This window comes from Bemisia tabaci, chromosome 4 (genome assembly GCF_918797505.1).
Source record: "Bemisia tabaci chromosome 4, PGI_BMITA_v3".
In the NCBI taxonomy this organism is placed as follows: Eukaryota; Metazoa; Arthropoda; class Insecta; order Hemiptera; family Aleyrodidae; genus Bemisia; species Bemisia tabaci.
Genome location: NC_092796.1, coordinates 61,569,743 through 61,641,831, shown reverse-complemented (window position 1 = coordinate 61,641,831; position 72,089 = coordinate 61,569,743). Strand labels below are relative to the sequence as shown.

At 38.6% G+C, this 72,089-nt stretch overlaps 2 protein-coding genes and 1 non-coding gene across 5 annotated transcripts; 2 read left to right on the top strand and 1 right to left on the bottom strand.

Annotated features, from left to right (window-relative positions):
• Positions 1-21,863: 21,863 nt before the first annotated feature.
• Mob2 (MOB kinase activator 2) lies at positions 21,864-51,575 on the bottom strand. Of its 3 annotated transcripts, none has more exons than XM_019043468.2 (5): positions 50,942-51,575; positions 35,521-35,678; positions 34,066-34,162; positions 32,106-32,230; positions 21,864-29,246 (listed from the first exon to the last, which is right to left on the bottom strand). In XM_019043468.2, exons 1-5 carry the CDS (start codon positions 50,944-50,946, stop codon positions 28,780-28,782), a joined length of 852 nt encoding a protein of 283 aa, XP_018899013.1. In that variant the 5' UTR covers positions 50,947-51,575; the 3' UTR covers positions 21,864-28,779. The 3 variants fall into 3 exon arrangements, with proteins under 3 accessions (XP_018899013.1, XP_018899010.1, XP_018899011.1); XM_019043465.2 differs by lacking the exon at positions 50,942-51,575 and adding an exon at positions 45,346-45,533; XM_019043466.2 differs by lacking the exon at positions 50,942-51,575 and adding an exon at positions 37,126-37,464.
• A 298-nt stretch (positions 51,576-51,873) lies between these two features.
• On the top strand, positions 51,874-60,672 carry LOC109031746 (uncharacterized). The gene is made up of 5 exons (XM_019043469.2): positions 51,874-52,405; positions 53,986-54,134; positions 54,843-54,924; positions 56,001-56,185; positions 57,330-60,672. Exons 2-5 carry the CDS (start codon positions 53,997-53,999, stop codon positions 57,417-57,419), a joined length of 495 nt encoding a protein of 164 aa, XP_018899014.1. The 5' UTR covers positions 51,874-52,405; positions 53,986-53,996; the 3' UTR covers positions 57,420-60,672.
• A 7,058-nt stretch (positions 60,673-67,730) lies between these two features.
• Positions 67,731-67,812, top strand: TRNAS-AGA (transfer RNA serine (anticodon AGA)). Its single transcript has one exon. It is a non-coding gene; the product is annotated as a tRNA-Ser (tRNA).
• Positions 67,813-72,089: the final 4,277 nt, after the last annotated feature.

Below are 72,089 nucleotides of genomic sequence, written 5' to 3'. Positions count from 1 at the left end.
TTCTCCATTCTCGGAAAAGGTCGCTTATTTGGAGGACGGCCAAGGTGGGCGAATTAAATTCCTTTAGTCGCAATGAAAAACACATACATTTTGACAGGAAATTCTAAAATTGTCACCCGTATAAATCTTCAAAGCTTCCTAAAGTATTTTTCGAAACGCGAAATGCGCCGTCTCATCTAACTAATGAAATCCTAAAGTTTTATGATGGCTCATTGATAGCATTTACAAATGGACCGCGTTAAGCAGAAAAGAACTGAACCACATCAGCTATATGTATTACCAAATTTAATAGGACAATTTTATTTTTTACATGGTTGTGCGGATTTTTGTGCAAATTTCAGTAAATTATTTGCATCGTTGATAGCAAATTCCTATGGGTTTTCATAGGAATCCGTACAAACGTTCTCTTGTAAAAAATTTAATTACTCCAGATAAATGGCAATAGCTGTAGCTTGGTTCCTTTCTGCTAAACGCAGTCCACATCAAGGTAGCTCAGAGATCGACGATACCAATCCAACGATTGATTTGAGGGCATTCTATCTTTTTCCAATATATTTTCTTAAAAAACCAGGGGGCATGTCTTCTGCCTAATCGCCTCGCGGTCCAAAGCCCCTTGGAGCCCTTCCCGCCTTAAGCGTTATGCGTTCGTTGCACGGTACTCTTATGATTTTATATCATAGAGTTTGATATGTGCGTTTCTTGACCTCCAATGAGAAACGTGCGGTAATTTCATCCGCCGCCGCGACATAACACCCATGAGATCGATGCCAATCGGTTGTCCATGGTGAAAGGAGAAAGCAACAAATACACACGAACAAAGGAACACCAAGACTCCACCGAGAATCGGTTGTTCCAATTCCTGAAAAATCAGAACTGTTGCGCAACGGGGGAAGGAAGGGATGCAAATCTCCACACAAAGGTCGCAGCTCGTGAAAAAGGCGAGGGAAAAAAACCGATCACCATCCTCGTTTTTTAGGACAATGTCCAAGGCAGGTCCGGCCGTAAATAACGCGAAAACTCGACAAAGGATTTTTTGAGCATATTTTGCAAAACAAAACCGACGCGGTTCCGACTAATGGACGCGGTTGACAAATCACGCACCTGCGAATTGGTTCACGATGTACCTCAACACGAAACTCGTGGGTTTCCTGCACTATTTGGCAACGTCGCTGTTGACCGCGGCAAGATTATGCAATTCTGTTGAAACGATTGGGTGCGGCACCAACCTTTTAATGCCTGGACGCAGGGTTTTTGTTTCAAAATTCGTCATGCGTGCCAAAAATCTGCATTCGGTATCCGTCTGTGAATCGATGCATTAAAAACCGATCTGTGATCGTTGTCTTCTTGTCCCCTTTTTCGACATGAAAGAGGCAAAGCGACGGGGAAGGATGGACTCTGCTTGACACTCAACTCTCTTGCGTAAAAAAGAAAGTAGATCTACAGTTTTTTATTCTAAAAAAGAGGAACCTTGACCCACCCTGTTTTGCATCCTCGATGGGTGGACCATGCAGAAAATGTCACTAAAGAACTATCTGTTTGCTTTGTTGTGAACTTGATTTACTCTCTCCTTACGCTTATTAGATGGAAAAGTGGGCAATAGCTTATTCTGTCACACGTCGTGCTGCTTACTATATTTGAGGGGCTTGGAGGACAAGGCGCATAAGTGCAGTTTTTGAAAAAATTGAGATATTAATGATTTCCAGGAAAACTAGTCTTCATGCATATTTTGTGAGGAATTTGCTCATAAAATCCAATTTTTAAGCAACAAAAATTCCGTTTGAACTATCTTTGCAATAAGGATCCATGTAATTTCGAAATTTCAACCACGTATTTCTTGAAATTGCAAAAACTGCACTTATGTGCCTTGTCCTCCGAGCCCCTCATTTCTAGTATTTCATTCATTTTCTGTCAACGAAAACGTGCATTGAGGAGCTCCCTGTACAATGATGTTGTTTGAGATAACAAGATTAGCGATGCACAGGACATAAATTCTGAAATATTAGCTTTTAGCTGTGTCGTGAAGAACGTGCTGATCTGATGCGCCTTCAAATAATCGGTTATGCAATTTGCACTCCGGAGTGTTAATATAGTTGCTCATTGTGAATCACTCCATTCCATTGTTTGACGATTTCTCACTGGTGTCAAATAAGATGGTTTTCATTGATAGCTGATCGATCGAAATGCGTGAATAGACTCTGATTTTCCCATTCGCCAAACAGCTAAGTATGCAAACATGATGCAGGGAGAAAAATCCGCATCCCGGCATTTCTAAGCAAAACCGCGACCACTTTAAGGCGTCTCGGGAGATACTTTATCACGTCAAGCGTCCAAAATTCGATAATGCGTTCAGGCATCCTTGGTCCTTGGTCGTTTTTTCAAACACCTCTTTAACGGTAAGTTAGACAAATTTTGAAAAATTTTATCGGAGTTTTCTCGAAGATGCACAATGTCCGTTGTAAGTATGCAGAGACGATGCCAGAACGGGAGGAGCGAAAGGGGGTCGGGGAAATCCCCTTCGAAAATGTTCGAATTTTAAAGCATAGAAAATGTATTTTGAGTGAATTTCGTCATGAATAATTATCAAAAAATGTTCGCGCTCTTCCTTCTTCTCTCCTCCGTTCCTTCCTTCTGTTTTTCCGGCTTCTTTCTTTCGGAGCTTCTGGAGGATCTCTACCATGACAGATTCCTGTGGCGGGTAGGCGTCGCAGAGTGCCCTATCGTGCTGTAAAAGCGACTTTTACATGCATAGTTTGATGTAGACGGGGGTGCACATGCTCCCTACACCCCCCTCCTGTGTTGGAATGCTCAATAAAATATTTATTAATTTGTTTATGTGTAAATACCACTCTAATAATTTCCCCTGCTCCGCAAAGAAAGCAATGCTCCACGCTCTATTGATGATGCTGAGATCATCGCGACGAAGGGACAGATAAAGTGTCGGAAGGGTAAAGGGTACCTGATGCATCGCGTCTGGGGCCTCGGAATGCCGCACAAGTGCAGTGGATGAGCCGAGAATAATGCAACCTGAAAAGGGTTCCGGCGAGGTTTAACCCCTTAAATACAAAAGAGTTGCATTGTGTGGAACGAAAGGGTCGTCAGCACTGATGCCAAACGGTGCGAGAATCGCGCGACTCCCCGCTTCGTCTGGCCGGGAAAGTTACAGGGTAGGGAAAGTTTCGGCAATGATGGAACCAAAAATTTAGTCACGAGTGCATCTCATCTTCTCAGCATCGGATTACCGGCAATGCGATCCGATCGTGGCTTTAACCGACTATTCTCCCGCCGAACAATATGAGCTGCATTTAGCAAAGACCGACCGACTTACGTCGAATCTAAGCCGAGAAAAAGAGATTACAGGTGTGGAACTTTGAGCACTTTGTAGCGAAGTCGTGTACAGGTGAATCCAAGAAAGGGAGGGAGTCCGTGATGGGGGCGATTGCTCTTCCTGTCCGCCGAAGACGCGAAAAAAGGGGCGGTGAAAAGGTAAAAAGGTGAGAATATAGCCAGTTTTTGGGCTGAAATCTCCAATTAACTCTTTTCATTCAAGGTGCCTAAAGCAGGGACTGAAAGCTAATACCAATTTTATATTTAACACAATTGGTTCTTGCCTTCTACTTACAGCCCCTCAATTTTGCAAGGGCGAAAATTTGCGAGGATCGCCTCAACCACATCTTCTATAAAACCAAGGAAGATGCGAGAAATATATCCCTCAAGATACGGCTCTTCTTAAAATTTCGTCGCTCTTCTGACGTAAAAGCGTATCTCTATTTCCAGATTAGCACCGGAAAACATAAAGTTATACGGAGCATAGAGCTCACGTAAAAACTGAGATACGCCCTTCCGTCAGAGAGGAAACGATTTGCAACGTGGAAAGACCGATCGTCATTAGAATATTTAGGCTAATCTGTGCGTGACCGTTTGCAGTAAAAGCTCTGGTAAGGTCGGATCCTTAATTCTAGTGGGTTTTCAGAACATTCAGTCAAATTGGGTCAAGAATTCAATTTTCGTAGTTTTGATGGAAAACTCTTTCTACTATACCCCAAAGAATAAGTTGAATGCGATTCGGTTCATTTTCGTGCGAATTAAGTGTGTTCACTTCAATTTTCATCCGATGATTTTGAGCCTCAGACATGGACCACTAAAATTTTAAGTAGCATTTCCTCCAAACTATCGCTTTACAACTGCAAATTTCAGACCGTCATAACTTCGGTTTGGTGTGACATCTTTGGGCGTTTCCTGGACCAAAATGTTCTCTAAACACACATTAAACTAGTGGAACTAAATACTCATTTTCTCTGTACTAAGAACTCTGTGGTGAGTATGGCTCGTATGCAGCATCGATGAAAACAGGATTCTGATCTGAGACATGTGCATGTGCAACTGATGGATCCTGCGGAATGGTGTTTCGGTTGCCCCGCCCTCTGAATGCGGTGGACTATCGTTGATCAACCCTATTTTGTTCGACACCAGATTAAGAGCATACTAAGATCGTGAGCCCTGAACCGGAGGAGATTATGCTAAAAGGATCTATGTGCATAGGGTTTGTGGACCACATAGCTCCTTTTGGCATAAATCCGTCCATTTCATACCTTTGTGTGTGCGCTCCGCCGCTCTCGCGGACCTTACAGCCTTTGGCCTTCAGCCACTCGGATTACCCCGGATGACCACTCCAAACTACACCGTTGCCAGGTTACACTCAGAAATTTTGGCGTAGTTCTGACTACCCCCCCCCCCCTTCTCCCAGAAAACCCGAATATTATGGATGAGAAGTCAAATAAGGGACTTTCTTAGAGTACATGTTTACGGAAGAGTATTGCCATCTCAATCCTTTTACCACAGACAAGTGTGCCACTCCCTGATTGGTCGGCTGTCGTGGAGCCCCAAAGTTGGACCAATGTAAACAAACCCCAGCTCCTCCGCTCCTAGTTTGGCCCTATATAAAGAAACAAGATGGCGAAAAAGTTCTACAAAGTTCGAGACGTGATTTTGGGTTTGATAGAGATTTTTTTACATCCAACTTCTGAATTGAGTTCGGATCAAACTTTGAGCAATATTTTTGCTGAAAATTAACCTTTGATTGTGATTATCATTCATTTCTTAGCCGATAATACGTGTTCCTCGGGAATGGGTTTGTTTACATTGGTCCAACTTTGGAGCTCCATGATAATCTAAAACTGATGAACCAATTAGAGAGCGGCACAGAGATGGCAATACTCTCTCGTGCACAGGTACTTTAGACTTTTTAACTGAGGCTATGTTTTTTCTTCTTTCTCTACTTTTTGAGCACAGTGCTGTAGATTATTGAAATGGAGTGCTGGGTCACTGATCTGAGGCTAGACTTAATTTGTAAAGTCACTCATCCACTTAGTAAGTCGCCTGATAACATTTTGGCGTATAATCTTAGACGTATAAGTCAGCCGAGCCTAGCAGTGGATTTACAATGATGATTGGAAAACAGAGTTTTGTGATATAGATGGGTAAGGTCGAAAAACGCTTATTTGCGTTCCATGTCGTAAATTTGTGCTTGTGCTTCGTTTTTTTGAAAAAAAAAACCAAAAATAAATTCACTTGAAATTTACTGTAAGTTTTTTTCACTCATTCCAATACATTCACAGAAAATGTCAAGTAGACATCTTGGTTGGTTTCTGTACTAAAAATAAAACACTATTGATAATTGACAATAGATAAACGCAGTTTTTCAACTTCAGCTGTCGATACTTGATCAATCGATTTTACAGAAAGAAACTTCTTCGTTATATTTCCTTTTTTATGCGTGTTGAGTTCAGCTTTCAAAAAAAAAGCTGAAGTCTTTAGAAATACAATCAATATTGACGGAAACAAACTCTAATTAGTCGATAAAAGTATGGCGTTAAAAAAAAAATAAATAGCGCTGATTAAAATGTGTTAATTTAAGAAATTTCGGAGTTGATTTTTAATTTAAAATTTCGTGTTTTCCCCGGTGGATTTTTCGCTTAGGAAGAGGAAAGCAGAGGAGAGAGGAGCGTCTGATAGGGAGTTGTAAAGGAAATCACAATTCTTTTGTCTTCCCTCGGAAGCACGGGACGGGAAAGGCCTCAACCCCTTTACAATCTAATTAAAACGAGCGGCAACTTGGAGCGGAGGCACCCCATACCCCACCCTCGGAGAGGATCTGCACGAGGGTGGGTTTCTCTTTTTTTTGCGCGCGCGCCACCGGTGAGGGATCTGATAGCAATTATAAAGAGCGTTGGTCATGTCTCAACCCTAACTTCCACGAGGGGTTAAAAAACATGAATATAAAACGCCCGTATAAAAAACTTGACTCAGGGGTAGACAGAGCGGTATTGATTTTTTCCTTACCCCCAAGACAGTATAAAAAGTAACGCGTGCCTGGGAGAGGGTTGAAGATTTTTCTTCTTCTTTTTCTTCTTCATCAAAGGGGTGAAGACGCTGAACGCAGCGTACTCGTATATATTTTATATAATGCGTCTTTATCAAATTACACCCTGACGTTCCTCTGAAGAAAGCTCTCTCTCCCTCACTTTCGCCCCCTTTTTGCCGAGAACGAAAGTGAGTGCTGCAAGAGCATTTCAACTCCAAAGGGGTAAAAAAAATCAATTTATGCAGATCAGCTTTTCGGTGCTGCGCGCCAAGGGGAGGGGGGAAGGAGAGAAAGAGAGAGTAAAAAAAAAAGTAATTTCAGAGAGCACGCTTTCGGAGCATGCTTTCAGTAATTGTAATTTCCATCAGTATTTCATCCTTTATTAAAGTCTCTCCGCTCCTCTCGCCTCTCGCATTTTAATTGATTGATCTCGCTGTAGGAGGAAACGCGAGAGAGAAAATACAAGAAACATTCTTCGACGCCTTCAGGACCGAGAAATGCAACCCTTGCGCCTTAGAAACTCTGAAGAATGGGCCTCCACGAGGCTGTGGAGTGTCTTCATTCGATACGCCTCCATTTCCGCGATCTTTCAGCAAACCACAATAAAAAGAAAATCTTAAAAATATATAAAAAAGTAAAAAGTACTACACACATTGCAGTTTACGTACTACCCTCTGCGCCGATCAAATCGCTGAAACCGTGTACAAGAATGTCTGGCACTTGCAAGCCATTCGGTCAGTCCATCGCATTTAAATAAATGCGATATAACAAAAATGATAAAAAAAGGGGGGAAAAATATTTTGGGAAATCTGCCAGAGAACGGCCTCCTTCCAAGCATTCTCTGATTTCACCGATTAAGCTCCAGAGTGCAACGTAGTCATTCCGTTGGGCCGTCTGTATTTGTCTCCTACACCGAGGACTCATCTTACACTCTGACGTGTTAAGGAGAAACGCCGCGTGAACATTCGAATGTTGTCAATTTATTTTCAGAAAAACTGATATTTGATGAAAGCTATGAATAATATTCATTGAAATTTTCACACTTTCGATTAAATTTTTAAAAAAAGTCCCTGAAAAATTGGAATAAAAATATGTATTAAATCTCCCCAAAATTCGTGATTCGTCAAAGGAAATTTGGCAGTATCTGAAGACTCATACGGCGTTCTTCTTAGCACGCTTTAGCACGGCAACACTGGAAAAGTGGTCACGGTGCTGGTAACTTCAACTGTGGCTTCAGCAAATTCGTGATTTTTTTGTTACCCAACTGAAATGCTCTCAAAGGGCTAATTTTTTTAAATTTTCGGGAGTTCTTTGCTCCAGATTTTACGAAATTAGTCTCTGCAACTCACGAGAAGTCCAATGTTGTCGAGCTTTGTCATGACTATAATGTCAAATTTTCAAGCCTAGTATATTAATTGATTTAACAAGTTGGTAAAGTTAGCGCTGGGTTCGCGCAATTTTGCGGGGGAAGCAAGGCCAAAAAATTAAAATATTCCAATTAGAGGCAAACATTGAGCTCTAATGAGTCAGCACCCCCTCGGTCTTGCATTGATACTCAATAGAGCTCAATTTTTGGACTCAGATTGAAATTTTCTAATTTTTTGGCCCTGCTTTCCCCTAGCGCTATTTTACCTCCTTGCTTCATACAGTTCCAACCACACTTTTTAGTGCTTTTTTAAATTCATCGATTCATGCATTCTATTTTGCAGATATTTTTCCCAAAATGGCATAAATACCCAGGATGGTATCATGAGAGTTCAGAAGATTATTGTGTTGCTTTTACCTGACCTAATTTGAAGGTCAATGTAAGTTTGATTCGTGAGCGGAGGTTTCCTTTCCTTTTCAAACGCGGGGATGGACATTAAAAAAGGATGAGGGACCAGTGGGAGGGAGAGGGCGAAAGAGGAGCCGGATTGTAAACAAGGAAAGGATGGATAATTTACATATTGACTGGTGTGTCAATCGCCGGGCACAATGTATCCTTCCTATTCAGGTCTTGATGCTTTATTCTTCTCCCGACCGGGCGGCAGCGAATGACATTTGGACTATTTAAGCTAAAATAAGCTATGGGCATAGGGTTCCTTGGGCGACATAGCTCCTTCTAGCACAAACACGTCCATTTAATAGCGCTCGCGGGTCCGGTGACAAAACGCCTGGTCATCAACTGAGCTTGATTTAGTTTCACGTCGTTTTACCCGAGATGTTTTTTTTCAAGGTCACGGTCAGCGGACCTCTTTCGCAACAGTGTCGTAATTTGGTCCTATTATGCATCCTGCCACCCCCGAAGGGACTCATGCCCAGTCCTTTCTTATTTTTACCCTTAAGTCCGATTCGCCTTTGAATCTGCCGCGATCCTTCAACGTAACCATGCCTTCCTCCTTTCTTTGTTGCCGAATGTTTGTCGAAATCAAGCAAAAATCTGTTTTTTTTTTTTTTTTTGGGGTGAGACTCATGCCTACAGATTTACGTTTCCGCTTTGGCAACGGTTGTTGATTCTCTCCTTTCTCTTCCGCCAAAGGTCGTTTGATTTTCTAGGTCTTTTCGCGAAATCTCGTTTCGAGTCCGGTGTAGAGCCTTTCGACCGCATGTGGCATTTTAAAATTATGTAGAATAAGTATGAAAAAAGACTACTTGGTGTTGTCTGTTTTTGCAGTGGACTACTGAGCATTATGATATTTGTTTTCACATCAAAATTTCACATGGAACACGATTTGCACTGCGAAAGTTACTGGAAGTAACTCCTAACCAATATATGAACAATTTTTCAAGCATAATTCAAACTTCCCGTCCATAGAAAAAATAATAATCTACTTGAATAAAATCTCACACTGAACGTTACCCGGAAAGTCTCTGCGGTATGAAAATACGCCAATCTTAATATCGGCGCCTCGGCTCAGCTGTTGCACGTTGTTTTCACTTTGAACAATACAGGGAAGAGGGGAAGGAACACCGCGCGATTGAGAAGCCTACCAAAGCTGTTGAAGTGTGCGATTTGATTCAGTAGACTTCTGTTTTTATATGGAAAATGCAATAAAGGAACTACATTTTGCAACTTGGAACTGTAATATCTAGCTCAGTTCAGAAACAACGTGTGTATTAATAGTTTCCTTACGCACATAAGTGTTTTCACGGATGAGCCAGGGATGATAGTTCCTAATTACAAAATGTAATCCAAAGGAACTGTACCAAAGTTTGACATGAGAATTTGCTCTCTAATCAGAAGCTTGATTGAACAGGCTCAAGGAGACATATTATGAAACATTCGATGCCAAAAAATGCGGAATTTTACTTGTTATATGAGTTCTGCATAAGAAACAAAGATATCCATGCGAACATAAACACAGATTGAGATCGATTGCAAATCGAAGTAATTTTAATCCCATCTAGCAGCCAGTAACTTAACGAAGAGCAAAAAACCTATCTACTTTAAAAAGTTTAAAATGTTAATAATATTTTTTTCAACAAATAGTAAATATATTCATTGTAAAATAATTCAGCGAAAAGGTTTCCCTTGATGCAATTATATAATAAACCGGAAAATTCCTGGTTACCCACTGTACACAATTGATAACACACTCACAGAGTTATTCCTCCTCATGAACAAGTTTTCAAATTTCATACCACTGAGTGTTTGAAGGTGATGCTCAATCTCAGGAAATGACTTTGATGTATACACATTTTCTTATTTCATGACATTCTGAGAAGTGAAACCTATCATCGCCACGGCGCGGCGCCGCGCCGCGCGGCGCGGCGAGTGCCGAAAAGTGAAGGATTTGGTTTCACTACGAGTGCGCCTTCAAGACAAGAAGAGATAACTATTTCGACACCACGACATCATATCGCATACCCGGCTATTTGAAGGCGCACTGAGCGCTCGGTGACATTTAACGTTCCTCTCAGCAGTATGTTCTGTATTGACATTATTCATTTAATGTAAAATACAAAAGTGAAACATTTGGAAATCTCTTAAGATTTCAACTTCATACTCACCGAAAATTGTTCTCCTTAAATGAAAACTTTTATGTATGTAACTTCTTTCATTAAAGATTACAAGTTTTTGTTACATTTTTTTAGATCGAAATTTTTGTAAAACCGTTTTTAGTAACGCATGGGCTATGTCTATCTCCACCGTACGGCAAAAAAATGACGCACTGTCGAAATAGAGCACATCGAGTATATAGATCGATCTTCGATAATTCGATCCATTTCAATATTATCCTTAAAGAGAATCAATTGGTGCGTGCATGCCCTCTGTCTAACTCCAAAGTTTGTTGAGCTCTCTTCGTCCTTTTCGATGTGCTGGTGTTCACGATGATCGTGGTGCATCGTGCCCGTGAGAGGATATTATATTAGCAACGGCAACGTATATTTCAGGGGCTTAATTTTAAAAGCTTCTCCTTCCTTTTTTTGGTGTTAAGGTCGAGGATTTTGGGGAATCATCTGAAAGCTCATCTTGATTTCTGAGCGTACGAATATTTTCCTCTAAAATTGTTTTGTAATTCTTTTATTTTTATTATTGTTATGCGATTTGACGGCCATTGTCAGAAATTTGTACCACAAAACATACGCCCATGAACAAGTGAGGGGATTTTGCAACGTTGCAATGTTCCAAGATCTCCAACGTTTCATTTTTATTTTTTTTACGACATAATCAACTAAAATATCTCCTCGGAAATTTTGTAACATGTTTGAATTAGTGAAAAATATCCACAGAAAATGTCAAGAAAAATGTGTTGGTTAGTTTTCTTTTAAAAAAATGAAACTTAAGCGGAAATTAAAAACCTCGCAATCAGAGATCCCCACTTTTCGACTCTAGCCGCCCATATGCTGGAATTGCACAGCTTAATAACTTCAGGAAGATTAATTTTGAGTTATTTTTGTTCGTATTGTGCTGTATAATTGTTCAGTATAGTAATATCACATTATCAACGAATCTACTGATATCGGAAGTAAACAAAGTTGCGAGCATCATTTAACCCTTTCTGAAAATTAGCCATTGAGAGATCATTAACACGTCCTTTCAAACTGATAATAGTCCTAATCTCACGTATAAACGGTCGTTTTTGCCAGAGCAGCGAGAGATTGCCCTGTGATCCACAAAGGGGAGCAATTATAATTGGCGAACTTAATCGCAGAATATTATCGCCCTCGTGCAAATTGATCGATTGACATCAACACCTATTGAATTAGTTATTGTGACACCTATTATTATGCACTCCCATGTTTTTAAGACAGTAATGCTGATTTTTTGCAAGCGATTTACTCGGAATACACATTCAAGTATTTTACTCTGAAAAGGAATAAAAAACTAATGGTGAGGTTCAAAATCAAGAGTGGTAGTAGCCACCCCCAGTCTAGGAAAAGACGTCCTATACTTTAAGGCCCGATGTAAAAAGGGAGGCAGACACTCATAGTCACATATAATTCCGTTAATCTGATTACAGATAAACATTGTCAGAATCGAGTTCCGGTCCACACAGCATTATAGAGTCAGTTGTTGATTTAAAAAATTGCAGTGTTCCATCGGTCTTTTAAGAATGCTCATTTTTCCCCGTTAACATGCACCTTCTGGTTTTCCGATGTTCGAAAAACGAACCGAGCTCATTTTAAATTTTTAATCGCACAACCCTATGATTATGTTATCTAGTTTTTACAGGTCATAGACTTTTGAGGTATGCACGCCATGTTTAAACAAGATTGAATTCAATCTGGTCAGTTTTTCCTTTTCTTCTTATTCAGTGTGATATAAATTCTGGATTAAACAGGCGTTAATCCATCTGCGCTTTACGAATGAAAGTAAAATGACATTGACGACGTGTTCAAACAAAGGCGCAGAGCAAATATGGGTCCAATTAAGTAAATAAAGGCTACCTATCACACAAGTGCGATAGTGCCACTCTTGAACTAGATCAGCAAGAATCAAATTCATTTTTCTTACTCAAATTTAGTCTCATGACCTAACATACTCAGCTTTTAAAGGGTCTACCCTAGGTGCATTTTGTTCCCGAGGTCGCATGCTGAGGACAGGAAAAAAAGAACAATTTTGTTTGCAATTTAAGTCCAGGGCCAGTCTCTTAGCCCCCCTAAAGTTAATCCTAGGGATTTGTACCGTTCGTCATAGACTCACAGGAAGAAGATCAAAATGATCTCGAGGTTTTTGACACTGATGAATTTCAAGCTTGAACCCGGACCTAGTCAACACTTGCAGCATGTCCTCGCGAGGCAATGTTCTTTGTTATCAATCCAGCATTCATCATTATCACTCGGACTTCACTGGTATTCACATTAGCATTAATTGAAGTCGTCTGATTAAAATGCACTATTCTCCAATTACGTCATTTTAATTCTTTAACTTGCTTCTTGCTTTTAATTACCGGTTGATTCATTCATTTCCGAAAACCTCTGCACTCATGCGATTATTGTTTTTAATTTAAATCAAACTGATAATTCGATGACATGGAAGCTCTATCTTTTGAAAGGAGGTGACTCATTCTGAAGTGTAAGTTGCATGAGCTCTACATTACATTTACCTGCTATATTTTGAGTATGGAATTTATGTATGTAGTACACGAATGTATATATCGATGATTGAAGTCCAGTATTGCATTTCTCTTAGTGCGGCGTTGCAAATATGAGCTCGTTTTATATATCTATTTATTTTTCTAAATAAGAAAACCAACCTTTAGTTTTTCTGAAATTTCTATATGAATTTTTTTGCACGTTAATTCTAAAATATTCACAGAAAATACCAAGGACATTTTGGTTAGTTTCCTTTTACAAAATAAAGACAATCTAAGATTTTTGGATTGTAATTATACACTTTCTGACTTTAGTTGTCGATATGGTTTATACGTTACGCCCGCTCATGATATTGAAGTATTTCTGTAAAAGATATGACACGAGCATTTTCGCTGCATACGTTAGGACAGCTCGGTTGTATGCGACATGCTGCACAATCACCATGAGCGCGTAACCTTAAATCGATGGCATAAGCGCGAAACCATACGTATCCTCTTTGTGGTGTTTCAAAATTTCTGCTCCGATTTTATTTTTTAAAGAGAAACAATAAGCCAACCTTGAAGCTTGAAATACAGAATATTCTACTAACCTAGTAGAAAAATCAAGAAATAACGTTGACTAGTTCTCTGAAGAAAAAGTAAAGTTTGACAGGAAGTCTGCAAATTCGCGAATGGAGATGCGTGGTTTCGCACTTTGGTCATCGAAATAAAAACGCTAACGTCCATCGTGATGTCGTCACCTTCCAGCCAAAGCATCACGAGCGCCATGCGACGTTTCAAAATTTCCGCCGCCATTTTTATACTTATTTATTTATATTTATTTTTTTATAGGGAATTTGTTGGTTGAATCTCTTTGAAAATTTCACTGGATTTTATCGGCAGCGAAAAGAAAATTCAGTGAAATTTTCGGACAGCTTCGTTGAACAATTTCTCTGTAAAAAAACTAGATGGCAGCGGAAATTTTGAAACGTCGCATGGCGCTTCGCGCTTGTGATACTTTGGTCGGAGGGTGACGATGTAAGAGTTGGTCTGAGTCTTCGCGCTGAGCCAAGGTAAGACTCGATGGAGCGCCTGCAATTCAGTAGGTATGCTTCACGTAAAACATCCTCTTTTTCATTCAATGCTTCTCAGGTGGAAAGTGCAATTTTTCCCACGAAAAAAGCGGCAATTACGATGATCGTTGACCTTGAGAGAAAGGTTTGACTGATGAAAGATTCAATGTTGTTGACATTGACTCGCCTAAAAATCCGAATCGCGAATTCCATGAAAATACAATGAAAAGAACGGTGTCCACCAAAATGACATCGCAATGTATACGCAATAGATTTTTAAGATCAGTCCTCAGAGGAATGTTTTGCTTTGTTAAATGAACTCGTAAAATTAGCCACCAACTGTTCTGAAATGTTTTGTAGTGAGTGAATGCTCTTAATGCTCAAATCTCTCTTAATTTTCTATTATTTGCATAGAACATAACCAGCCTGAATAATTTGGCTTCAAATGATAGGCCTGAGAAATATTTAAATCGCGGTATAAAAGAATGTCTGAGATTTGTCCTCATCATCGTAAAATGTACTCGGTCGGTTATGATCAGGACTCGTTCATTTTAAAAATATGCATACCTTTTCATATTTTGCCCGCATGTTGCATGGTTTCAAACTGGAAAGTGGAAGTTTTTACCACTTAATGTAGCACAGAAGTAATCTAGGCAAAACCTAGCAGCAATTTCAAACACCGTTAATACCGCCTCAATTTGATATTTTTGGTATTTTTTTTTGTCTCTAGGTATTCGTAAACAACCATACTATGGGTACTTTGCAATCACTAATTAAATGTCAAGTTTTTGTGAACTAAGGCCCCTCTTTCCGACGGTTGAGATCGCGCTTGAAAGTTCAAAAAAATTCTACAACCTCAATTAATTGAAATTTTACGCGGAATTTCAAATTCTTACTTTTCATGAAATTTCCCATCTCAGCCCGACGACGGTCACAATAATTAGAGAAAAAGACAAGCTCACAACGACTGGCCGAAAAGAAAAACCTTACCTGATTAGGAGAGCCACTATTTAGGGTGAACCAAAAACTGGCCGACAGGGATGAAGATTACCAAAAAATCACAGACAGAGTCACTCACGCACAGATGAGCCGACTAGGACCGGGATAATTGAGGTGTCGCGCGATGCTTTCGAAGACCGCGGACTAGGTAGCATGAATCAATCCGAAAAAGTTAGCTCAAACGACTGATAAGTTGGGGCAGTCACAGGGGCGTTGTCAAATTCTACGAAAATTTGAGTACTTGAATTCATTGAGAAGTCGTTTGACTAGATTCGATCTATAAACAATACTGCTCGTCGAATTAACAATCAAAGCTCAGGTATAAATGCCGACAGCCCGATAAAGTTGGGCATTGCACTCGGATTCAGTGCACTTTTAAAGAGCTCGATTCCTTATCGCAGGAGGCGAGCCTGAGGCTGGTAAAGCTGTGTTTCCATTTCAATAAAAACACAGAGAAGATGATGCTGATGATGGTGATGATGGTGATGATGACGACGCGTGTCCCATGGGAAAACTGAATCATTTTCCCGAAAGTTTGCTTTATTATCGGATAAGAAATTGCGATGGATTCGCAATAAAATCGCGATTTTGTCGATGGCGATTTATCGCAATACTATCGAACAAAAAATCGTGATAAATGGAGATGAAATCTCGATTTTATCGAACGCTACTTTATAAAGATAAAATTGCGACGAGATCGAGAATGAACGATCGGATGTTGATGATCCTAACGATTTTATTGCTGAAAAATCGTAGAAAATCGCAAGTTGATTTCAAAACATTGCGATTTTTCCGTTGAAAAATGCTATTTGGGTAATGTGCGTTATAGGTAGCCTTCGGCTTGGGGGTGCTCATAGGATTCGACCCACAGAGCTTCCCGGATTAATTGAATAACATCCACCTGCGACTCAATCGAGATTCGACCTGGGATATGTTGAGAGACACTGTCATCCTACCACACTGCCGTGCTAAGGAGAAACGTCGTATGAACATTCGAGAGTTGCCAAATTTCCCCGCATTAATCATGTATTTTTTAGGAGAGCTACTCATATTTTTCCTTGAAATTTTCAGGTATATTAGATCAAATTGCGAACAAAATCGTCTGGGAAATGTGAAGCAAAACATTCAAAAAATGTCCAGTTAATTCGGTTTTTATTGAGGGGAATCTGGCAACGCCTGAAGGCTCATACTGCATTTATCCTTAACACGGCAGCACACGAGAGGGTCAGGTGAGACGGGAGGAGCAGTCGAGATTCCATCGGCAATTTGATAATTGATACGCATCGTGTCGCGCATCGGTGCATGCAAGAGAACGAAGGTGCAACTCAAAACTTCGAAATCGGTGCAGTCTCGAAAGCACAGGCTCCTTCAAAACAGTAACTCCCGTGTCACAGTAGAGAACAGCGACGACTAAAATTTTCGAATTAGAATTTTCTTCAAAACCCCACCAATCTAATATAAATGAGGTGAATTCTGTCGGAACAGCAGGATTCGCCCTTTTCGTAAAATGTTCAGCTCATCAGAGAGCATTACGCGCACAAAATTTGACGTCATTTCCGATTAAACTGTCGGTAGTCCGTGTCTATGGCCTTAGCGCCAAACCACATATGGACTGCATTTTGCAATTTGGACCTGTAAATCCCGGCCCGGTTTAAAAACAACGTATGTGCCATTAGTTTCCCTATGCACATAAGTGTTTTTTCAGATGAGCCAGAATTTATAGGTCCAAATTGCAAAATGCAGTCCATATCTTCTTTGCGGTGTTTTTAAATCTCTGCACCTATTTTATTTTATCAAAGAGAGACAAACCAACCATATAGCTTGAAAATACAGACAGGTTTTTCAAAAAAAAAAAAAAAAAACTATGATAGGTAGGCTGCAGCAGTGCAGCGTCTCAAATGGAGACATGCGGTTTGGCACTTTGGCTATAGATTTAATCCTGCGAGAGAGCTGTACTGCTGCTGCTGACTTAAGCAAAATGGTACTCTTTTCTGCTGACATCAAACCTACGTTACGTATTGTTTGTTGTTTGTTGAATACGTAAACAAGCAAGCATGCGAAAGACTACACATACGGCTGTCTTGAACATGACAAAAATAAGTCCCTTTTCCTGTAGTTTACAGTAAAGTCCATCGATACTTAACCTTTCGAACAATGCAAATAGCAGCCTCTCACATAATTTTTGAAAATTTTACGAACAAAAGAGGACTAATTCAATAAAGTTTGTACTACTCAAACTGTATCTGCTAGGTCCACGTTTTCAAAACACTATTTTTGGACTAAAACTCTCCTCCATAAAACGACAGACTTTGCAAACCAGTAGCTTTGAAATTTTGGTTCCGTGCCAAAAATCATCTTCCTGAAATCCTTACGTCCGAGAAGAATCGATTTCGTTGGTTAATTGCAATCGCATCATTAAATTATTGCAACTTTATTGAGGGTACTCAGTTTACCTACAGGGAGAAACTGCAATGCCATTCCGTCGTGGTTTACAGTTTCACTTGCGTGTTGCATATCCTCCCAATTTAAGGCGCTAAAATTGTCATCGCTGAAGTGGTGATGCATCGCCTGTCCTCTCCGCTCTGGACACGGACATTATCTGCAAAATTATCGCTTCCTGCAACGAAAATCATCTTCCTAAAATCATCTCCCAGAAATTTTCGAAATTTTAAAGCGTCTAATATTCAGTTTGAGTCAATTTCGTCATGATTAATCACCAACTGTAAGCGTTCTTCCTTCTTCTTCCCTCTGCTCCTTCCCTCTTTCTTTCTCACAAGAAAATGGTTCTGCGGATTTTTGTGCAAATTTCAGTGAATTTTCTGCATAGGACGAGGCAAATTCCTTGAAATTTTCAAAGGAATCCGCACAAACGATCTCTTGTAAAAAACGAAATTGCCCGGTTAAAGTTGGCAATGGCTGATGTGACTTGGTTCCATTCTGCTAAACGCGGTCCAGTTATCATCAGCTGATTTATACTTTACCCGAGCGGAGACCTTCTATGCTTCATTTTAGGGGGTCGTGAAGCCTGCGATGAAAACAGCGCCACCCACTTGATGGTATTCACCCTTCCTCGGTGAATTTGAGCCAACAGACGCTGGGCGAAGGAGTTGCGGTCCTGCCCATAGTCCATGCCCCATTACCCCCTCTGTCCCTGGCTCTGCATGACTCATCCGTGGACTCCACATTGCTACCAGTCGTCAAGCCCCCTATTCAAAGACCCCTCGATTCGTAATTAAACTCGTGACCATTGCCCACTACCCCAACCCGTCTCCCGACCCGCAGCACCGCGCCATCACACTTACCCCCCCCCCCCCATCGTGTCCGCGTCCCTCTTAATAACTCTATTAGATCCTCCTGCGTAAACTCAAACATCGTGTTTCTACAATCGGTTCATATCGGGATAGGATTCCTCATTCGTGACAAATTTGTTGGCAATTTTACTCCTCACTACAGCTACACCCGATGTTATGCAAACGCAAAGACGTATTACATTCTCCAGTAAATTAAGTAACTAACTAACTCTATAGTTACTTGGTCTCAGCGCGCAACGTAGACAAACCCGGACTACTTAGAAAGATTTTGGTCTGGCTATAAGATGACTTAAGGACGATTGCCACCTATGATTCATTTGCAGCTCTTTCCCTCTTATATCCCAACCGGAATTTTATTTTTAAAAATGTTAAGGTTTCTTTTACATATTTTTGCCTTCTAATAGGTATGTATTAGGGGCTCAAAAGAGCGCTATTTTCGAAAAGTTTTCTGGGGAGAAATCGAGGAGCGGATGTCACCTTCCTTTTTGAGTTGGACTAAGATCTCTCAATGTCCTTACCTTCTCTTCATGCCAGCAGTCTAACCATGCGTTCATGGGTGATGGCTCCAGATTAACACATTTGCCACCAGCGATTCCCAATCCCGAAAAAATTCAGCAAGGATGTGAATTTTCTCTCTCTTTCTTTCTTTCAAACAGCGAGTCTCTGGGAAGACACTGACATATTATCAGTTGTAATGATTATGAGTTGGCGGGAAATCAATGATATAATCACTAACTACAGGTGGTGAAAAATACAACGCATACTTTAGATGTATTTTACGCCTTGAGAGAGGCGTTTAAGTAGGTATGTCCAGGTACGTAGGTAGGTATCCTGGTCGCTGACTCCAGGGCCGGATTTTACAAAAATTTTAGGATTAAATTTGGAAAAGCTGAAAATGATAAAATTCCTAACAATTACACTTTTCATTGCCATTTGGTACTCGAGAGAATAAAAATTCGATCACATAAGACCCGTTACCTCAGATTTCTAAATTGACTTTTGAGGCTGTGGTTACATATTGAACCAATCGATATCAATATAATCTCACCTGTGTGGTCTGTCGAATACGATCTATAAAAACCATCAAGTGAACGTGCCGGTGGGGGAGGGGTGTATGAGACACGTTTACTCGTGTTGGGCACATTTTTTGTGAAAGCCCTGTCAACACTAACAAAAGTTCAGTTCTGTAAACCCATCCCTGTTTGGACAAGGCCTTCCATTTATAAAATACGAACGAACAAATTATGAAAGAACAAACATAAATGTGGTTAATAATTTTAACTTCCGCCGCTGCGCCGACCGCACGTGTTGGCGTAATGCGTGAAGTATTCATGCAGTCTTGTAGGCGCTATGCGTTTCACGCCGACCGCTGCTGACCACACTGTTTGGCGCCATGCGTGAAGTATTCATGCAGTCTTGTAGGCGCTATGCGTTCATGCCGACCGCCGCGCCGCTCCGTTCCAGGTCAAATTGCGTGTTTGGTTTCTCTCTTAAGTCGACTAATTAAAGGTGTTGTCTCTTGTATCACCGAAAGACGACAAAATTAGAAATTACTCTTTTTACTTTCAGGAAATGAGAGATTTTGTCGCCTTTTCTCGTTTGTAATTTATTTTCTGAACCCGACTTTTTTCTCTCTTTTTTTGATACCTACATTCAAAAAGATTGCAAAATTTGCCGCCCCCTACATTTTGCCGCCATGGGCCGCGGCCCATTTGGCCACCCCCTTAAGCCGGCCCTGGCTGACTCAGCTGTCTTTGTATATTTCATTTCAATGGAATAACTAAGTGTGTATTAATGAAGCAAAGCTGTGACACATCGATGCCACGATGGCTGAAGCGCGAGGCCGAAGTATCCCAGTTTGCGACGTTGCAAAACTTATTACTATACTCTACTTTTATCAGTACTAATATTAACGTAATTTCTTGAAAACGTCCTTGCATTTTCTTCTATATTCAGCCAAGTATTTCTGTATCAATTTTAAGCCAAAGCTGAGTTTCTTCCCCTCAAAAAAGTAGAATAAGGATGAAAATTTTGAAACACCGCAATGAGATACGTGGTTTTGCACTTTGACCGTCGACAACTTTGACAGCTATGACAGGCTTCTCAATGGCTGTCAATGTTTTGGATATCGACGGTGAAACTGCAGAAATGCGTAGTCTCGGTTGCGGTGTTTCAAAATTTCCGCTAGGTACTATTTTATTTTTTAGGAGACCAAACCAACATCATGGCTGGAGATTTTCACAGAATATTCTTCATGAGAAAAGAAAAATCACTGAAATTTTCAATTAATGACGTTCAGTAGTTTTCCATGTAGAAAATAAAGTGTGACAGGAAGTCTGCAACACCGCAAACCAAGATACGCGTTTCTTCGCCATGGATATATTCTCCACCGTTTTTTAATTAATGCATTTCAAATATTCATATCTACCAAATACAATTCTGGTAAGTGGACGGTTTATATGCTTGAGCAAAGCGACCATACTACATATTGATGGTGAAACTGCTAAAGTGCGTGTACACGCCTATCTCGATTTTTGACGGTTTTGAGTTAGCTGCAAAAACGTGTTGCTGACGATGTTTTCTATTTGCCTTCAAGAGATTATAATCGAAAAAAATTGGGAAGTCACCGAAAATCGTAGAACTTTTTTTTGTATATCTCGGGCTTAGTTGCAGAAATGCGTTTCTCACTATGGCGCCTTCGTTTGATTCGGCGTGCCCTCCGCACACGAGCGCTTCTCAGCGCTTCCCGCCATCAGCATTACACCAGCACCAGCTAATCAGCCGTTCTGTATTTTTACTTAATATTTTCTTACTCTCGCAATCATTCTCGAAAAGGAATTTTAATGCAATAATTCCACATTGGTCTCCTATTAACTTGTGGCTGTTAAAATTCAGGTCGTCAAGCATGTTTTTAAAACCAGTGGAGTGAGGTGACAGGGCTACAGACGAAGGATAATTATTCACTGCTACTTGTTATTAATGTTGCATACGCTCATAATTGAAGGCGGTTCATCACTCAAGGGCCCTCCAGTATCATTTCTTCATCCAGGTCCTTACTACTGGGCGTTCATGTCCATTATTTACCTACACTACTTTCATGGGCCAATTCAATTGTGGAGTCAAGGTTCATCAAAACGATCAGTTGTATCAGAGTCAATCATATCATACAATGCTTGATCTAGCTGTGTGGGATCAACTAAAGATTCTAAACAAATTGTATATAACGTACATGTCTTTTTATATTTTATATAACGTACTATTAAATAATGAAGAACTGGTGTGAAGCACTCACTGATTCATGTATGCAATGCGCTAGAAACTACCGCACGGTGAATACGACATTCGTCATATTTGGACGTATTTCTATCAAACGGACCTAAGCGCCATAGGTTGAGGAAGGTAGAGGGGGGCTTGGATTGGCGGCGGAATCGGGCGTCCGCTTATTCCGTCCTATACTCGCAATGCTTTTCCATGGCGCTTAGGTCCGTTTGACAGAACGCGCTATCCGGAATTCTAAAGTCCTCAAAAGGAACTCAAATTGGTGCTTAGTCCCGTTTGATAGAAATACGTCCATTTTAAGGTGAGAAGCCATGCTTAGGAGTAAAAAAGGAGGAGAGCAGAATTAAAGGAAATAAAATTAAATATAATTGAAAACTTACACACAAAATTAACAAAGTAAATAACTTACAATAACATTAACAAAGGAACTAGCCGACTATTTTACATTCAATTTAATCAACACTTAAAATGGGTAAAGTTTCAATAATTTACCTCTTTAGGACAAATCACTTGCAGGTTTAAAAAGTAGAGTACGATCAACATATAAAAATGCAATTAAAAGTGGAAGATTAGGAAAAAGGTGGTTCATCAAAAGATCTGGTTGGAAAATTTTCAAGTCACAACTTGATAAGGTGACCAAAAGAAAGAATGTTTATTAGAAAAGAAATGAAAAACTTTTCAATAAGGGAACTTAAAACAAAAAATAATCAATAAGACAAGGATCACTCGTGATCTTTAATATTAAAATGTTCGCGAGACAGTCGCTTTAGACCTCACAGGCTGTCATAATCAATCCTGCCACCAGGAGTGCAGAGAGAACAAAATTCAGAGGCTCGCACCTGAGAGCTGTACTTGGAAAATTACTCGTGTGTCAGGTTAAGAGAGCTCCAGACGGTTACTATTTTGTTTGTTTGGTTTTTTATTTCATATTAATTTATTTGAGTCCTTGGGGAAAGAGAAAAACCCTGCTGATTTATTTTTCAATCAAGTTAATGAATTCCTTCTGTTTGCTGTGAAATAAGAACACTCATAAAAGATGTTCCCAGGAATCTACAAAATGTACATAGAAAATTTATCTGCACCTCTGCGTGGCATGAGAAGTCATTGCTCTGCAGGAAGTTAATTGAAGAGTTCACTCATTAGTTGAGCAACGTAAGAGAAACTTCTAGATAAAATCCAAAATTTAATATTGAATATCAATACTTGATACAAAATTAAAACTAGCGCATAATTACATTAAAGGACTATGCACAAATCTGACACTCAAAATTTCAAGTTTTAAAATTTAAAAAGACTTTCTACTGATTTGGAAATTAGGGTATACGTTACGGAGTAGGACACTCGGTAACTAAAGGATTAATTATTGTTACCCTTCTATTATTGTCAGTAATTTTTGATAAAATTCATAAGCAAAATTTTAAACAGGCATTCTCCTGGTTCTTTTGGAAGGCTAAACAATTTCGGAAAAGGAGAACTACGCTTACTAATTGAATTATGCCTTTATGGATCAATTATATTAATAATTTAAGTCCAGAATTTGGGGGCAAAATAATACTGCTTTACTCTTTGATGAAATGAAAGAAAGTTTTCACAAAAAAATAAAAAATAAATAAAATGTGTAGGATTTGTTTACGCTGAAGCCAACCAAAAGTTGCAGATTTTGAGCATAATAGAGAGTAAATCAAAGAAACTGAGGAGGAGTTCATTTTAATAGCTGTAAAAATGAAATAGCTTTGAGCGATGAAGCCCTATGATCAGAATTGAAAATGATTTAACTATGAGGGGGAAAAACCTAGCTAGAATTAGATTAGAAACAAAAAATTGACTACTTCTTTCTTGGAACAAAAGGGGGAAAAATCATTGAACATACATACCTACTTAAAGAAAACATTCAGGCTAAAGTTCATTACTCTTTACTAACCAACCAATAAATATTGTTCCACTTTAAATGCTTTTATTAACTCAAGTCACACTGATCAACTTGTTTCAAGTATTCCATTTAAATTTCAGAGAAATCAATTGTTTTGTAAGCAAACTGTGAGTGATTTTGAGATCTAGCATAAAAAAGTAGTTAAACAAAAATGCTTCCTATTTTGTCATAATTATCAATATTCATTGAGGTGGTCCGCATTTTCATTAGCTTGGAAATCTTTCATTCCAAAAATGTAATATTCAGATAAACTTAGAATCCTCTGTAGGGAGGAAAGCGTCATTAAGCTTTCAATTCTTTTGAAAGTTGACTCTTGTTCCAGTTTTTGTGATTGATTTTCCACAAAAATGGACAAATCAAGGATGATTCAGAATTTTATTGATTCAGTTTCCTACATTGAAGAATATATCTAGAATAACACACTGCAGTTTCTACCATCTGTAAAACTATACATATTTTAAATGAAAGGTAGCTTCTTTTGAATGTAATTTGAACATTCGAGCTATATCATTGATAATGACTGCTTTGCAAGCGAGATTAGATTTGCTATGGAAAATATTAAGTAGATACCTTCTTTAAGATGAAAGGAGATCAAATTAAAAGAGTACATTACATTTTGACTAAAAATAGATGATGACAAATGCTAAAAGAAGAACTACGTAAGTGAAAGGGGGAAAATTATAAACTCATCGAACGATACCATGGTGTAACTTGATAATTTAAACCATCTACTGAATCCTATGGTGTAAACATAGTGCTGAAAACGTAACACAACAAACGGAATTAATCAAGGCCTTTCTCATCATTTACGAATTGAATTCCAGTATAATATATCTCAGATGCCTGGTGGCAGAGGCAGCCCAAGAAATTGCACTGGCTCAGAGCATGGTCGCTCACACAATACTGAGAACAGTGAGAAAAGAATTTCATGAAATCAAATTTTGATACATTGTCATCTTCTTGAGAGTACTGAATGTTCAATTTTTGTGTTAATAAATTCAAACATTTTTAATCGAAGAAAAATGTTGTTAATATTTACAGATTAATTCTTAAAGACTACCAAATTCTAGACAGGATCATGCTGAAAGTGTCATTAGAGAAGTGCCCCAGTATATACAGACTTAATTTATTTTCTCGAGAAATATAATAACACACTCATGTTAACAGTAGAAGGAAACTTATCAGAGAGGAGGCATCTTTATTCGGTAGGTATCTCTCCAAGATTTTGTCACAAGACTTACCGATAAAATGATCTTATACCCACTCACTATCACATTTGATCAATAGATAAAGAGGCTTGTAATGTTTTCAGAAGAGCTAGATGGTTTTAATGCAACATTAATTGTGGGGCCACACATTGGGGTTAAACTCAATTATTGAGCATTTCAGTACTTAATTGTATAAGACCTGAGAATTTTACAGGAAGATGAACCATTCATCCATCATAATTTTGACTGAATTTTAGATGGTAAGCAGACTTTTTTGGTGCTTTTTACACATTGCTTGTTTTTAAAAACAGAGGCACATCATAAAATCAGTTGATCAGGAAAACTAATGAATAAAACAAGACGGAATACAGTAAAAATAAAAAGAAAAAGTTCTGCAAATGGCTTTGAGGACTTTAAGGAGAGCAAGCCCTGTGTGGATGCTGAGGAATATTTTATAATGATAATTTGCAAAAATTAGAATACTCTGCAAGATATTAAATGCTTGTGTGATAACCCCTATTATGACTAAATGAAACAGCATAAAAAATACATGCAAAGCTCCAACGGAACCCTGAAATTTACGATTGATGAATCCCATATTTCATATAATCATGGCAGAAATACGTTGATACAACTGTCTCGATTCAAATCCAATTCCATACTCCAAAGCGCCGTTAGAGAAATTAAAATAAAAGAATCTACCTCTTTCTTCACCAGTTGAACCGAGTTCAGCAGGAAGCTACTGAGTACATTACAATTTGTCTGAAATGGGGCAAATTTTTCCGAGTGTAATTCATCGCAATTAGTTCAAGCACTTTCAATGAACATGCAGCAAAACACTTGTTCAGCAATGCCAGGCTGTGTGCAAAATTGTTTTACTTGCCACAGGGAAAGTCGGTATTATTTCCTTGTATTTATCCATATTTCCACAAGGAGAATATGACAGAAAAAAGATATGAATACTTAAGTAATTCTGTTTGGGCAACCGGTACCCTCTTAAAGTTAAATCCTGTTTGAAAGCTTGGAATTGGAGTTTCGAGCTGACCAGTGGCTGCATCAAAGTTTCAGTGATATCTCATAAAATTTTAGATGATGCAATCACTAATTGAAACTATTGACACATCTCTTTCACTAGAGTAGTGCTGAACATATGCAAAGCTACAGTTTTAACTAAAACTTAACATTGTGACTAATAAGTATAATGAGTCAATTGAAATAATCCATTTAACAGAGAAGATTGTAGCTTTCTGAGAAGAATAAAAAAAATTATAATTGTCACTTGAAAATTAACAAAAACTATAATATTCAGGAGCATTTGATTTACTTTGCTTTCCTCTTTTTCCAACTGGCAAAGGGTAGCTCTAGAGTCACGATTAATTTTTGGAAGTGCTGATGCAAAACTCGGTGGGCGCTCACCTCTAAATGGTAGAAAATCGTAAAACTTCCATCTTCTTCCTTGTAAGCTTCAGAAAGTTTGTTTTAAAGAATCCCTCAGATCACAGCATTTGGATAACGTCTAACGATTTTCTTTCAAAAAAAATATTAATGATTATAAGTGCTCTTCTGATATTACAAACTTTATATATTCATCATTTGGAGAGGGTAGTTGCCTGTTAAAACATTCTAATCGGCTGAGAAAGTAGCAAGATAAAAGAGGCGAGAGAAATCATTGACATTTGAAAAAAAAACGTGACTGAGAAAGTGTTTATGATATAGAAATGTTGCAAAGACGGATCATTTTTTTACTACAAACAAATTTTATTGGCTCAGTTTTTGTAATGAAGAACCTTTTTAGTCTTGAGAGTTACTTTTTTTTGAGATTGAAAATGTATGTATGTTGAGAATACTTAGTATGTTCTTGCATTGTCGGATTATAAAAATTGAAACAAGAACTATACAAAGGAATTTTTTTGCAAAGTTTGAGAAATTTTTCAAGTCTCATTGCAAAATAATTAGAGTTTTATTCTTCATTATGCTTTGGTGATGATTGGATGCCACCGAACAGGGAGGTTCCATCTACATGGAATATCTAAAGAGAAGACATTTAGGATACTTTAGTATTGGTAACGAATGACAGATAGAGATGATTGGATTAAGAGCCAAGATTGGAGATTCCAGATTGGAGCCAAGATTAAAACAAGAGGCACTTTAAAGAATCATTCAAGACTCCATCGAATCCTAAAGCCACAAAAACGTTCGTAAATATTCTGGAACTCTGGAATTTCTTAATTTTCTGAAATTTCCTTGATAAATCTGGAGCAAATGTCGCCATGAAATCCAAGGGTTTCCCCCGATTTTCCAGGGGAAACTGGATAAGTCTACGGAGGTCAGGGCAAAACATTCATTCCCAAGTAGCAGAGGTTGCAACAACTTGCAACTTATAGATTGATGTGCAGATTGCCTACTCCCCCCCTCCCCCCCCAAGGAGCTATCATTGTCGGAACTAGTTGCAATTAAGTTGAAACATATTTCAACTTCAAAGTATTGCTGGTTGCCTATCTTTAGATTTTAAACAACTTTGGTGCAGCAATTTTGCAATCTCAGCAGGTTGTAACTTTGTCTTCCGATCAGATCGCCAAAAATCGGCACTTATCGACCAAAAGTTGCAACTTTGTTGCAACTAATACCAACATTGTTTTAAATTTTTGCAACTTTTACATTGAAAAATGCTACTTGGGTTGTCTTTCATCTTTGTCTGATTTTTTAATGCAACGTCAACTCACTAAATTTAAAAACAGAATAGTCCCAGGTTGAAAGGAGAAGAAATTCCAGAGTTTCACCACGGATTTTGAAACAAGTTTTCTGATTTTTCTAAAGATTTTCATTCCCTAATGTATTCTGGTATTTTCCAGTTCTTCGACATCCTGGAAGCAATACTTTATACCTCTCTAAAGATTATTACTGCTAAATTTAGTTTTTCCTCACACTGTTTAGTGAAGCAATCTTTTTGTCAGAGGTTTCAGAAAAAATACTCTATTGACTATAGGTTGCCTCTGTTGGAATATTAATTTCAGCCGTCGAGCAACGACGCAGTTGATTGAGAATGTGCAAGATTGCAGTTCTGTAGACTAGCCACTTTGACGCGTCTTACTCAGTTAGTCGATTCCGTATCCTAGAATGTGACGCCTCGGTCCACCGGTACTTTGTTTAATCAAATAAAAAGAATGTTCAACATTTACATCCACTGCATCATTGCTTAAATTCTAACAGCCTCTTGGCTTTTTAAAGCTTGTTCTTTCATTTAAAACAGGGTTTTGGAACAAAATTTTCTGTACTCTCAGCCCTCATGCAAGAAACTTTAAATGAAATCCATCTCTGATAGAAAAGGTCTTTAAAAAAAACCGATGGTAGACGGATCCCTACTGCTGAAAAGACATTAATTTGTTGAGAGCCTATTTTTTTTGTTGCAGTTTCTGGATTGCAAGAGTATATTGCATATTTTTAGCAAGAGAGAGAAAGATTCAATTAAGTGTATTCCAGTTTAAATTCGTCTTCTTAATCTATGTTTTAAAAGTTACCAAATATATGTGTTTCTGTTAAGGCCAAAACTTGAATTTTTCTTTGTTTCAGAACTGTGATAAGTGCTGTTTTTCTGCCAAACGCTCAGTCCTCATCAATCATTAAAAAATTATTTTCACCGAAGAAATTATTATCAAAATTCATTTTTAGTAAACCTGCGCGACTAAAATACTATGCACAGTTAGTGAGCTTTGTGAGAATGTTTGTTGAATGAATGCTTCTTTGCAAATTTAAAGTAACTTACAGAAAATATTGGCAATAAAAAAATAATGAAATCACACCCTTTCCTGATTTTAATTATTTTATCGGTAAAATAAAAAAATACAGAAAAACAGGAAAGGATAGGTTTTAACTTTTCGAACTGACCTCTTCAAAACTTGAGAGCTTAGTGGAAATCCAAAAATATACTTTTTTGTTTTTTCTTCAATAATGTCACTGATCATCAACAATATAATAGACTAGGATAAAGATAAGTGCAGGAAATCATCAAGAAAAAATAAAAAATGATGATTCAAACTGATCATTTCATAATTCTTGTTTAAGGGGAGGAAAAAAGGAAAAAAACAAACTAATGATAAGGAATAGTAAGAGTCATTGAAAAACTAATGCCCAACTCCGATCTGTGTTGATAGGACATCTTGATTATTAGAGGAGGAAAATGCACTCAGTGATAAACTCGAATCAGGGAACATAATATTTGACGTTGCTGTTGCAGAGACCTCTAACATTGTTTGCGATTGCCTATGAGGCTCATCTATTGAGGCCTGCGTTACATTGGATGTTGACACTGTGCTTCCTATTTCCATCGATTCCGTCTGATCGCTCTCACAATTATCTAGAATTTTTAAAGCTACAACAAGATCTTGCAAGGTCTCTGTTTCTCGCACCTCAATTAATTGGTAACGAGCATTAAATAATATAAAGTGCGCAAAGATACAATTTAGATCAGGATGCATGTTTAAAAGAACTACTTCGCGAAAATGACTATGATAGATATGGGCTAACACATGAAATAAAAGGCGGAGAATCTTTCGGACGATTGATTCAAACGAGCTAGGAAAATCATTGGCTGAAACAAATAAAAAATAAGAAAATTGTTGAATGATTTTGTCTCAGAATATGGTTTGTGCTTAAATATTTTCTAAAAACCATAATATCTTTGGAACTGATTACTGCAGTGAGGTTCACTTTATCTTGAACATTGTTGGTTTCAATGTACTTACAGAATTCGCATTCCTGAAATTTCAGGAAATTTCTTTAATGGCTATTCGTGTATGTATTCTTCATTATGTAGAGGAGGATTTTCGATAATCGTTGTCTTACGCAGAAAAAAGTCCCCAACTTACATATAAATGGAGATTCAAGTAATTTGTGGTTTGGTAATATTACCTACTGCAAAAATTCATCTTGGGAATTTTTTAGCTCAAGAGATTTTAACTTCGGTGTCCTCCAGAGCTTGAAAATGCATGGTTAATTAGAAGTACGAGGGTCATCCAAAAAGTAAGTTTCCCTACCTTGTATCTTCCGAACGAAAAGAGATAAATCAAATCGGTAAAAAGGCACATATTAGGCATATTCTAAGCTTTAAAAAAAGCTCAAGTTTTTGAAAATCTGTCAAGGGATTCGCGAGTAAACTTAATTTTACTGAGAAAACCTCCTGTCGCCGCGTGCCCACCTCCGGGGTCAGGATGCGCGGAGAGTCGATTATAGAAGACTCAGGTTATCGCCTCTATACATCACATCAACAAGAAATGTTAAACATTTCATTGAGTAACTACCTTACTAGTAGTTAGTAGTAGTTACCTTACTTTTTGACGTAGCCTCCACATCTTCTTTGACATTTTTGGTGTCATTACAGCAGCTTCTTGACGCCCTCCGCGTAGAAGATCTCGTCTTAGCTCCGAAACTAGTCATTGACAGCGATCTGCACTCCCAAATCAGTTGCTTTGCGTAGGGAAAGTTTCCCTCTATCCTCCAAAATTTCGTACTTTAGCTTCATGTGACTTTCATTTGTTCCCGAGCGGAAAAACTTCCACGATGGAAGCTATTTTCAACCGATTCAGAGGTACAGATCGCTGTCAATGACTGGTTTCAGAGTCAAGGCGAAAGCTTCTACGCGGAAGGCATCAAAAAGCTGTTATGATGATACCAGAAATATCAAAAAAAGTTGTGGAGACTATGTCAAAAAGTAAGGTAAGGCCTACTCAATGCAAAAATTAAAATTCCTTGTTGATGTGATGTATAGAGGCGATAACCCGAGTCTTCTATAATCGATTCTCCGCGCATCCTGACCCCGGAGGTGGGCACGCGGCGACAGGAGGTAGTCTCAGTAAAATTAAGTTTACTCGCGAGCCCCTTGACCGATTTTCAAAAACTTGAGCTTGTTTTAAAGCTTAGAGTATGCCTAATATGTGCCTTTTTACCGATTTGATTTATTTCTTTCCGCTCGGAAGATACAAGGTAGGGAAACTTACTTTTTGGATGACCCTCGTAAATACGCAACATGGTATCATCACAGCTATTTGGCCCTTATCTTCGGTCAAAAAGGAGATGAGTCTACCGCACAGATTAAACTTGGTAGATTTACGAATGCAGCAGCTGAGTAGCCATGTATTTAGTACACATATTAAAAAAGCCTTCAAAATTTTTGGATCAGTAACGTGTACATGGAAGAATCCATCTATTATACAATAAGCATGTTCCTCACCAGTTTGAACAATGGACTGCATTTTATAATTAGAAACTACCATTTTTGAATCATTTTAGAAAAAGTGTGTCATTGGTTTCCTTGTGCAGATAAGCGCTTCTATGAATGAGCCAGAAATAATGGTTCTTCATTGCAAAATGCGGTCCAAATAACAAGGGCATTGGACTGGGCCACCACCATATAGATGGTTCATGTAAAAAAATGTGCAATTCTGATTGTGATATTGTAAGTCTTTCCTCCGGTTTTAGTTTTCAAAATGAACTAACCAACAGTTTCTATGAAATTTTCTGTAAATTTTCTTCAGTCATTCTAAAAAAAATCACACAAACTTGGGAAGAAAACTATTGATCAGTCTTTCTGGAAAGAAATAAGATCGTATTAAATATTTCAAAACATGTTGTGATTGAGGTACGCATTTTTTGCATGTAGCCATTGATATAGAACATTTAAATCAGATTTGACATATATTAAAATTCTGGACAGACTACAGTCATCAGAATTGCAATTGAATTATTTTCCCTCCAAATTTAGACAAATGCACTGAAATGAGGGTTATCACTGCAACTTATCCACGTTGGTTTTCATGAGAATCATTTCCAGCGGACAGGTTTTTAAAAGCCTATCCACTAATTTGAGATGTGATACTTTCATACTTGGTTGACCAGGCATTTTAAGATAATGCTCCTTCAATTAGATCAATTCAATGAGATAATATATTTTACCTGGAAAGATGTTTCAAGACTGTCTAAAAAGTATGGTTATTGCCAGTTTGGTATTTTTTGCTTTACGGAGCAGCAGCGATTGTTCTAAGGTGGCTTAATCTCTAAGTATTTATGTATGACTTGCAGGTTCAAAACTCTTAGGATTTTCATACAGTACACAATAATTGAATTTTAGAGATCGAAAACCTTGCCATCTTATTTCCTTAAAAAAACCCGTCTTTATGACTGACCGATTAACGCCTATAGTTTGTAGACTTCAATTCAACAGAAAAGATGCACTTAGAGTCTAGAATCACATTACTGTGGGAAAAAGGCTTACTTCATTACTGTGTACTTCAAAGATCCAATTCAATAATAGTCACATGTGCAATTTTTTTTTTTGGGGGGGGGGGGGGGCACACAGGTGTACATAGGCATCTATTTCACCCCCCCCCCCCCCCCCCCCCCCGGTGCTTTCCTTATACTTTGCCAAAACTCCTTTATAATGAAGAAAACTTACCGTATTTTGTAGGAAAAATACTTTCATCACTGATAGTTTTTTGGGTAAATGTCATAACATAATCTATGTACTGAGGTGCTGCTACTTTTGTCTTCTTCCCTTTTTCGTCAAACCAAAGGTATGTCCTGAAAATACAGATATTTTTTTTCATTAAAAAAGGACAGAAGAAGTTGAATCAAACAAAATCTGCGTTAATATTCATGATAAAATAGAAAGAAAACAAACAGCAAATTACTGCTCTGATAAAGACCATATTACATCATGATGTACATTTTTTTTTTCTTTTCTAAATCTGTGATTGAGTCCATACTAGAAAGTCTACGCACTTTTGGAGTGCAACATAAGATCTGCCATCTTGATACTTGTGTTTACTGAAGGCAAATTATCTTCTGTCCCACTTCAGGGTTGCCATAATTTCTTCATCTTTAAATCCCCCCACTCCAAATTTTTGGAATTCTCTGACTTTCCCTGACATTCGAATAAAACTCCCCCTTTGATGATTTTTTCCCCCTTTAAATTACACTCACTTCTGATAGGAAGCTATGTACACATTAAAGTCTCAGGCTTTTTCCGATTGCGGCAAATTCTCTGACTTTCTCAGTTTTACAGACCGCCGACAACCCTGCACTCTAAAAATGCGTAAGCATGTTTGGCAGCCACTCTAAGTGATCTGTTTTCAATAAGAGACTAAAAAAAAATATTTTGGGAAAATTGGAGATTTGTAGGATCTATCACCAATTAAAAGTGCTGGGCTGATTAAGTTAAAAAGTTCAAACTTTGACTGGCTGCCATTTTTGGAAAAAATAATGGTTACCGACTTCTCAGTACAAAATATCTTCTTACTTAAATGTTTTTTTCAGTGATGTACCACAAGCTGGGTTGCTTTCATTAATAGGTTTTTAAGTCAAATAGTGGTCTGAATTCATACTTTAGTATACAATACATTTCAATTGTGTGGTAAAATACTTTGGGAGCAACTGAATCTGAGGCCAATTAGTTTCTTATTTCAAGTGTTACAATTGTTGATTTCTCGATCTTTCAGCAGCTGGAGTCTTTTGTTTGGTTAGTTGAATGTTCACTCATTTCTCAACGACCACCTTACAACTACTCTATAACAGAAGCTCTTCCTTCATGAGACACCAGTCTTCAGGATATTCAGTTTTTGATTTTTATAAATATATGCAACCCATGAATAGCTTCAGGCAGGCAATGAATTGTTTAATGACAACATAAATTATGGGTGCACCCATAACTTCTGGGATAACATATAACTTACCTACCATAACATTAGGCATGTTGATGAAAGTGTTGAAGTACAAAAAACAAAATAAAATAGATAGCTCTGGCTCTTCAGAGATGTCTCAAAAGAAAGGTTTTAGCTCAAATAAACTGTTTGGATGTGACATTACTACAGGTACCTATTCTTTATAATATAGTCCTTATTACATGATCGAAATAAGCTTTTAAAATTGACATGGTTAAGTAGGACTGGCTATAATAAGCATTTGCTCTAGACAGTCTATGGCATAGATCTGCTTGTCCATTTCGTAAACCATTCAGAGTTAATTATTCCATCATACCCCAGGAATCCCCTCAAATAAAGATGGCGTAGAGCGTGTGATAGGCTGGAGAAGACTGCCTCCAGTGGAGTGACTAATTTTCAAACGTTGAGTCATTGCAAGATCATCGTTTGACCTTGTGCCAGGTGTGTGTAGCCAGGGCGAAAGAGGTTTACGTTGAATCGAATTGCATTCAAACAATAAAAAACCATTTCCAAGGCTAATGATGGAAATAAATCACTACTTTCTACACAGTCTCTCCTTATGAGAATCTGCTCTACCAGAGACGCAGATCTGAATTAGTTAACGTGATTCGGAATGGTAAAAAATTTTGGCAGGGCGATGTTTCAGAAAAGGGGTATAAAGGGGTAATATAAGGTTGATATTGAAGATCATCATACCTGACACCAGGTCCAGTCATTTCAGGACAATCTAGCGCTGTACAAAATTCTGATATAGTTCCATAAATTAAGTTTATGTGGTCGAAAAATGCAATAGCTGGAAAAACAAACATTTAGTTAAACTTGGTCAAATACAGAAGGGATCACAAAATGTTTACACTTTTGGAGAGCTTGTTTCTTTAAATCATGTAAGCTTGCAATCAAATTTTCAATTTATCATCAATTATTTCATGTCTTGCAACAGTACTGAACTCCGAAGTTTTTCATCATTTAGAGATTTTGGTGCTGAGGAATCATCCTTAAGTTGATCAGAACTTACTAATGTAAGAGACTTAATTTTACAATAACTTAATTTTACATTAACTTTTTAAGTTAACTTAATTTTACAATCTTGTTTTGTTTAAAGATTCTTCGTCCATCAGGAGTCAGGAGTCTTGCAATACGAATTAATTAACCTTTTCACCAGGTGGTACGCAAGTTGCTTGCCACTGCAGTCTTTAGATAGTTGAAAGCAGAATGACTTAGGAAAGTATAGCCTAAATGCACGCACAGTTGCTTTCCTGATTGGCTGTATCTAATGCTGCACTACACAGCATACTTTTACGACAAAAATTGAGCTCAGCTTTTTCCCAGTGTCTTGAGAAAGTCAGCTTTATGCTGAATTCAATGCATGATAGTCGGAACGCTACCTCGATCAATCTATACATTTTATGTAATATTTTGCTGTCAATATGATTTGTTTTTTCTGTTTGAGATAGAACATAAAATTCATGGGGATTGAAGATATTTCCTGACATGAAACAATAGAGAATAAAAATGAAAAAATGGACAAAACATAGATAAAATATTAAAACACTAGAACAGCAGCAGCCTGATTGTTGAAACTTTAACTAGCTATGTTGGAAAGATAAGACAAGACATAGCCCTATCTGCACAGTGTAAATTATCGATTTTTTATTCTTGTCGTGCCAACGTAAATTTCACCAATCGGGCTGCAGGATGTTTCAAGCCATCACAGGCTCATTTTTTTTTATCTGCAAAAACAATGAAAATTAGTAAAGAATTGGGTGGCGACCTGATCTCAGTTGTCATCCTGAGTGTTTGCGAGCGAAGAACTAATTGGTTGCCACTCAATTTTCTCACTAATGTTCCTTGTTTTTGTACATAAAAATGAGCATGTGACAGCTTGAAAGGTCCTTTTCATGGTGTTTAATGTTTTAGCCTTGTGTTACCAATTTCTCCATTTTTTTCTCTCGGGTTCATATTTTTGGACTGTGTAATTTGTGCATTATCCTACCTATGAAGATGCACTCTGGTTGGGGCAATAATTTTTCATGAAACCATGGAGCTGACTTGTTTCCTTGAGGAAATATTAAGAATTAGTTATTCGCATTTCTGATTGAAAATTTGCAATTTCTTTTATCTATGATTTCACCTAAACACATCAATACTTACTGTGAGATGCTAGCCATTCATTATGACAAATACCAGGAGGTGCTTCGACTAAGACCTTAAGATCAATATCAGGAACTCTTCTATCTAACACAGCTTGTTCTAAGTACAGTTTCGGATCCTCTGACCCAAGCGACTCTCTGTCTTTCCGTCGGGCTTTCCTAAAAACAGACAAATAAAAACTTGATTAGTGCGTTAAAATTAGAGGGATCTCAAGAGAACGTGCCTGATCGGTACTTTTAATTCATAAGAGGAATTATGAGGAATGAGAAATATTTAAAGCTCAGTGCAGGAGAGCAAAAATTTCTTGACACGCCATCGGTCGCGTGCAAAAATGGGATGACCGGCAAAATCGCGATTTTTTCCCCCTGCAAGCCGCGGTGAAAATCACACGTTTCTCGCAAAATCGCGGCAACTTACACGTAAAGAGTAGTTTAACGTCATCCCTTTCTTTCAGAGAAAAAAGGGGTTTTTTAATGAAACGGGAGAGAAATTTGAAACATGGGAAGGCTGAGAACATTCTGCATATCTGGCTCAGTGATCCCTTAAAGAAAAATATTCAAAACGATACCCTTTTCAATGTACAAAATGCAATAGTGTATTTTCTTCGGAAAATACATTAAAAGCTCTGATGAATGACGAATCAAAGTATATCCTAAATGCATGCTCAGTTGCTTTCCTGATTGGCTGTAGCTATGTGTATCTATACTTTGTATTCGTCATGTAGTGCAGCATTACATAATGCTGCACTACACAGCATAACTCTACGACAAAAATTGTGCTCAGCTGATCTCCAGTGTCTTGAGGGAATCAGCTTTGTACAGAATTCAATGCATAATAGTTGGAACACTACCTCATTCGATGCATGATAGTTGGAACACTACCTCAATCTATCTATAAATTTTATGTGTTATTTTGACGTCAATATGATTTCTCAAGCTGGAGAAAGGATCCGATTAAAAGGTGTGATTTTGAGCGAACCTATTCAACTACCCAATAAAGTGCTAGGTATACCTAAGACTACATTTTGAAATTCAGAACTACAATATCTGGCTCAGTTTAAAAACAACGTAAATACCATTAGTTTCCGTATAGACTTATTTGTTTTTACAAATGAGCCGGAAATGGGTCAGTTGCGCTGGTCACAGAATCACGTTTTGATGATTAATGCTTGTTGATCAGCTAAAAATAATAAGAAAGTCTAAACAGCAACTTTCTAAGTACGTCCTATATTATTGACCGAGATGGATCGTGTTTTGAAAAACGCATCCACCGCGGTTGTAACACCCTCGCTTGGTTTCTTCCACCTTGCTTTGATTAAGAAGTGAGACACACATTTGCAACGTGAAACTTGGATGTGAGCAAGGTGGAGGAAACCAAGGGTGTCACTATCGCAGTGGATGACGTCATAAACCGCATTTTTCAAAGCACGATACCTCGGTTAATATTGGACGTACTTGGAAAGTTGCTGTTTAGACTATCTTATTATTTTTAGCTGATCTACAAGGATTAAGCATCAAAACACGATTCTAAGAGCAGCGCAACTGACCAATTGATAGTCCAATTGATCAATGAATATTAATGAGTAAAGGAACCATGGCTACAGACCTACAGAAGCACGAAACGGGCCCGTCCATATCGAAAACGTTGAAATTCGGCGAGAGACTAGCGTATTTGTACTTGCGACTTCTGAACATTTTCGACACTTGAATTTCAGTCAGGACGGAAGGGGCGACATGCAAAATTGCGAATCCTCCACCCAGAAACGGCAACACTCAAACGGGTGATATTCAGATCGCCGTTCGATCCGCCGATGAGTACCCGCAACTGTGAGATAACTTCCGATGAGTATGAGCTTTTAATCTTTGAGATACCAACGACCGAGTTGCCGGATAATACAGCTCATTCACCAACTTCCAGGAAAAATCAACGATTTATTCAATCCATTGATCTACCATTTAAACCTATGGCAAAGGATCCATAAACAGGGTGTCCGCAACCAACACCTTAATAATCGATTCAGTGGTTTGGCGTGCTTTGCAATATAAGGATTGATCTGCCATTTCAACTTATGGAAAAGGATCGAAAATCAGGGTGCATGTTTGCAACGAACGCCTCAATCATCGATTCTTTACCATAGTTAAAAATTGAGGAGCATCACACTGAATCGATTATTTACCATAGCCTCAAATGAGGAATTATCGATATTCGATGATTCACGCCTCGTCACAGATCGCGTTACAGAAAAATGCCGTAAGCGCTTTGGATGATGGTAATTTTTTCCTCATAAGATATTAATTTTTTGGAAAACCTGTAATTTTTTTTTTTTTTATTTCAGTTCATTAGCGAATTTTGTTAAGCATTTAAAATGAAGTATTTGACAATTTCTAGGGTAAATATTCATAATTTTCCTCAAACATGAACATTTCATTGGAGGTAAATTGGCAACATTCGAATGTTGATGCATCGTTTCTCCTTCACATGGCAGTATAAGGAATAGACCGATAGAATAGCGTAAACTGCGTATCGGTGAGAAGATGAATTTTTCGAAACGATAGAAGTTAGAGAGGCGCTTAACTTTTAAGCACATATTTTTCTAGCGTACTGTTCCAAATTTACGTTATTTGCTGCAGTTATTCGTTAATACTTGGATCGATTCGGGTGTCGCCCAGGGAGGGGGAGGGGGTTGCCTAAGACTGCAAACTTCAGCGTGAAGTAATGCATCAGTAATCGCAGATCCCCAAATTCCGACGTGATAGCGAAAAAAGCCGTGAGTGAAAAATGAAGTTTTGAGAAAACGGGAATAGGCTCCCTAACACATGTTACGTAAATGTCAGGCAAGACAGCCGTAAGTGCTATCACCTGCATACTTAAATGGTTGTGTTTTGGACACACAACAAACACATTTTCAGGTTAGAAATGGCAGAAAAGGACGGAATTTTACTTGAAAGCACTGTTTTTATTGGCTCTCTAGAGAAATAATAACTGCTTTGTCTGAAAACTACGTCATCTTTTGCGCACTTGCAGCTTCCTCAATTCGACGGTGTAAGTCGGCAATCACATAACTCGGTTTGCGACGTCACAGACTTCCTATCATACTTTATTTTTTCAACGGCAAACTATCAACAGCAATTCTTTAAAAGTGCCGTGATTTCACTTCTCTGTGCGAGAAAAATTCTGCAAAAACTTGAAGGAATGATGTCAATTTGTTATACTTTAAAAAAGTAACATAGAGGCGGAGATCTTCAGACACCGCAAACAAGATATGTGATTGCGGACTTACGCCGTCGATATGTCTCGTTTTCATACAAATGAGACGAATTTTGCTGTTTTAGTTATTTCAGCGATTTCATCTAAAAGAGATTAGACAAATTTTGAAGGAAACTCGATTTCGAAAATTTGTGAATTACGGTTCTCTCCGCTATGACGGCAGAATTTTCCTTGGCTTCCTCTCCTCTTTCGGAAAGAGACGCATTCAAGAAAGATCCGTTGATTTCAGATATAATAGTAACATGCTCTTGATGGAGCAGTGCTTGTAATCTGCGGTGGATTGACCCGACTAGAAAGCAATCCTTGAAAAAATAGTTCACTGAACCGGCATAGGTACGACCAAAGAAAAGCAACTCCTTTGCAAGAACGTCAGCAATACTGCCGTGCTAAGGAAGAACACCGTATGAACATTCGAGAGTTGCCAAATTTCCTTCGATGAAACGTTCATTGTTAAAGAAAATAATGCATATTTTTCCTTGAAATTTTCAGGACTTTCAGGTGGAATCGCGAACTAAATTATCGGAGAAATTAGAAGAAAAATATTCACAAGTTTACCAGGAAATTCGTGTTTTATAAAATAAAATTTGGCAACGCCTGAAGGCTCATGCGGCGTTTTCCCTTAGCACAGCAGAATACTCTATTGCCAATAGAAGACCATCGTTTCAATGTTGGATTTGAACGAGGTCAGTGCTTTGTGCCGCAGGGAGGGGGAAGGAAGGAGCAAGTCACGAAGTTCTAGTTGCGGAGAATGAAGCTTCCTGTAAGAGTTGGCAGGGAGTTTCCTCACACCATACGGGAGATCATTCAAATATTGAAATATGATGGAATGGTGTGCGATCCGCGTTTAGATATGTGACCCAACTCACAATTTGTATCATTCGTTTGTCTGCGGGAGGCTTCACCTCGAGGCACCATCTGTATTTGTAGCAATGGTGTGTGCACTACTGCCGTGCTAAAGAAGAACGCCATATGAACATTCGAGAGTTGCCACATTTATTTCGATAAAACGTTTATTTTTTAGGAAAGTTATTAATATTTTTCCTTGAAATTTTCAGGAACTTTAGGGGAAATTGTGAACAAAATTATCTGAAAAATTGGAAAGAAAATGTTCAAAAGTTTACCAGGAAATTCGTATTTTATCAAAGGTAATTTGGCAACGCCTGGTGGCTCATACGGCGTTCTTCCTTGGCACGGCAGACTACATGACGAGTTGATGTGAGCATATACACACATCGATAGCAATGGCGAGGCGTACTTTGCGATATATCGATTCATATGTCATTCAAACCTATGGAAAAAATAGATTATTGGGGCTTTCGCAATGAACACCGCACAATAATAGATTCTTCACCGTAGCTTTAAACAGGATAATATCGATAGTCGATTATCACGCCTCGCCACTGATCCATATGTGGAGCCGGGAGAAAGGAAAGTACAGCCGAAAGTGACGGAGTAAAACAACATCATTCGACAGAAATTCACAAATCAACCAATGAATGGATCGACTGTTGGTTGATTTGCTGTTGTACTCTCGAATGATGCGACATAATCGTCGTCTCCTGCGGGGCGATTATTGAAACTGATAGATAAAGCGATAGACAAAGACGACAAAAGGGATTTGGAGGGATCCTATTGGTGGAAACGGGTTGTTGCAATGGACAAAGGAGGTAGGTAATCGACTAAGTAACGGCAACCCACGAGAAACCCGACAGTTAGTCTATCATTTTCCCCCTTAGTCGATGAGAACCACCCATTTCAACCAATAGAATTGCTTTATACCCCCTATGTCATCTTTGTCTATCGCTTTGTCTATCAGTTTCAATAATCGCCCCGCTGGACGAAGGAACGTAACTCCATTCCAAGGTTCCAAAATCGACTCAAATCATAATATTTTTTACATGGATTAAACCTACGCAATTTTCATTGAAAATTTTCCTGAATTTTTGCACGAGATCGGATGAAAAATCAGTGTAATTTTCAGCTAAAAACTCCCAAAATTCTCATTGTAAAAACGCAATTCGCGCGAGGACTTTTGGCAACATTGACGTTTAGTTACGTTCTTTCGTGAGGAAAACGACAATTGGTTCATCCTTTTCTCCCCCCGGTTCTACTTAGAAAACCGCGCCTCGATTTGCAACGTCACTCATTTCCTACGAGGAGCGCAATCTACAGCGCTTGCACGGTCGGAAATAGATTAGGCTGGTCGTAAATCGTTCAAATTCACGTGTTTGAAAAGGCTGCTACGCATTTTCCAGTAAGTTTGATCGGCCCGCAATCAAAGCGATTGAAGATATGAAAGAGAAAAGAAAACCTCAAATGGATGAATCTAAACTCAGCCTTTGATGCCTTGCCGGGCCACGAGGAGCAGATACAACTATTTCGACTTCCAAGGAGCTCAAGTCGCATAAGCATCGAAATGAAGGCGAACTAACTTTTTGCTTGCGTTTTCACTTCGATTAGTAAAGGCGATATGTATAACAGATACAACTATTTAAACTGCTAAGTAGCTCAAATCGTGTAGGCATAAAAAACGGGGCGCTCTCAGTTTTTTGCCTCTATTTTAAATTAAAAAAGTAGGAGCGCTACAAGTAGGGGATGGAACCATTTCGACTTCCAAGTAGCTCAAATTGCATAAGCACCGAAACGAAGGCGCACTCGGTATTTCGCCGGTATTTTCACTTGTTTTCATAGTGAGTCGAGTCTGATTGCTTTCTCTTTTTTTTATACTTCAAGATTTCAATGCCACGTGTTAACTTGATCGTTGGATAAAAATTTCACTGAGGGTTTCCTAGATTATAACACAACTTTAAAAAGATAATACGAATTGTCTAAATTATTACACCGAGAGAACGATATCGCGGGAAGCACATGGAGTGATGACATGGCGACCGGACGCGTAATCCAGGGAACTGAACAAGAAAAGAAAGAAAGAAAAAACAGCTCTGAAATCTTCATCATAATTCACTTCATCAGATAATTATAGCTAGGCAAACACGAGGAACGGAATGAGTCGAAGAGCGAAGGGGTGAAGAGAACAAAGGTGACAATTTCAAACAACTAAATTGGATAAAAATTAGCCGAGAATTCAGGGGAGGTGAAAAGCGGAGCACAAAGTTATCGGGCGCGAGGGTGGATGCCTCCGGGCGGAGGGAGCGAAAACATGTGAGAGGGAAAACTCGAGGAATCAACTCCAAGGAGCCCAAGGAGCTAATTGGGGAGAGGCGAGAAGAGGTGAGAAGCAGCCACGGGAGAGAGAGAGCGGGTGACAGGCGGAAGCGTTAGAAAAATAGTAAACTAAACAATTGATTTTACTTGTGAGGCAACATTTTAAGAGGAGATTACGGCGGACACAACTACACACGCACAGAGGAGTGCTCCCGTCGGTCGGGAGGAAAACTGCCAAGTGTCGGCTCACAACATTTTTCAGGATTCTCTCAGTGATGGATCCATGTTTACCGTGGGCAGGTGGATATCGATGTTCACCGAGACCCGAGACGGGGCGACCTCTAAAAAAGTGCAAGGCAAACGCGCTTGTTCCATGGATCCATGATCAACAGGCTCGCCGATGGCTCCTCTCATCGAACTTGACCTAGACGATATGACGATGACGACACTCCTGTCGTGAGTAGCCGCTCTCACACACACACAGCCGACCCGCTGAAAGCTTGCAACCTCTCTTTGGCCGTCACGTGACTATGGCACAAGTGCACTGACACCAGAGACAAGAGACCCTCCACTAGTAACTTGGCCATGGTGGAAGCTTTTACTTTCGGGACTTCAGCATTCTACTGTTGACTTACCTACATGGTTGATGTTCAACAACGTGTTGGCAGTTTCGTTTTGCAAACAAGCCGAAAATGGCCGACGTTTGGGAAAGTTGTTTGGCTTATGACGTCATCCGAAGCTCATCATCGACCATGTAGGTAAGTCAACAGCCGAAAATAGGGTGATGACTGTTGCTCGCTCATAATTGTCCATAAGGAATTGTTGAAACCCCGAAAGTAAAAGCTTCCACCTGTCGCTAGGAGGCCAGTGGAGGGTCTCTTGTCTCTGACTGACACGCTGACAGTGACAATGGCACCTCCGGGAGGTACATTGAAAAAAAGTTACGGGCTATATAGACGATACCGCCCAGACATACCGTCCGTTCCGGGTTCAGAGCCCGAAAGTTCCGGGTGCTGGAGCCGTAGCTTCCATTGCTCCGGGTACTACGCCCGGAACTTTCGGCCTCTGAGCCCGGAACGCGGACGGTCTGTCTATACAGCCCGTTAGTACGGCTTCCACGGCCGGAGTTTTTTTTTTCAGTGTAGGTATTAAGCGCAAAAATGCACAAACCAGAGGCGTAAATGGGGCTGTTGCAATTTTTTTTATTACTTCATTTTCGTGAAGTACATAACAAATGAAGAAACCCGTATACTGCCTTTTTTCATTTGATAAACTTTTAGGGAGGGGGGGGGAGGAGAACGACTTCCAAGGTTGCCGAGAGCTCAACTCCATTTCAAACGGAAAAATATCGCGTTAACATATTTCGTGAGCTCGTGGCGTCATAAGGATCGCTGACCGCCGTAATCCTTTCACCCCGTCGACACCCTGAAAGTTCCAACCGCAGTACAGAAGTATTTCAGAGGTGCGACCTAGACTTCGGCAGCTGGACCTCAAGTTTTCGGATGCAGATCCAAAAACTTCAGAAATCCAGTATGACCTGAACTTTGAGCCCCCGCGCGCCGAGTTTTCTTCTCCGTGCAGAGATCTTGAGGCACCATAACTGAGAAGTGCACCCTGAACTTGAATTTCTCCTAGCACGCTTTCCAGCGTTGCCACATAATTTACAGAAAGAAATTCCCTGATAATTGAAGATACGCCAGGTGGTTGATAAGCCATAGCTAGAAACAGTTTTCAGGCAAGAGCTGTTGTTCGAAACGTCAAACCTCGTACTAGACGGCAAATAAAGGGGGCATAACAATTTTTCCCTCATATTTCCAGGTTTTCCCTGACTCATTGAAATTCCCTGATATCTCCCGGTGGTCCTTGACTGTGGCGACCTTGGCTTTTCCCGAGCATTTTGGCCACCGCCGCTGAAAACCAACAAGGTACTGGGAAAAAAACTGGAACGATGGCTGATAAACGAGGGAACAGGCGGCTTCTGAACCGTTTATACAAAGGGGGCACCGCGCCACAACGAACGCGTGACGCATTGACGTCGTAAAGACGTTGCGTCGCGTCTTACATACGTTACGAGAGTGAAGGCAACACGTCCTTCGTAAGCTCATGACGATAATACAAAGACAAAGCCGATGAGACAATAGCTCTGCCGTGCTAAGTAAGAACGCCGTATGAGCCGCCAGGCGGTGCCAAATTTCCTTGGACAAAACACGAATTTTCAGGAAAATATGCGAATACAACTCCTCCGATTTTTCACAGGATTTCGTTCGTGATTTAATGTAAAAAGCCTGATAATTTCCAGGAAAAACATTCATAACTTCCGTCAGGAATAAATATTTTCAAGGAAGAAATTTGGCAACATTCGAATACTTTTAAGGCGTTTTTACTCAGCATGGCAGAGCTTTGGCCCGATTTTAGTATTTTTTCCGTTGCACATGCTTCGCAATGCGCAATTAAAGAGCTGCCGTCTGAACCACCAGTGGCTATTCTTGAAAGGTGGCAACACTGTTTTTAATCAATTTAAATCCATTGAAAATATTGATTTCGTCCCACCAGGAATCGATTGTTTTACATACATTTAAATGGAGGAAAAACAGTGTTGCCAACTTTCAAGAATAGCCACTGTCCATCACGTTTGTCGCTCGCAAAGACTGTTCGCCTACAGACCCTAAAAGGCCTGTTTGCTTCCAGTAATACTGCCGGGAATATTCCGAATATCCCTCGGGAATATTCCGAAAATTCCTAGTATTTTCTTCGAGTTTTTGATTTTATGCCGGACATAGGGTCTCTACTCTATTTCGACTTTTAAATTCTCTGTATGAAATACCTCTTTATAACTCATTCGTCTCAGGGGTGTAACACAATCACCCTCTCGAGGTTCTGATAAATCTCACAACTGTCAAAGCAAACCGGATTTACCGCGGGTAGAAAATTTGAAGTAAAACTGTGGTTTTGAGAAAAAAGCTGTTGGTTTCAGTCAACCATATCCAATACTTAAAATTGTTTGATCTTAAAGAATACCTAAATAGGTCAGGTGCGTGTCCCGTTCCCGTAGATACAATGAACTTTAACAATAGAACAATTTCCACCGGGAACTTAGAAGACTCGCTTTTCTAGGACTTGAAAAGTTAGTATTGGTACCCTTATTCCTCTTGATGGCCAAGAAAATTGGATGTATTGGGGAAACAGGTGGAAGTTAATGTACGTTAGAAGAACGATGAAAAAAACATGTTTTTCCTGAAACCATTACATTTCTCCAATCGGCAAAAAATCAGATGATGAGAACATTCAAGGCGACTTTTTTCGATCGAGAACGCATTTTGTTAGAATAAAACGAAAACGAGTGAATAACAGTCCAAAAACGTCCAGTCAAAATCATGAAGAATTATCACTAACTTTCCTCTGTTCATGAAGTTTCCCAAATAAGATGGCACTTTGTTCAAACAACCAGTCATTGGAGCGAAATGGAGAAATAACCAGTTGAACACATGCACAAAACACTGATACATCTTGTTTTTTATTTCAAATAATAAAATGCGTATACACGATCCACGGTCATTTTGACAATCCCACCATTAAATGCACAGAGCTAAATTTTAAATGAGCATGCAAATTTTGTTGTACGGGTGGAGAGAATTTTATCCTGATATGCAATGTTCAGTACGCAACCTTGAGAGCAATGTGTGTGGCAAAGTGAGCAATCACTGCGCATACGTTGAGCAAACATGGGAACAATCGGAAAATGTGTGGAACAAGACTAAAACGAGAATCGATTTTTTTTTTATTTTCCTTTCTTTCCTAAAACCCAGATGCCATTTATACCAGCAGGTGTGTCAGGTTTACGTTTTATTGGTGCGTTCGAGATGGTGTTTCCGTGGTGTCTAGTATTTTTCATTTTGGGGAATCCTGATTTTTCCTGACTTTTGACTGCTAAATTCTGATTTCATGATTTTTCCAAATCCTGATCAAATCATAACTTCACGCAAGGCGAATGTAACTTCACAAAACTAGCTTGATAAAAGAACCCAATCGGACGGCCGACTTTTATCAATTCCTGATTTTACGACTGATTTTTCCTCAAATCTGATGAAATCGGGAAAATCTTAATGCTAGACACTCTTGTTTTCGATTTTTTTAAGGGGGGCGGGGGATATCCTTCTTCCTTATTCACAGTAAGAATACGTCGAGCCAAAAGTGAATTTACCGTCATTTTTCCTCAGTTTTACGGTACGTATGTGAAAAATTATTTTAAATGGGGGGGGGGGGGTGGACTTTCCATTAAAGAAATTTGCTCCTTGAGTTCCTTGCCTTAGAGAGAATAGATTTCATCCTGCTCTCCATAAGGCATGTTGGTTGTTCGACCAACTTTAATTATCTGTTCAGATGACAAATTTATTCGGCTCATTATGTGATTTTTTAAAACAATCTGAAATTGCTTGCGTTAAAAGTCTGACGTCGTTAAAGATTCTGCCTACCCACACATTAACAAATTGACTCCAGCAACCAAGTTGATATATTGAGCAACGTGCAAAGTCTCAAAACATACATAAACTTCCAGCTGAAAATGTATGCTAAAATACTGCGTACGGTCCGATGCAGATTGAATTTTACCTTTTTCTATGCATCTGTTATTTTAAATCACCCGTAATTAATTTCATTAATCACTGAAAGAAAGCTATTTATAAATACTATTCTGGATCCACATGTACCTATACAATTTAACTTGAGAAAGTCCTCCTTTGCCCTTAATCAATTTTCAGGAGTATGTGATCTTTTTCGAACGAATCACAAACCGTATACATTAGGTACAGACCCATTTAAAAAAGAATGTCATCCGCTTTAGACCCTCAAAACCTACAGATGACCTAAAACAGCAGCGCTAACCAGGGCCTAAATTCGAATTGTCCTTGCCACCTTATCATCATAAGACTGAGATAGAAACCTATTCTGTCTGTGAGTTTGCAATCCGATCATCTTAAAGTAAGTCTGAAAAAAATTGGGCTGAAGATGATTGGGTGTTAGGATGTATACCTATCTGGGTAAAATGGACATTTTTTGATTGAGAAATATTTCTCATTAAAAATCATTATGTTCCCTTCACCATTATTATTAGCAAAAGTAAAGGGATCAAATAATCGAGTCAAAAAATTTAGAGTCACGTCTGAGGAGACCGAATATCATAAGCCACTAAGACAAATGTCCAGAAAAATCGCGTCGAAATTATTTAAGATTTTATTTGAAACAGATTCGGATAATTTTCGGATATTGTTAAAAAACAAGGTGTGAAGCTTTTTTGAAAAATGCTGAGTACAAATTCAACACGAACAGAGATCTGTAACGTAGCTAACGGAGATAAATACGCTTCCTTTCGCGTGCAAGAATGGATATTTGAACTCATTGACGGCAAGCGTAATGATACAACTATTCCATCATGGGTGTACGCATGTTGCTGCCAGCCGGATTGAAGGCGCGCCACACTCCAGCAATTACTCGGGTCCCGTCCCGTGCGATCTCCCTGGCTGGCGCGCCGCTAAAATCGCCGCAAAGGGAGGACTGCACGTCATTATCCTTGACTCTCTGTCCCGTTTTTACCACAATTTGAGTGAAAGTGTATCCCTGAATTGTAACGATTCAGAATCTCGGATCGGGTTTATTAAATTCAATTTTTTAAAATGAGGTATGACGCGAGCGAAAATATTCCGTCAAAATTTCCGGCGACTGAAGAAAATCCGCGGAAATTCTTTAGAAAAACTGTATTTGCCTTTCGTAACAAGAATGATTAAAAATAAGACATTAGTTGAGGTCTGCAACGTTGCAGTCGGAGCTAAATACGCTCTCTTACGCGTGCAGGAATGGATATTTGAACTCATTCACGGCAGGCGCAGTGATACGACTATTCGACCACGGGTGTAAGCATGTTGCTGCCAGCCGGATTGAAGGCGCGCCACACTCCAGCAATTACTCGGGTCCCGTCCCGTGCGATCTCCCTGGCTGGCGCGCCGCTAAAATCGCCGCAAAGGGAGGACTGCACGTCATTATCCTTGACTCTCTGTCCCGTTTTTACCACAATTTGAGTGAAAGTGTATCCCTGAATTGTAACGATTCAGAATCTCGGATCGGGTTTATTAAATTCATTTTTTTAAAATGAGGTATGAAACGAGCGAAAATATTCCGTCAAAATTTCCGGCGACTGAAGAAAATCCGCGGAAATTCTTTAGAAAAACTGTATTTGCCTTTCGTAACAAGAATGATTAAAAATAAGACATAAGTTGAGGTCTGCAACGTTGCAGTCGGAGCTAAATACGCTCTCTTACGCGTGCAGGAATGGATATTTGAACTCATTCACGGCAGGCGCAGTGATACGACTATTCGACCACGGGTGTAAGCATGTTGCTGCCAGCCGGATTGAAGGCGCGCCAAACTCCAGCAATTACTCGGGTCCCGTCCCGTGCGATCTCCCTGGCTGGCGCGCCGCTAAAATCGCCGCAAAGGGAGGACTGCACGTCATTATCCTTGACTCTCTGTCCCGTTTTTACCACAATTTGAGTGAAAGTGTATCCCTGAATTGTAACGATTCAGAATCTCGGATCGGGTTTATTAAATTCATTTTCACATTTTGACATCTTCCATGTATTACAAACCACTTGACAGCCTTTAGAGCGGTGATTCTACATCGGGACGAATGTCAATCTCCAATTAGCTCTGAATTAGCACCACTCTACCGATTCATACATGCAGCCATATGGCACCATTTATGAGTGGTGACTTGAAAAATACTTGAATTTTGTCTCAACGTACTATGACTCTTCTCTATCAAGTATTATATAAAGTTATGTGGCACTTATTTTGAAACACAATGCCTAAAGAAATGTCTGTCTAAGGAACATTTCCTTTCGATCATTACCTCATCTATAAGTTTATGAGGTCAATTTAGGGTCTGTAGGTGTGAAAGAGAGTGAAGTAGTGTGAAACCCTGAGTTTTCTACAAGGTGAGCAATACTGTAACTAGTCCATTCTTGTCATGTTCTTGTCAGGGGATGGTAACAACCTGTGCTTTCCACATATTGGTGATCTGTGGCAGGGAATGCTCCTGCAATGGAGAATTTTGCAACTCCTTTACTCTGGAAAATGGAGAAAAATCTTAGCTTTTCGCTTCTTTCAAATTACCGATGCTTATGAATGTTGATAATATGCCCGCATTGAAAATGTGGAAATCAAGCGCACTGCAACGTTGACAATTTTACATTAAAAAACCCCCGTATTCAATTTTATCTCTTTTCCATATTTAGACATATAAAGATCAATCATTTTCTCAGATCTATTTAAATGGGCTCAAATCCATTACTTTTAATGGCTTTAGATGTTATCAGTAATTGCTTTTTCGAAGTACCGAACTTTGTTCCAAGGATGTTGTTGGAGGAATTCTATTCAATTCAATCGAGAATTGGGATTCAGACTCGAACTTTGCTGGAGCCTCGGGCAGTGACTAGGTCCTCTCTGCCCATTCATTTACACTGACCGGATTTTTCTGTGTTCTTTCATCAGCCACAGCCAAGAGCGATTCCCTCCAACTTGGAAGACCTTGGATTCTAGGAATGATTGTTCTTGATGCGACAAGATATGGAAAAGAAACAAAATTGAATAAGGGGGTTTTTTAATGTAAAATGGTCAACGTTGCAGTGCGCTTGATTTCCACATTTTCAATGCGGGCATATTATCAACATTCATAAGCATCGGTAATTTGAAAGAAGCGAAAAGCTAAGATTTTTCTCCATTTTCCAGAGTAAAGGAGTTGCAAAATTCTCCATTGCAGGAGCATTCCCTGCCACAGATCACCAATATGTGGAAAGCACAGGTTGTTACCATCCCCTGACAAGAACATGACAAGAATGGACTAGTTACAGTATTGCTCACCTTGTAGAAAACTCAGGGTTTCACACTACTTCACTCTCTTTCACACCTACAGACCCTAAATTGACCTCATAAACTTATAGATGAGGTAATGATCGAAAGGAAATGTTCCTTAGACAGACATTTCTTTAGGCATTGTGTTTCAAAATAAGTGCCACATAACTTTATATAATACTTGATAGAGAAGAGTCATAGTACGTTGAGACAAAATTCAAGTATTTTTCAAGTCACCACTCATAAATGGTGCCATATGGCTGCATGTATGAATCGGTAGAGTGGTGCTAATTCAGAGCTAATTGGAGATTGACATTCGTCCCGATGTAGAATCACCGCTCTAAAGGCTGTTAAGTGGTTTGTAATACATGGAAAAGCATAGTCTTTGAGATCAACAAAATTCACATTCTTAAATAAAATCTCAATGAATACAAATGCATTGGCGTTAGCTCATGGAGAGTCCATGAATAGGGGGCTCTTATCATAGGTACTAACCTTTTGCTCTAGTACAGTACAAGCTTACGTAATATGTGAAAAAGTGAAAATTGTATTTCTGCATTCAAAAGCACGAAGGTGCAGCTTAAAAACAAAACAAATGATAGTTGACAATATGTTAGTAAAATTATGCAATGACGTTTTGTAAGTAAGCAACATATTTTCGGTTGATAGGTAAGGCTTCACAGAAGCACAGTCTTAGCGAGTTGATCAGCTCCTTGAAGTTCTGCACGGGCAGAGGATACAAGCTGGTGAACATCAGCAAGACTATCACCACTATAGGCTTCTCCACTGAGCCGTAAAAGACCTGAGCTCATGATAGATCTACCATCCAGGGAAACATTCCGAATCAACGAAACATCATCATGGAAGGCTCTTGCTAGGAGCATCACTTGAGCTTGTCTTGTGATGCAAAGTTACAGGAGCAAAGCTTTTTACATAAGAGTAACATAAGTGACTACAGACTGAAAGTGCTTCCAGCTGAGAGATAAAGTGTGGATACCGTGTCAAGCTTTTGGAGGACAGAAAAATCAAATATTTCATGATAAGAGTGAGGGGAGTTACAGGAGGAAGGATAAAGTAGAACACTTACCCCATAAACCAATCCACGGTATCGCGGAGATATTCTGGTAGCCTATCCAGTTTGAATAAGTTATATTATTCCACTCCACAAAAAATTAATGGAAATTTAGGTATATTTTTAACATTTCGGGAGAGTTAGATAAACAAAAGTAAACATGGCGATGAATCAGGTTCGATGCGATTATATTGCCAACTGTTTCCTAAACCGGCGATTCAGACGACAAAGACACTGAACTTTGGAAAGTTTCGTAACGATGCAATTTTCCGTAACTCGTGGTGAGTAATTCGTAACTCTTTCACTCCAGAGGGCTACTGATGACCATTATCACCATCGAAAAACTGATCGGAGCAAATGAATGCAAATGACCTCTACGTCTGCGTTTTCATCGGACTAGAAAATTCGCACTTCATGGGAACAACGCATGAACAACGACAAGGTGCTAGAGCAACGTGATGGTGATGAAAGAACACTAATGGTGTTATTTTATTGAGAGAATTAACACGTTTCAAAAGACTAACACATATTAATCCGACATGCAACACAGCGATAAGAGAAAGAAAGGGCGAAGCACGGAAATAACAACGAGAGAAATAATTTTGGGGAAGTTTTCAGCATGTGCACATGGAAATTCGGGTGGCAACCTTGATTTTCCCCCTCCAAAAGTCAATATCAGCTGATCATGAAAAATAAACAATGAATGAAGTCGAATGCATATACACGCAACGTTTAATTTCAATTGTATGTAATTATTTTCTTCACTCATAAGTTAGGTATCTCAATTATATTACTTAAAATTCAAATTTTGAACTTTCTCGTAATTCAAGTCGTTCCAAAAATCCTCTAAGTTGTTAGATACTCAAATGAGAAGGTGGACCCTCGGGTTCGGGTCTTTTTTCCCCCCTTAATCCCCTTTTTCCTTGACACGATTGTCTAGTTCTGAGTGTTCTGAGGAAGCTACGCGCGTGTCATTTTTTAGTTAATGCCTCAATCGAAATTTAATTTTAAAAGATACCCAACAGGCGTTAACTCATTTATGAGAGCCATTACTATAGATTGCCTGCTTTGCTTTGATTTCCTGGTGAACATTCGAATTTTTGGCGCTCATCTTTTTCCCTCTTCCCTGTCAAGGTTGTCAAGCAGATTGCCTACCTACCAAGAAAGTTATTGAATCGAATACGTGCCCCCGCACCCGTTGGCTGCCCAGCTGCCCCCTCTTCTTTCCCAATATTTACATTGCAAGTTTATCTGTTGTCTGTTATCAGTGTTCCTAACATTTACACTATCACCACACACACAACATACCACCTAACCACAGTAACCATATTGAGCTAGCAGTACTGTAAGCCCACTCAATTATTACAATATTTCCGTGGAAACCAATGTGATTTTCGATTGTTTACAGATTGTCCTTCCATCTTGGCTTTAAAATCATCTGTTGAACTCTGTGTGTTTTGAAACATTTCCTTACGGGTGGTAAGAAATCTTCCAAATAGTCGCTTTGACTTTTTATAATACTTAATTGTATTTGTATCTATAAAATTATGGAGTGAAACTATACCGTCAAACAGATGCATGCCTAGATTCCCTCATCTCTCCTTGGTAAAGAGACTATGAACATTTGCTTAGTAATGAGGGAGATAATCATAGTTGAGAGTGAGACCAAGAACAGGATGTAAAGTTGGGTCGCTAACTGTTCAGAATAATGCACCACAAGTTTGTTGTTAATCATTAATGTCCCTAGTCATTTTCCCAATGCATACTGATGGTTTCACTACAAAGACATGGCTCTTTATCAGGATATTTCAGAATTCCAGAGCCCATTGAATTTTTAGATTTGTATGGTAAAAAAAGTCACTTCGAGGATCTTCCAAAATCAATTTTTTTGCCCAATCAATGGCTGAAGAGAATCTCTTGTAAATTTTGAGCAACAATGATGAACTCTCTTACCTCTAAAGCAGAGTAGGTGCCAAGTAAGTTCACGCAATTTTAGACTGCGATAGAAGATTGACGGCACTTCAAGTTGCATTAAAAGTAAATGCAAGAATCAAGATGGTGCATCTTCTGTTGCAGTCTGAAAGTGAGTAAATTTATATGGTGTGAGCTCTATCGATGCTCTCTCATTGCTTTTAACCCATTTGCCTCATATGACGAGTAAACTCATCAGTGCGCGCGTAGGACATATCTCAGCTGAAGAGTTAAATCACGCCATCTGTTGGCTTTGCTACACTTGAGATGCCATCTATTGGAAAACTGAAAAGAATATGACCTAAACAATTGCGTAGTTACTCTGACAGATAGCGCGAATCAACTCGTCAACTGAGCTATGTCCCAGGCGCGCGCTGACGAGTATACTGATAAAATGAAGCCAGTGGGTTAAATGTAAAGTGTCATTTTAAATCTTGCGATGTTACAGAACAAGAGAGGTGAAGTTGCAAAAAGTTGTTAGTTGATATTCAAAGTAGTTACTGAGAGCATTGATGAGTTCAGTTACCCAATAAAATATTTTCTCTTTTTTACATCTAAATGTCCAGTCAATTCTCTAAGTACTCATGTAGTCAATCAACGACAAACCTAAATCTGAAAATGCAATCAAATTTTTCAAATATTGTCTTGCTCACATTTAAAAAGAAGCTGCATTGTGCCTGCAGAGGGATTTTTCGAGTGAACTTGAATTTTATCATGTCAGGAGGAAAAAGCAGTTTGCAATCAAAATTGTCTTAGATTTCAGTCTGATAATTATGTGAGCAAAAGATAAATGTTCCCTGTTTGCCGCATCACTAACATAGCACTTGATGTAATTGAAATGAATAACCCTAATGCATTTTCCCTTTAAACAGGGTACCCTGTACAAATGCCCTCCTGGGACCAATTCTTTAATTGTACACAGATTCTGTTTTTCATGACCTGTGTTTGTGTTCTGGGTGCGTCCCTCGGATGTCATATAATTTGATCAAAGGCTTTTATTGAAATTCTTCTTTTTTCATTTTTTTCCCCAGACATATTTTTTTGTGCTGTAAGTTAACTTTTAACGATTCTGTGTTCTTGGTTTTCAGTCTGTTTGATCATGTCCATCAGCGGAACAAAGAAGAAATTGCTGCAACCGAAGTTTGAGCTAACTGAGGAACAGAAACAAGACATCAAAGAGGCTTTTGATTTGTTTGATAAAGAAGGTAGTGGGAAAATAGAAACGAAAGAACTGAAGGTAAGTGACATGCAATTGTTTTTTACTCTGGCTGTTTAGTCTTTAATAGAAGCAGACTTTGAAAAAATTTTCCCGAAATGGAGGCTTTCCCCAACTCTGATCTGAGCCAATGAAAAAAGCAGCCCTCTTATTCCGAACTTGCTCTTTAGTTTTCAAATCTTGAAATGCGTCTGCCATCTATCCAAAACAAGCCAAGCTGAACGCAAATAATGGATTGAAACGTTGGGAAAAGAAAAATCCAGAATTCTTGAATTTATTGCGAAAAATGCTTTGGGTCAACAAGTCTGACTGACGTAACTGGTCTCAGCTATTTCCTTGATAAACTGTCTCTGCAAGTCACATTATTGACAGGAGCCTCCATTCTGTCATGGGTTTTTCCTTTCGTTAAGGCTTTTTAATAAATAATTCATTTACTTTTCTCCTTTTGGGGGAGAAAATTTTAGAAAATTTTACAAGCAGTTGCTTAATTTGTCATTTGCAAAAGGTTGTAGCTCTGTATATTTTTTAATGAATCAGCTCAACATGGTTTTGTCAGAACTCTAATTATATCGTCTAGAGGTAGACCAAGATGGCATTTCAATATTGTTTTTTATTCTCTCAAACCTGCAGTTGTTGCATTACACACTTTTGGAAGAACCGCTGTGAATTTCAAATTCCGATTGACAACCAAGTTACCTTTAAAAATTAAATTTTGCCTTTTTGTTTCAGGTTGCCATAAGGGCTCTTGGTTTTGAGCCTAAAAAAGAAGAAATTAAGAAGATGCTTTCAGAAGTCGACAAAAAACAAACAGGTGAAAATTTTTTATCATGTTATAGTCTGTTTTTTGCTCATTTAATCAAATATTTTTCCCCCAAAGTCTTACAGAACCTTTTTTCATTTTTGAACCATCAGGAATACGTATGTTTGATAGTCGACAACAAAAGGTACTAATATTTGGGCATTTGGTGGATTTCCAAATGCCTTAAAATTAGTTAGAATCTATTTAATACACAATACGAGTCTCAATTCTTATAAAAAAAACTCGAACAATTTGTAAAAATGGCAACAAATATCGCAGAGGTACAAGCTTGGCATCAAATTAAAATTCTTAAGAAATTGCTCATCATGTTTCCACTGCAAAGTAAGTTTTCTCTCACTCGCCTTTGATTTTTTTAAAAAAAAAAAAAAAAAAAAAAAAAAAAAAAAAAAGAAATAATAATTTAGAGGGATGATTCCGGCATTATCCGGGCAGACACGCAGCCGTGAGTTTGGTTTAGTTGGTCGGCTCGACCTCGGTCCCCGATCTCCCTAGCCAGCTCCTGATCAGAGCAACTTTCTAAATTAGAGCCTAAACCAACATATGATAGTTTAACCATCTAGATGACCATCTGGCCGAAACCCACCCCATGTTGGGGTGGTAGCGCGAAACGGATGGAAATCGAAACCCCCGACTTTGTTTACACAGCCGGCGGAACAAGATGCTTAAATTGTCATATCTTCGATAAGATTCGCCACTTTTTCTCCCGGAAGAACTACAAAAAAAAAAAAAAAAAAAAAAAATAATAATTTAGATACACTCCCTTGGAATACTCTTGTAACCTACTACTGATGAGCTTTAAAAAGAAACTTGCCTAATCTCTTCAAAATTCCTCATGAAAAAAAACCATTATGAATATCCCATCTCAAACATTGAGTGGACCTCTCCATCATCCTCCTGAATTTTCAGTTTTTATCGGAAAAGAGATCAGTTTGGTAAGTGAAGCAACTAGATTCAGTAGCCCATCCTGTTAGGAGGGTTGACTATAAAAAATTTAGCTGTTTACTTCCGAAATTTTTGGATTGTTTCGTGCATCTTCTCTAAAAATAGCTCCCTCTTTGTTCTCACAGGTTTTATCACATACCGGGAGTTTCTCTCGTTGATGACTTCCAAGATTGCTGAGAAAGATTCCGATGAGGAGATAATCAAAGCATTCAAACTCTTTGATGATGATGAGACAGGGAAGATATCTTTCAAAAACTTAAAGCGTGTTGCTAAAGAACTAGGAGAAACCCTAACTGATGAAGAATTACAGGTAAATGTTATGTCGTCAATTTATGTCATTCTTTAAAATTAATCATTGGATTTTAAGAGGAAATATGTTCCTCTTTCTGACATTCATAAAGAAAAGAGGAAAATGCCTCTCTAGAATCAGTCATAGATGAAAAAATGAGGAAATTGAATCCATAGGGAAAATGAGATTCACAACATGTGTTTACCTTGGTATGTGATGTCAAATTGCATAGGTACACAGTATTCTTTCCTATATCTCCTGCGGGCTGATTGTTGAAATTGATAGACAAAGAAGACAAAAGGCATATATGAAAGGAGCCTATTGGTGGAAGCGAGTGGTTGCTTTGGACATGGGAGGTAGGTAATGACTTACTAACGACAACCCACAAGATATCCTATGGTTAGTCCATCATTTACCTCCTTAGTCTATAAGAACCACCCATTTCAACCAATAGGGTCGCTCCATACTCCCTATGTCTTCTTTGTCTACTGCTTTGCCTATCAATTTCAATCAGTCTGCTAGTGAAATTAAGTTCACAACCTTCAAAAAGTCATTAAGAAATGTATCAATTAGTGACTTATTTAAAATATAGAACATTACCTTGGATTCCCTCAACAGAATCAGTATATTAGTCTTGCTATCCTGCTGTGCTAAGGAATAAACCTGTCTAAGCATTCTATTGCTGTCAAATTTCCTCTCAGAAAATATTCATTTTTGAAAAAAGTCATGAATATTTTTCCTTGAAATTTTCAGAAACTTTAGATTAAATTACAAACAAAATCCCAGTTTACGAACTTCCTGTCGTGTAAACGGTTAGAGATTTTGAAAATAATTATGTGACGTTTTCCTCTATTTCATACCTCGTCTAATTCCTAGTCTGATTGTGAACGATATCATGACCAAACAGTTGGTACAGTATGACCTTTGCAGAGAATGGCTGATACCAGGTTGCAGAAATGAGGTTTGGAGTAGGCCCCTCCAAGCAGGCATAGTAGCCAGCTAATAGGTGAACAGTTGTCATCCAAAAAAAAGTGAGATGCCAGCTTCTAATAAATGCTGTATGTATTGAAATATAAAGCTGAAAATTTGCCAAAAATACTGCCTTAGCTGCATCCATGCATTTCTTTACAAACTTAAAATTTCATCTTCCATTGCATATTTCCAGGAAATGATAGATGAAGCTGACCGCGACGGTGATGGAGAAATTAGCCAAGAAGAATTTTTGAGGATTATGAAAAAAACAAGTCTTTACTAATTGACTCCCCTCTGCAAACTCAAGGATTTAATCATGCTGTAAGGATCTATTTGTTTCCTTAAGGAATTAAGTAAATGGATTTCAGGCTCATACTTTATAATATGATATTTTTCCAGAATTTATGAGTTATTCTATCCATCCATCCATTGTCTTCTATCTAGTCATGTAAAGTAAGGTAATTCTAAAAATCTGATCATTATAGTTTAATATCACTGACCGCTAGCACAAGTGTAATAATTGTGTAATTATCAAATTGTATAAAAAGTACTGCTGGAATATCTGAGTGTTTTAAGATCTTATGATGTCCTGTTCGCTGAGAAGCACATTTTGTTCACAATGCAATGTTGGATCGTTTATATGAAAATGAAGCGAGTGCTTGATCTATTTGATGTCGCACTTTTCATGATCTTTGCAGCAGGAAATGCCGTTTGTTCATGTATGTTGACATCACATTTATGCACTTGCTCATCAATTTCTGTATAAGTGAAGGATTGCCTTGTCCTGGCAGTACAGCTAAAATGACGCCGTTCATTTCCATGAAAAATATTCAACAAAATTTTCATTTGAATGAATAAATAATAATTTTTTTTCAAGCAAGCGGTATTGATAAGCCGCACTCAGATTTACAGAACGTTGGGTCATATGGTAGAGGTACTGGAATGCACTAGTTATTCTGTGTGCATTATTATAGTCTTTGAGTTGATGTTCTCCTCCTGTAACTTCCGGTTGTAATGTTCTTTTCACTATCCAGGTTGTGATGACACAGAAGCTCTTAATGAAGTAGAACCCTCTTCATTGAAGATTTTGTTCTCTTTCACATTTACATTCGAAGTGTTTTGCTAAACCTTGGTTTTGTCTTCAACTTTCCTTGCGCACAATACCCAAGGCTTTCATTCTAATAAAGCATAAAGCTGTATGATTAATGTACCTACTCTCTCAATGTTTTATTTCAATGATATCAAGGGATGATTGCTATGAAAATTTGTTATAGTTTTTCACTTTTTTCAATCTTTTTTTTTGCGCATGGCCTATTTTGATCTCATTAGTTTTTCTCCTCACATTTCACGCTTGGCACATCAATGTTTATCATCCTTAACTTCTTTTACCAAGATAACTGTAGCAGATACTGCTTCCTCTTCGCAGATTTTTTACTTCCCCTTCTTTTCTAAGCGCATCATGAAGCTTTGAAACCTGCCTTCCTTGTTTTTCAAGGGACCACTATGCCACTCATGCCAATTCTTTCTAAAAAACTTCTATTTCAGTCCCAAATTAATTTTTATAAGTGTTATTTTTTTTTATCCCGAAATTAAAAATCCTCTCTATTTTTCTATTTTTGATGTTGTTGATTAGTTACTCGTCCCCTATTCATATTTTTTTAAAGTTGTAGAGTAATTGTGAAGATTATGCTTGCGCTTCACCTCAACCAACTTATTAAATGACTCTGTAGAGATGTAGAAGTATTATTGTCTTACACATGTCATCTTAATTTATTGGTAATGTTACAACATCGCATGAGACTTTCATCAAGCCTCTTCACATGTTTATTTGTTGCCATGACCCAGGCTAATTCCATTTGTGTTGTGACGTTAGCATCTCTAGTTTTTGCAGGACTGTGTCTCACAAATTCACTTTTTTAAGTAACTATTTTTTCAATGTGTGTACTTAAATTTGCCTCTAAATGCATCTGGCTCAACCACTGATGGAGTCCCCTTTTATTTGATTCATAGCAATACAAGTAATAGTATTCAACTTATGTTTGGTAGAATCATTATTCTTAAATTTCTTTCTCCCATCAGTTTTGGGGAATACTGTTCAAAGTTCTGTCGAAAGTTTACCCCTCCCCCCCCCCCCCAAAAAAAAATTATAGTTTTGAGAATTGAAGTATATATTTTTATGTGCACATTTTTCTTCATTTTTTGACAGCCATTTTAAAGGACTTGATTACTGAATTTTCGAAGTTACTGGCAAGTACACACATTCCATGTCTGAATATTTCGTAAGATTTATTGAAGTTAACATTTTAAAGGAATTAAAATACAAGGGAAAATTAAGAGTAAAAAGAGATTTTTGCCTTTTAACGCCCTTCTAGCACTGCTATTTTCAGATGGTGATACGACGAATTTCAGACAGACTTTCCATCTCCTTGTGTGATGATTAGCTTTTGTTTTTACGCAAGTAGATGGAAAAGGGAAAAAAAATACTTACCCATTTAAATTGAATTGAATTTGAAGGCATGAAGATTTTATTAAAAAGTTTCATTTTATTCTTTTCAAAAAAGATGCCTTACAGTTGGATCATTAATGTTTGAAAATCAAAAGGTTACCTTTGCCGGGTGGCAAGAATCAGTCTCCCGAAAAAAACTGAATTTTAATTTTAGGCAGATTGATCCCAAGTTCACAATAATGCTTACCCCAGTTCAGGAATAATCAATGGATTGTTTTTTATCCTGTCGGTGCCAGTGCACTAACAGAATAAAAACTAGTGTAAGCCAACTAAGCATCTCTTCAAAGTCCTCTGAACCCGATTTGTGAAAGCACTCTCATTCTTTTCTATTCGAATGCATAGTTATATCACCTTATAGTGCACTCTGTTCACCTTTTTTCTTCTTCTTTCCTCTATCATCGTTGTTTTTTCTGTTTTGATTTCTAGATTAAGACATGTATGTAATTATTTTGGGGTTGCTCAGTGTCTTAAACTCTTTCCAATATTTTAAACTATTAACTTATTCATTCATTATATTTTGTCTCTCTGGTGAGATGCAAAATAAATCCTTACATAACGAGGTCATTGTATAATTAGTTATCAATTCCCAACTGATAAAAAGACACCACATAGGGAAGAGAGACACCTGTCTCATGTAATAAGAACAAGTTACAAAACATTTGTTTCTTTTTGACCTGATTTTGTGATGTACTGCCCAGATGCATCTCTTACTCTTGAAGAATCTTCCGTTCCAGTTTCACCATTTAAAATGGATTCCTCTTATTGTGCAAAAAGTTCATTTACATTAAATCAATGAAAATAAAAAAGAAACAATTAAATGTTTGCTTGTTTCTGTCGCCACAATCCCCAGTTTAATAAAGTTAGGAAACAACTGTTTCTTCAAATAACATAATTTATTGAGAGCCAATGAGATTTAAGTGTCTGTCACCGAGATGAGTTTGTCTTTTTGTATACATTATGTTTTATCAATGTTTGCAGTTGACCATCTAATTGTTAAATGAATTTATTTTGATTAAACTCCTCTCTCATAGCTCATGTATTACTTTGTTAACTGTTCTCCGTTTTGCATCTGGTGAACAGATTATCAATTGTCTCACAGAGTTCCTGATAACTGTCGAAGTTCAGGACAAGTTAAGGGAGTACTCCGGTCTAAAAATAGCCCAAAAGTGTGTTTTGGATTTTTTCCCACTAATTTTATATGACAGAGTCTGCTCAAGAAGATTATGTATCCACTCTGTAATTATCATGATAACAAAGACTTGAAAAAATTCGATAAAGGGGATGATCCCTTGCAAAATGATGCACTTGCACTTTGCACTTTTTCACTCACATTTACTAATATTGCACTTCTGAAAAATCAGTTTTCTGCATGTTTTTTCACTTCTTGGCAACCATTTCTCAGGTCCCAATTGAGCTAAAGACCTAGAGTTTTGTTGACTAGATTTGTATGCTCTAGATAACAGAAATCAAATCGGTTGGATAATAATAGAACCAGAATTTTCATCTTCCTCATTAATCATTAAGTATTTTAATAAGAACCAAAAAAATTTGGAGAAAAATTCATCTGAAAAAAATGTCCAAAAAATACCTACTTAAAAAAAAAGAAAGGAAAAAAAATCCGACTCTGTTAGATAATAATTGGAGCATTTCTTGATACTTAAAAACAAATTGCAGAGGTCTCTAGCTCACTCTCAGACCGAAAAATGGTTGTTACAGGGGGGTCTCTTCAAATTTACTTAATCGTGTATTAAGGGGTAGGTATGCACTATGCACCATGTTTAACGAAAATTCAGGAAAATCTTAGTTTCGCACGTGCTTACCTGTAACCGAAATTTCAAATCGATATGACTTATAGATATGACGATATATAGGGGGAAAAATTCCCAGACCGGAGTAACCCCTCCAACCTTTCTTAAGTGTAAAATTAATCTGCAGAAATAAAAATATCTCAAGTTCTCAAGAATACGTTTCGTTTACCAAGGTTTTTCCATAACGAAAACTTGGCAGCCTACTTTTTAATTTTTTTTTGCACCAATACAACTCTCTCAAGATCAACTTTCTCTTTTTAAGCATCAGCGCCTAATTTGAAATTGGTAATGCTAAAACAGCGAATACTCTCCAAAAGCAGGCAATGAAGTACTTACCTATTGAGTGGCCCGAATGAGTGGCCGAAATGAGGCGAGCAACTGTTACTGCTCCCAAGCCGATCACGTTGCCTGTCGAGATATTGAAGGCGAACTGGTCGGAATTAGTTAGGAATAATGTGAGTCAAGTATTAAGCTGCCACAGCTATAAACAAACCAACCCAAGTAGCATTTTTCAACGGAAAAATTACGATATATCGCGATTTTATTGGCCATAAAATCGCTAGAATCATCAACTTCTGAGCGATTATATCCTCGATTTTGTTGCAATAAAATCCAGATTTTATCGCTCGGCAATTTATCGCGATATTATCGAAACAAAAATCACGATGTACGGCGATTTAATCTCGATTTTATCGACGAATATTGATCGGGATTTTATCGGAAAAAAAATTGCGATGCATAGCAATTTACTCGCCATGAATAACAATTTTTTATTCGATAATATTGCAACCGATATAATCGCGATGATCAACCGATAGAATCGCTATTTATCGCGATCACTGCTACTTGGGCAAGTGAACGTGGCCGAAATGGTGCGGGCAACTATTACTGCTCCCAAGCCGCTCACGTTGCCTGTCGAAATATTGAAGGCGAACTGATCGGTACGAGTGAGAAACAACATGAGTGCAGTATTATCAGCTTGTTACTTCCAGTTAGTTTAGTTGCCAAACCGAACTGAACCAAATCGATTAATTGATCACCATGTACTAGCGGAGCAATGAAGCGGATCTCCAATGCTCACGGTCTTTATGAGAGCTCATAGAATAAAGAGGGACAGAGGCACTTGGTCAGAGATGTGCTGCGATGATTCAACCACATACCGCATCACGAGGAAGAATTTTCCAATCATATGCTCGGATGAGCGTTTTGTGTTTTTCCGTCCAATTTTCGACCGAAAGCGGGCTCGGCTCGACCACTTTCTAAGGAAGTAAAATACATGTACTTTTCATACTGGTTTTTGCGTTCCCTCCAAAGAGAAATTCATCAGTCGACATAATGTGGTGAAATTTACTCGTTGAGATATCCATGTAAGTTTTTACTCATGTTTTAATTTTTCAAGGAAAAGAAACCAACGGTCTCTATTGAATTTTTCTGTGAATTTTCTCCACTTACCCTAAAAAAAAATCATGTATAATGAAAAGGAACAGTTCTCCTTGGAAAAAACAAAAAATCAATACAAAACATAGTAAGATATTTTTCTATCGAGTACCGTGATTTTCGCACTTAGCCATCGGTTTGAAGGGTTCCACAAGAAATTCTGGAAGCTCGACCCTTCCATAATGAACTAAATTATCCAACATTATGATCACAACGCTTTTCTGGCCAAATCTAGAGGAGAGATACATCTTATATCAAACTCGAACGACATCTTTAGGAGGGTTATGCTCTAATTATGATCTGGTGCGTGTGCCAGTTCACCCTGTATCTTTTAAAAGTTTGGTTTTTGCTTATTTTTTCTTTTCTTTTAGAGATATAACCCTTTCGAAATTTACCTAATGTTTATTCAAAGATCATCCCATGAGAAATCGGCCAATCGTCCTAAATCATTCGACTCCAATTCACCTTTCAACAGTTTAATCATTAAATTATTACCTGGAGGTATTGACTCCGTTAAGTAGGATTTTTTTTTTATTTATTTATTTTTTCCCCTTCTTATCATTAATGGAGAAAGAACTTAATTTTACAGTCATCAGAGAAGGTCTGTTGGAATCTTCGGTGATAATGAATAAAAGTAAATAATTAAGCAAATATCAACAATTTTTTACAGCTCTTGAACTAAACAGAACAGCACTCGAAAGTTAGTCCTGAGCCTCGGACCTCGAGGAATCAAGTATACCTCCCTCTCTCTCTCTTTCTCTCGGCCCTACAAGGCTCCCATCATTAAATGTATCTTCATCCACGTATTCCATTGTGTTTTAAAAACGGCCGGCTCAGCCCAGCATTTTTACTGTTGAGACCGCGCCATTCAAGTCTAAAGCATTGTTGTCGCTCCTTTTTAATCCCATAAATTCATTATTAATATACGTACTTTAAGCACCAAATTGCTATCAGTACCCCAAAGCCAAAAGTTACCTAACTCAAATTTTTGCAAAACTCGATTTAGTGGCGTTTTCAAAATTCCATTGACGGTTCCATGCGTTTGGAAAATTTGGTAGCCCTATCTTACGCCGGTTATTAGATACACACTTTCAAAAATTGCGATTTACATTGGGATCAGGGGGCCGACGCTCGGTTTTCCTCTGATATCTCGAAAATACTAAAATGGAGTTGGGTATACCTTTTGGCCCTGGGGCATTGATATACGTTCCGGTGAAAAAACGAGCGCGGCTCGTGCATCTGCTGACTGGGAACTTAGACTCGCCTTCAATTTCTAGGTAGGCCACAAAAAAAACTCCACTGCTGCATTAGTTATTTCTTTGATGATTTGAGGATAAGTATGTCTTGCGTTCAGTGTTCGAAACTCTCAGGCGCCAACGCGACTAATGCGCCTAAGAAATCGGTCATGGCGCCTAAAAAATGAAGGCCCTGCGCCAAAACGGCCCCTAAAAATTGCCCCTCCCCCCTCCAAAAAACAAATCCTAATTTTTCTGTTTGGTTAGTTTTCGAAATTTCCCCCCAAGTTACAATTACTATACTTCTGTAACTAAAACATCTTGCGTCTAAATTCCCACCAAGTGCACCGTGATATGTAGGCAAAAAGTCAATCTGGCCTGTAAAAAATCTTCAAACGGCCCCTAAAAATCGAGCTCGTTGCCCCACATGGCTCCTGAAACTCAAAGGTGAGTTTCGAACACTGCTTGCGACGTGCGTACAAAATTATCTCGTGTACCCAACTTGGCGAGTTTGAAACTAGCTCTGTTTTGGCGTAGGAGAAATGATATAAATAGTTTCAACAGATTATAATTATTTCCTCCTTTGATGAGAAAAAAATTATAGAAATCATAAGAAGCGTTTTGAAATTAGACCAGACAGCACGGAATGTTTCCCGTGTATTGTATGCTGAATATTTAGAGAATGTCTCTGGGGTGTTCTTCGGAAATACATGATGTCTAATGCAAATTTTATCGACCACAACAAAAGTAAGGAACAAGCACATCCCAATTAAGGAGGAGTATCGATAAGGGCCGTTTTTAGGCCCACCCTAAATTTCCGTAACCACACGATTTTTTTCTCATTAAAGGTCTATAGTTTACGTTGCGCATCATGATTTGATTATTTTCAGTCCTAAAACTGACCTAACATTTTAGGGAGAAATGCGGATTTATCGGCGTTCGACTGGAAATCCGCAAAATTTGCAAATTTTGTCAAAAATTGACTTCTAGACCCATATTTAGCTCAGCATAAGACCTGAAAAGAGACAGAAATGGACCAATTCACGATGGACTCCGTTACTAGGACCTGTAATGAGCAAAAAATCGTTTAGTTGAGGTTGAGGTTGGACCTCAAAACGGCCCTCATCGAAACTCCTCTTCTTCGGAAAATATTGAGGTAAGAAATGACCATATATAGCGCCATTGGTTAAAATTTTCGAAATTGGGTGAAATTTTCCTTTTGTCCATCATGAGTCTTTTTCATATTTTTTTTTTTTTTTTTTTTTTTTTTTTGGGGGGGGGGGAGATTTATTGGATAAATCAATTTAAATATAATTAGTTGATGAGATTCGCGGCAGCAGTGTTTAGAATGTCGGTACGGATCAGTGCAGCATTGAGAGTCACTCACAAATGAGAGTAGCCATCGACTTGACCCTCGTTTTCAATTACCCACTCTCATGCGTTTTTCTCTCCTGACCGTAAACCTTTCATTTTTGCTTTTCCCTATACCTCGTTTATTCCCCCTATCACTAACTTTTCTCTGAATGTTTTCCCGCATTACTATTAATTTTTGGCGCAGGGACAGCCACACTTAAATTACAGGCCTTGTCTATGCGGGCGCGGTTCGTGGAACTTCAAGCGAACTTGTTCTAGGCAGCTGTAAATTGGACCGCGTGAAACAGAAAGGAACCAAGCCACATCAGCTATTGCCAACAGGGCCGGATTAAGGGGGTGGCTACATGGGCCGCGGCCCATGGCGGCAAATCTATAGGAGGCGGCAAATTTTGCAATTTTTTTAAACGTTGGTATAAAAAAAAATCGGATTTAGAAAAAAAAATTACAAACGAGATAAGGCGACAAAATCTCTCATTTCCTGAGAGTATAATAATTTCTAATTTTGTCGTCTCTCAGAGATACAAGAGACAGCACCTTTAATTATTCAAGTTAAGAGAGAATCCAAACAGTTAAAACACGCAATTTGGCTCGGAACGGCGCGACTTAGAGAGAAATGATGACGAGGACTAGAGATGAAAAGGAGAAGCCCTCGGCGCGGCGATCGGCTTGTAACACATAAGCGCCTACAAAACTGCACGAATGAATACTTCACGCATTGCATCAAACAGAGTGCGGTCATTGCGGTCAGCGTAAAACGGATAGCGCCTACAAGACTGCGTGAATACTTCACGCATTGCGTCCAAACACGCGTGCGCGTCGGCGCGGCGCGGCGGCGGAAGTTATAATCATTAAACCAAATTTTGTGTTTGTTCTTTCATAATTTTTTCGTTCATTTCTTATGAACGGAAGGCCTTGTCCATTAGAGATATGTTTACGAAATTTGACTTTCGCACAAAGTTCCGTGAACTCTTGCTAGTAGTGTTGACAGGGCTTTCCCAAAAAATGTGTCCAACACGAGTAAACGCGTCTTATGCACCCCCGCTGGCACGTTCATTTGATGCTTTTTATTGATGTTTCAAAACTAATGAAGAGGGGGCGGCAAAATACAGGCGGCCCATACCGACCAGCTTCATGCGTCATAATCATTGAAGCATGTAAAAATATTCAAATAATGCGGAATGTACTGAATGTACTTATATAATTAAATGCACTTTAGCGGGACTTTCGTATCGACCCATCCAAAATAAAATTTAAAAAAAGTACTTACCACTGTGACAGAGCACGAAAGTTTTACATCCTCTTTTACGTTAAAAATGTAAATGCCACAGCATGGTAATCAGAACGGCAATTTTATGAGAAAAATAAAAAAAACACACCGATCGGTGATATTTTACATAAAACTGCTTAGGTATCTAGTTACCACGGGGTAAATTCCTCATAAATTTAATGTTTTTTTTTCAAGTCAAAGTATTGAAGATGTACCATTTTGTACTCTGTACAACTCAGTAAGGAGGCTACACCTAGGTAAACATGTTACACGTTACAATACTTTTTTATAGACAAGGTCTTTTAATTGGGTCAAAGATTCCAAAAGAGCGCGTTTTCTGCATATTTATTAAACTGCACGCTTGTCCAGTTTGGTATACATTTTTACGTACCTTTTATTTTATTTTTTTTTTATTTATTTTTTTTTACATTTTTTTTATCTTATTACTTACGTACAAAGCACCCATATGTAACTTTACTCGAATTACTAAAGTTGTTGATGGCCGAAACTCTCAATGCAGGATTGAGGAAAATCTTAAATACAGGTATATTAACTTTTGATGCATAATTTGTTAACAGACCTAATGGATGGTAAGCGACGATTGACAGTTGACTCAAAATAATGAGGTGGGATCACGAAGTCGGAGCGTAGATAGTCGGGAGGTACCTGACGAAACGAGGCGAGGTCCACGGATACCCCTTGAAACCGTGAAGCCCCGGGCTCACGCTCCACGTGGGCCTCAGAATGAGCGCGCCACATCCGCCGCCAGGTATCACTGACGTTTCCACCGCGCGTAGCACTACAGGTTCCGCCGCTACTCCATTCATTCGATCCCCACTTTTTATCTTTGAAAGAAAATCATATTTTTCTGATTAAATTTGATTTATTTCTTGCTTTAATGATTTAAATATGTTTCATTCTTGTAGCGCGGGTTGAATTTTCTTAATTTCGGCCTCCACTCCAACCGGCAGTCGTGGCCGAGTGGTTAAGGCGTCTGACTAGAAATCAGATTCCCTCTGGGAGCGTAGGTTCGAATCCTACCGACTGCGGAAAATTTTTACTGTAGTGTGAAATAAATAAATACTTAAAACTAGTCCGTATGTTAGTTCATGTCTTTTTTATAATTTTTTTATTATTATTTTTATTATTATTATTAAGAAAAAAAACAAAGAACGAAAATTTTGTATTTGTTCTTTCTGTGACAATTTCATTCACTGCTGAGGTAAAATGTTTTGGCGTTCTTCATAACGAAATATTGTCATGTTGAACTCATATCTTATTTAAAAGTCTGAAGTGGCATACTTCTTTCTTTTCTCTTCTTCTTTCTTTTTTAAAAAAAAAGAAGAAAAAGAAAAAAAGAAAACAAGTTTTACGGGAAAGGGAGCGTCCCTAAAATTTTGCAATGCACTTTTTCGGCATTTTTAACCCCTCCCCTGCCCCTTGTAACGCTTCGAACGCAACCCCGGACTGCTCCCCCCTTACCAATTACGTAACGCTTGACAGACACCCCCCCCCCCCCTCGAGATCCTAATTTATATGTGGAAACCGTTGCATATATATAACTGGATAAAATTAGAAGTATTTTTAATGCGAATGTGACAAAGAACGCCAGGAAAAGAATTTTGTGTGTTCTTCATCAATATTGAGGATCACGTAACACTGGCATTAACCCCCCCCCCCCCCTCCCTCGTAACTCAGGCTCATACGCCCCTCCCCTCCTTGTGGGCGTTACGCGTTATTTGACCATTTTTTGGCTCTGCTCTTTGATATCGATGATAACAGTCGTAAATTGCGAATCCCCCATTGCGACGTTGCAGATCTCCGCTTACGTTTCATTTTCTTAATTGAATACCAAGCAGCAGTTTTTTTTTTTTTTTTTTTTTTTTTCAAATTTTCAATACATTCTTCCTTCTCATCGAAAAATATCTATAAATCATTTTAAGGATATTTTGGTTAATTTCTTTGATCAAAATAAGACATAACCAGAGATTTAGATATTTTTAGAAATTGCAATGAAGATGCAGCCATGTTTGCCGAGGCCGAGAGCCCATCATTTGGAGGAGACGATTTTTTCTCAGGTCGTACTCACAGTCAGTCATGGAAGAGACTCCACGCGAACCTGTCTTTACAGGTGTGAACTGGAGGGCTCCGGTCAGTAAATCCCCCAGCAAACGTATTACTTCGTTGTCTCATTGATTCAAAATTGCACTCTCCGTGTTCTTTTCATCTTGAAATGCAAGTGAGGTTTTTATTCTAAAAATGCTAACTTCCATGTATTATCTGACATCGCTGATTTGCACTGATGCTTCCGTTTCACTAGGCATTATTTGCACGAAAGTTTAACACGCTTAGCTCTCGGTGGTGACATGTTGCCGCACACACTGTTAAAAATTCTTTGCCGGAGTCTATAGCACCCAAAAACTCTGAGTGATATGAATGCGGAGCAGGGCCGGATTAAGGGGGTGGCCACATGGGCCGCGGCCCATGGCGGCAAATCTAGGGGGCGGCAAATTTTGCAATTTTTTTAAATGTAGGTATATAAAAAAAATCGGATTTAGAAAAAAAAATTACAAACGAGAAAAGGCTACAAAATCTCTCATTTCCTGAGAGTATAGTAATTTCTAATTTTGTCGTCTTTCAGTGATACAAGAGACAGCACCTTTAATTAGTCGAGTTAAGAGAGAAACCAAACACACAATTTGGCCTGGAACGGCGCGACTTAGGGAGAAATGATGATGCAATCGGCATGTAACACATATTAGCGCCTACAAGACTGCACGAATACTTCACGCATTGCATCAAACACAGTGCGGTTATTGTGGTCAGCGTGAAACGGATAGCGCCTACAAGACTGCGTGAATACTTCACGCATTGCGCATAACACGGTGCGGTCGGCGCGGCGCGGCGGCGGAAGTTAAAATCATTAAACCGAAATTTGTGTTTGTTCTTTCATAATTTGTTCGTTCATTTTTTATGAATGGAAGGCCTTGTCCATGAGAGATAGGTTTACGAAACTTGACTTTCACGCAAAGTTCCGTGACCTTTTGCTAGTAGTGTTGACAGGGCTTTCCCAAAAAATGTGTTCAACACGAGTAAACGCGTCTTGTGCACCCCTCCCCCGCTGGCACGTTCACTTGATGGTTTTTATTGATGTTTCAAAACGAATGAGAAGGGGGCGGCAAAATACAGGCGGCCCATGGGGGCAAGTAAGAAAATCCGGCCCTGATGCGGAGCGGAATCCATTTTCCTTACGGAGTGACTTACACTGCTACTATGAGCGGTATCTTTTTGCGGAGTGTCATACGCTTTTATGGTGCTAATTTCACTTCGTATTCATATCACTCGGGGTTTTTGGGCACTATATGTTCAGACTCCGACACCGAATTTCACGCCTCTCTTTCAAACAGTGCATTATTTTGGACTCTAAAATTCATTCCTCAAATGGTTGCTATATTGCGCATCACATCAGAATGCGGCAGTGGCAGGGAATTTTTGCAGGGTTGTAGTATAGTTTTTCGTGCGTACAATTTCATGAAAAAACTAAACTGTTCATAAGAAAGTTCAAAAAATCATTTTTTAGGGAAAAAAGTTAATCAAAAGCCGACAATCGTTGACGTAGCAAGACGATGCCGGATTATGAGCTCAGCCAATCAGTGAACGCCATTTCCCCCGACTCGGCAGGTACGTCATCAGCGCCCGCAGAAAATATCGTTTTAAACGGGTCACAGTATTGGCATTTTCGCAACAAGGTTTCTTTGCCATTTAGAGTTTAAAACATCTGGAAAAATTCTTGGGAGCTTACTTCATTCCCTACTCCCAGAAAATGAATTAAAAGAAGGGTGCCATCGACCCATTGTATTTTAATGTTTGAATCTTGAGAATAAGGAGAATCAATGAGTAAAATCTATGCGAAGCCAAGTTTTGACTTTCAATGTTAGGAAAGTAATCTATCCTCGACAATGACAGAAAACGTCGTCACCCACCTGTCAGAGCGCACACCGCATTGTTGGTGTCCTAAGTCTATACAAATAAGATGGGTACGTTTGATTTAGAAAAAAATTAATAAATACAAAAATAATGATACTACAACTTTTTAGGTACCTAATATACCTACCTATTCTCCTCTTGATGTTGGCAGCCTATCTGAATTTTGCTCCTCTTGAAAGGCATGCCTTTTTTGAATAGGCACTGAAAGGACTTAAATTAATTTCTGTCCTTAAGGCAACGTTGATGAATGTCAAAATTTTATAGTCTGTCTCTCTTGCACAAAAAAAAGTTATACTGTGGCAGGATATCGAGGTCAAATTTTCCCCTAAAAACACTCGCTTCCAGGAAACTTGAAAATTTTTCGAGCGGCAAGTCAATTTATATTTGCGATGTCACTACTTTTCCGCTACTTTTTTCATTTCCACTCTTCCACTGACATATTACGAACGTCAAATTCCGGTTTTTCAATTCACGCCACGGCCACGCTTGTTCCATTTTCCTGGATGCAACTGGCGTTCCTGAGAAATCGTAGGTTTGACAATTGTGAGCATCATATCAACACCGTTGCAACACTTTAAAAACATGCCTTTACGACACAACTGTGAAATATCTCTTCAAATAAATAAGATAATGAGCTGAACTTCATCAAAATTGGTACTCCACCCTTTTCGATTGGATATATCCCTTAGTGATTGATCTGGAGACTGAAACCTTGCTTTTTCCCTAAATAATCCACCTAATAGTTTAAATTTTGAAATATATCGATCGTACCCAAAATGCACTGCGACAAAGCTAAAACTTCACCTTAACTGCCGTGCTAAGGAAAAACGTCATATAAGCATCCGAATTTTGCCAAATTTCTCCTGAAGAATTATGCATTTTTCGAGGAAATTTATGAAAATTCTTCGTTGGAATTTTCAGATACTGCTTTAGATGATATTGCAAATCAGATTCTCTGAAACATTGAAAAAAATTTTTTGACCAGTTTCACAGAAAATTCGTATTTTATCGAATGAAATTTGGCAACATCTCAAGGTTCATACGGTGTTCTTCCGTAGCGTGGCAGCTAACTCCTTCGGCTTCCTCGGGGTGAGTGGAGTTTGAACAACGAGATCCCAATTTGTAGAGTATCTTCATAGGGAAAGAATGGGCTCTGGTTCCAATGGAGGGCTTAGGGCCCAAAAATGGTGGTACTTTGTTTTGGTTTTTGAGGATGAGAGGGGGGGGGGGTCATTGCCACTTTTGACGGTTATCACCAACCGCACTTGCTGCCAACCTTACTATAACTAAGATGATTTCTCTCGAATTGGCGATTGTAGAATGGTACGATTGGCACAGA

What these genes read in the sequence shown, in the direction of transcription:
- Mob2 (XM_019043465.2), bottom strand. Translation starts at nt 45,458, where the DNA reads ATGTATCAGTGTTTTGTGCATGTGTTCAACTGGTTATTTCTCCATTTC. An exon ending in TGAATGGCTAGCATCTCACA is followed by an intron (nt 34,163 to 35,520) that starts GTAAGTATTGAT and finishes TTGTTTTTCCAG; the next exon opens with CTATTGCATTTTTCGACCAC. An exon ending in ATGACTGGACCTGGTGTCAG is followed by an intron (nt 32,231 to 34,065) that starts GTATGATGATCT and finishes CTGTATTTTCAG; the next exon opens with GACATACCTTTGGTTTGACG.
- LOC109031746 (XM_019043469.2), top strand. Translation starts at nt 53,997, where the DNA reads ATGTCCATCAGCGGAACAAAGAAGAAATTGCTGCAACCGAAGTTTGAG. An exon ending in TAGAAACGAAAGAACTGAAG is followed by an intron (nt 54,135 to 54,842) that starts GTAAGTGACATG and finishes TTTTTGTTTCAG; the next exon opens with GTTGCCATAAGGGCTCTTGG. An exon ending in AGTCGACAAAAAACAAACAG is followed by an intron (nt 54,925 to 56,000) that starts GTGAAAATTTTT and finishes TTGTTCTCACAG; the next exon opens with GTTTTATCACATACCGGGAG.